We start from the raw sequence: 72,089 nt of genomic DNA, 5'->3' as shown, positions 1-72,089 counted from the left end.
ATGTCTCCGACCTGGCTCACTTGTATGAAGACAAGTGTGCCAAAGCACCTCAGGGTTCGCGTATGGTCATTCAGGCGACACAGAGGATTCAGGCTTTCAGTGACTTGTTCTATGCTCCTGTTCTTGTCAACCAGAGTGTGCAGCTTAATGGCATGTTGGATACTGGCTCTATGTCATGCAGTATCAGTGAAAATGCAGTAGAGAAGCTCCGCTCTGGGGGTGTTTTACCTGAGAAGCAGCAGCCTGAAGAGAACATTGTCTTGATTGGCTGCGGTGGTCTGGAGACTAGGCCTGATGGTTTTTATGACCTCAACATGCAGCTTTATGGTGTTTCCTTTGTCATACCCACTCTGGTCGTGCCCGGTCAGCATGATGATCTGATAGTCGGCACAAACGTCATTAAACATGTGGCCCATGTACTCAAGAGTGGTACTGAGTACTGGGACATCGCGTCCAGACAGGAACATCCGTCTAGTCCTGACGTTGAACAGTTCTTGTCCATGTTCACGAATGTAGAGCGCTGGAGGGGTGGTGCAGTTCCTGAGAAGATAGGTACTGTTAAGCTCACCCAGGCCGTGACACTCTTACCGAGGCACGAGCACTTAGTCTGGGGCAGACTTCCTGCTAAGGTGCCTATGTCAGCTGGAAGCACTGTTGTTGTGGAGCCGACAGACTCCAAGGCCATGCCACGCAGTGTCCTCATAGGTCGACTTGTCACACTGCTCTGGGGTGATAGGTGGGTACCCATGACTGTTGTCAATCCATCTGACAAAGCCATCACACTGAAAATGAACTGCAAGTTGGCTGATGTGTTTCCATGCTTGGCGATTGAGGACTTTAATGTTTTCCAGGGACTGCAATCAGTTGCAGGGAGGCATGAGTCCAACGCCACAGATAGTGCCTGTCCCCCTGTTCAGCCGGCTAGGAGTTTGTCAGAGCTCGGACTCAGTGACATTGACCTCAGCTCCTGTCAGGTTAGTGAGGCATGCAAGTCCCAGCTCACTCAGCTGCTCACCGAGTACCATGACATCTTCTCCAGGGACTCTCTGGACTGTGGCGAGGTCACAGGATACACACATTGCATCCATCTGGTGGATGAGCGCCCCTTTCGCTTGCCCTACAGGAGGGTTCCCCCAGCCCACTATCAGAAGTTGAGACAGGTTCTCACTGATATGGAGGAGAAAGGGATTATCCGGAAGTCCTCGAGTGCATACGCTTCACCGCTGGTTATGGTATGGAAGAAGGATGGCGGGCTTCGGATCTGCACTGATTTCAGATGGCTGAATGCTCGGACCTTGAAAGACGCTCATCCCTTGCCACACCAGTCGGACTGTCTTGCCGCGCTGGGTGGTAACTGCCTCTTTAGTACGATGGACCTCACCTCTGGCTTCTTCAACATCCCAATGCATGAAGATGACAAAAAGTACACTGCTTTCACGACTCCCCTTGGGTTGCATGAATACAATCGCATGCCACAGGGCCTTTGTAATAGCCCTGCAGCCTTCATGAGAATGATGATTGGGGTCTTTGGGGATCTGAACTTCACGAAGCTTTTGTGCTATCTTGATGATCTTCTTGTCTTCGCGCCGTCAGAGGTTGAGGCTCTGTCGAGGCTCCGCACTGTGTTTCAGAGGTTGAGGGAGAACAACTTGAAACTGGCTCCGAAAAAGTGTCATCTGCTGCAGAAGCGGGTGCGATTTTTGGGCCACGTGGTTGATGGCGGAGGTGTGTCTGTCGATCCCTCCAAAGTAGAGGTCATCTCCAACATGACAGTGCAGGATCTCATGGAAGGTGATGGATGCACGCCTTCTGTTCGTAGGATCAAATCTTTCCTTGGTATGGTATTTTACTACCAGCATTTCCTCCCGAACTGCTCCTCCGTGGCTAAGCCCCTGTTCGCCCTTACAGCTGGACAAAAGAGGAGGGGGAGGTCAGCTAAGGATAAGAAGCCCCATGGCAGCTTCCGTAAGCTTACCTCCGCAGACTGGACAGTGGAATGTGGGGAAGCATTTGATCTGTTGAAGACGATGTTACTGGAGTGTGTGGTGCTTGCCCATCCAGACTTTGAGGTGCCTTTCATTTTGTCGGTCGATGCGTCTTTGGACGGACTCGGCGCGGTGCTGTCTCAAGTGCCCCGAGGAGAGTTCAAGGCCAGACCTGTTGGTTTTGCAAGCAAGTCCCTCAGTGCCTCACAGCGGAAGTATCCAGCTCATAGACTGGAGTTCATGGCGCTGAAGTGGAGTGTTTGTGAAAAGTTCAGCCACTGGCTGAAGGGTCAAAGCTTCACCGTTTGGACAGATAATAATCCGCTGACTTATCTCCTAACGAAGCCGAAGCTTGACGCGTGTGAGATCCGCTGGGTGTCTAAGTTGGCGTCTTACACTTTCGATCTCAAACACCTGCCAGGGAAGAAAAACGTGGTGGCGGATGCCTTGAGTCGCGACCCTTTTTCCAAGCCCGTCAGTCAGAGGCTACTTAGGGAGCCCTACCCGGCCCTTGTTCAGGAAGCCGACGGGGTTGAGGGGGACTCTGTGCAGGATGTTTTCAGACTCAGTTGCCAGTCCCAAACAGTGAGTAGTGCACGATCTGGGTTTGCTTGTGATGCAGCTGAGGTCAGGGCTTTTTGTCAAGCCAAATGTGACTGGCCTGATGCATCAGTATTCACAGCACTCAGTTTGGTCCAGCACGTTCAGCAGCTGTCGGGTGGTCAGGATACACTGCCAATGTTATCCACCGAGGAGCTCAGGTTGAGTCAGGAGCAGGACCCCTGCGTGTCCAAGGTGTTGCCCTTTGTCGCTGTTCGGAAGCGGCCATCGAGACGTGAGAGGCATGGTGCTGACCAGAAGGTCCTCAGGCTGCTGAAACAGTGGGAGAAGTTGGAAGTCAATGATGGTGTCTTGTACAGGGTGACAAAGGACCCAGTGTCCAAGCAGAGGAGGTCTCAGTATGTTTTACCTCTGAGTCTGAAAGACAAGGCACTGTCTGGCATCCACGATCACGCTGGTCATCAGGGCCAGGACCGTACTCTCTCTCTTGCAAGGCAGCGTTTTTATTGGCCTGACATGGAGAGGGATATCAGAGCATATGTCAGATGCTGTCGGAGATGTGTGTTTGGGAAGACCCCAGAGCCAGCTGCTTGCGCGCCCCTGGAGAGCATTAAAACTTCCGCACCGATGCAGCTTGTGTGTATGGATTTCTGGTCCGCTGAGGACAGTAAGCAGCGGTCAGTCGATGTCTTAGTGGTTACTGACCACTTCACTAAGCTTGCTCACGCGTTCCCCTGCACCAATCAGACAGCGAAGCAGGTCGCCAAGAAACTCTGGGATCATGTATTCTGTGTTTACGGGTTTCCAGAGAGAATACATTCTGACCAGGGCACAAACTTTGAGAGTGACCTGATTGCAGAGCTTCTCAAGTTGGCGGGTGTAGCGAAGTCCCATACGACGGCCTACCATCCTATGGGTAATGGCGGGACAGAGCGTTTTAATCGCACGATGGGGAATATGCTCCGTTCCCTTCCGCTTCAGCAGAAGCAACAGTGGCCTCAGCAGATCCATTCTCTCACGCTCGCGTACAATGCCACTGTTCACGAGACCACGGGTTATGCACCTTTCTTCCTGATGTATGGGCATGTCCCAAGACTGCCGGTGGATGTTATGTTCAGGCAGGTTTTGCATGATCCTCACGTTGTTGACTATGACTCTTATGCTCAGTCTCTGCTTTCCTGTCTAAGGAGTGCAATGGAGATCGCTCAGAAGCACTCCACGGCTGAGCAGCAGCATCAGGCGCGACAGTACAACAGACACGCCAAGGGCACTGTCCTGTCTGTCGGGGATCGTGTTTTGGTTGCGAACCAGAGTGAGCGAGGGAAGAGAAAGTTGGCTGACAAATGGGAGAACGGAGTGTACACGGTTGTCGGTGTCAACCCCAATATCCACGTCTACAAGATTCAGGATGCAGAGGGGCACACCAGAGTGGTGCACAGGAACCGTTTGTTGGAGGTCAACTTCTTGCCCCTTCCTGAGTTAGATCAGGGTGAGGAGTCCAGTACAACCAGTCAGTTGCTTGACTGCGCAGAGTCCGATGAGGAGGACAGTGCAGATGGCCTGACGGTCTCAGCGGATGCAGTGGGGCTAGCAGTCTCATCACTTGGAGACTCGCCTAGATCTGAGTGGGCAGAAGCGGAAGAGTTCATTCCGTCTAGTCTGGTAGTCAGTCCTGTGGGGGCCACTGCTCAGTCTCCACCCAACACACACGCACCACACAACACACATGCACCACACATAGAGGCATCACACTCACTCGATGTAGGTGTTATATCTCACACTGATTCGCACACAGGGGCACCACCCTCACTCGATACAGATGTTGCAGCTCGCACTGTCTCACGCACACAAGTAGAGAGCGATGGTCGGGTTAGGACACGCACAGGGAGGGTGGTGAGGTCAGTGAACAGGTTAATAGAATCTATGGCTCAGATGCCATTTCTACGGAATGTGAGGGTTTGAACTTTGATGGAGGTTGGAGTCATTCAAACTAGTTTAATGTGAGTTATTAGGTGTCTATCAGACAGGGTTGTTTTGGGCCAAGTGCATGGTGTGGCGTATCAGGCGTCACATTGATCTAAGGGAATTCTGAGACTTAATCAACCTCATTATTTTCTGGACCTCGTAACCGAGGTAGCTCCTAAGTTGACTGGAGGACTAGGTCCTTCTTTTCACTTGTGCCAGTAGTCAGTGATGGACTTTTCCTTTCCTCTTTCTCTTTTTATCCTGCTGTCAGGATGTTGGTGAATTTCAGGAGGGGTGAATGTAACCAGGTTAAAATTAATGTTTTTATTTTATTTTGTTTGAGTATGAAATATCACCAAATCCTGTCTGTGTGCTGTTATTTGTGTTTACTACATTTTATTTTATGTCATTATTTACTTTTATGTATGTTTTCCAACGACCGTCATATACATGTACTGTCGCTTTAAGAGAGAGGTCTTGTGGGTACACGGAAGAGGGAACGCGGGAGAGGCCATTTTTGTTTTGTGGGAGGAGTCTCAAGCAGCGATCGAGCCGAGCCACACGTATTTCTTACCGTAGGACAGTTTTGCTGGTTGAGGAGAACGTAACCTTGAGTATCCCTGTAAGAAGATACTGCAAGCTGTGGGATAAAATACTTGTTTATCCTTTCTTACATCGGAGTCCCGTGGACGGTTTCTCCTTCTAACGCACACGAGTGAAGTCCGGGCAGTGGTTGAACTTCGACCCCCACGTCCGTAAGAAACACCGCTCCCGCTGGAGGACTGGACGTTTGTCGAAGGGTTTGAAACCAAAATAAATGGCAAGGTGGGCCAAATAGAGTCCTGTGTGTCCCCCCTCCTTCCTTGATCATGATGATGATGATGATGAGAGACTGAGGGCCCCCACAACACCTGGGGCCCCACCCAACTAGAACACAACGCAGAGCTAATGATGAGAGTGACGGGCATGCAGCAGGCTGACCAGCATAGAACAGCATAGGACTGCCCCCGTTACACTTAAGCGCGGGGACGCGCTTCCCGAAGGAGGGGTAGTGTAACGTGCATGGATAAGAAGACACGCTGGCCGCTGGCTCGCGGGTCTGACCCTTTAGTCGAGCTGTTAGCGATGTCTCCTGCGGTGCGGGCGATACGGGTTCGCTTCCCGGTCGCGGCAGTTCCTGTGGTTGCGTTGTCCCCCGAATTCGCTACACTATTATACATGTATAGCGGATTCGGCAAGTTGGTGAAACTGCTGTAGAAACGGATCTGCTCGTTCGTGAAGTGAAAGCACGTGAGCAGACCATCTATGGGAGTAGCAGGAATCCACTAAAGCTCGGATTACATTTTCACATTTTTTCTAAATATTGGGATGTACACAATAATAGCCTTTCACATTGTAATGTTTTAGATGTAATCGTTTGCATGTTTGTGCACTGCTGCGTATCCATGCATGTGTAACAAGCAGAGCACGTTGTGCAGTGCACCCACCTATGTAGGCGCGTCTTATTATCTAAATAATGCGCCCTTAAATAGCAGGATAATACTGCGCCATTGACTTTAGACCAGGTTTATGTTGGTCAATGGCGCAATCACTTCCCGCTGCCTCAAGATAGCTATGCGACAACAATGCGCCTGACCACACCTTTTTTTAAAGACCAACACGCCGATGGACGTTCAGATGGGTGCAAGTGCATTTGATATTTAAACAACGTGCACACCGGATGAGAAAATGACGTTGGTTGGAAACTAGCAACGACACTTTCGCGGCGCTTTGTGTCGGGTGTGAGATAGGGCCCATAGTGTTAAATTGGACTTGCACTTTTTGATGTCAGTCTTTACATAACTTATGGCCCCATTGGCGATGAGTTGGACTTCGGTCTCAGATCTGAACCCCCGTAGACTTAGTCTGGACTCGGTCTCGCCTTGGGTAGTCTTGATTTAAGAATTTAAGCAGACAAATTGATTTTTTTCCTCCACCACTCAAGCTTAAAGGAAAAGTCAACATATTGTAAAAATAAATTTAGAAAAAAATCTGTGATATAAACTAATGATGCATGTCATTGATCAAAAATAAATTCATACAACTAATTTGTCTCCAATAGTCTGTTTTCAAGCAGAATTTCCTCATCATCGACGATTTAATGATTGACACCATTTAAAACTAACTACTCAGCAAAAATCCTTTGGCTCACTTGTAAAAGGTCTGACATTGTATACACTCCACACAAGGCTCACAGCAATGGGTTTAGCAAGCCAGAACATAAACTGTTCTTTTGCACAATAATGCTGCATTATAGGACACACTGTTAGCCTAATTTGCAACAGTTCATTTCATAGTTAGTGCCTTCTATCTTGTCTTCAGATGTTGATTTCAGCTTGGGCATTTTAAACCTTCTTTATTGAACATTGACACCGGTGGAGTTTCGCAGCATTGGGTGTAAGTGACGGCATACATCACTCTTCCAGCAGACTGCATGGGGCCTTCTAATGTAATAAGAACTGCACACATTCTCTAGAGTAGAACGAGACAGCAGAATGGCAACGAGCTACAATAGAAAGGAAACCGCGTGGAGTAGAAAGTATAAACGCAGGGTAAAAATTGTATTTTAAGCTTCTTCTGAATGAATTCCGTCCCAAAATGGGTTACAAGGAGTAACTGGTAGGAGTTCTGCCAATGAGTTAATGCGTGTGTATTCCATTCTCCGGTGAGTGTACATTCTGTATTAGCTTATGTAGCTGAGTCAGTATATTTTGTTACAGAGTGAAAGTTCTCTTGGTAAGAACTAAGGGCATTTAATGTTGCTGTTTTCTGAGTTGTGTGTTTTACAACGTGGCAGTTTCTAGATAAGACATTTACTAAAAACCAGTTGGAAAAGAATTTGAGTTGAATGAACTAAAACACAATTAGAAGGAATTAAGGAAAATTATAGTCATGTTGTTGTGTGGTATGCTAGTGCCAAAGTGATAAATGTGCAGCAGCTAAGAGAATTGATGTACAGTAATTTCAAAGGTACTATACATTCATTAATTCTGAATTTTGAGGGATATTAGTTGTGGCTCTGGTAATGTTTTCATTTGAAAGAGAGGAATCAAATATCACCCTACTTAAGTAGTTTTTTTTTGCACCTGATGATTTGTGAAAGAAAGAGACTGTTCATTGGACAAATCGCTGATGGACATACAATAGACTAGCAGAGGACATATGACAGAAGAGCAGAGGATGCAGAGCGGGTGTGCAGAGAAGCATCTCAGCAGTCAAGAGGACTGAGTCACTCCACATCTCCAGTACAGATAAGCACTGAAATCTCACCACACTCCATTTTACATATAAATATATATATATATATATATATATATATATATATATATATATATATATATATATATATATATATATATATATATATATATATATATATGCTACCTGGGTGAACATTCGTTTTACTTAAACTGGTTCATTATTTTCTCAGAGCTCTGATTTTGTTTTGTTTTATTTGTTTTCTCCTTGGTTGAAGAGGCAAGGAAAAGACAACGAGTTTCTCAACTTAAAGGACAGCATACAGGGGAAAAAAACAGAACTCTACTATGTTCAGTACTGTTAAATAAATGCCTGCTATATGATCTGAGTAAGCTAAGTAGGTGTTCTGGTTTGTTCACTCCTCTGCTCTTCCTTGAAATGTACCAAGGTTAAGGGCTTGCACATATATCGCTCCATAGTGTGTTAAGGAAGTGTTTACACTACCAACGCATGCATTTATTTACATTTCATTAACCAGCTCTTCCAACTGCACCAGAAACACAAAGCTATGACTTCTATTATACATTTGAAATTGAAATATCTGGATTCTAAAATGCTTCATGTCACCCCAGTGTGATTACTTCCTTGATCCTTTTTCAGTATAAACAATGAGTACACAGCACGGTCTTTTGTTCCCCTGTGGTAGCACTGTATAATATATTGATGATTGTAGGCACATGTATTGCACAAACATTGCATGAGTAGTATTAAACTTTATGACATTTTCCTGCAACTTGACTTGAACCTGTTTTGTTTTTTTTGACACATTCTTCCATTGTCACCTTGATCTGACTAGATAGATCCTTGCCTGTGTTGTGTTAACTCTCAGATGTACGTCACGTTGGATAAAAGCATCTGCTAAATTAAATTGTAAATTGCAAACTGATGAAGCAGCGACAGTCCGAATACAGCCAACTGCATGACCTGACCTACATGGCCTGAGAGAATATATACACTACCGTTCAAAAGTTTGGGATCACCCAAACAATTATGTGTTTTCCATGAAAAGTCACACTTATTCACCACCATATGTTGTGAAATGAATAGAAAATAGAGTCAAGACATTGACAAGGTTAGAAATAATGATTTTTATTTGAAATAAGATTTTTTTTACATCAAACTTTGCTTTCGTTAAAGAATCCTCCATTTGCAGCAATTACAGCATTGCAGACCTTTGGCATTCTAGCTGTTAATTTGTTGAGGTAATCTGGAGAAATTGCACCCCACGCTTCCAGAAGCAGCTCCCACAAGTTGGATTGGTTGGATGGGCACTTCTTTGAGCAGATTGAGTTTCTGGAGCATCACATTTGTGGGGTCAATTAAACGCTCAAAATGGCCAGAAAAAGAGAACTTTCATCTGAAACTCGACAGTCTATTCTTGTTCTTAGAAATGAAGGCTATTCCATGCGAGAAATTGCTAAGAAATTGAAGATTTCCTACACCGGTGTGTACTACTCCCTTCAGAGGACAGCACAAACAGGCTCTAACAGGTACTATTTAATGAAGATGCCAGTTGGGGACCTGTGAGGCGTCTGTTTCTCAAACTAGAGACTCTAATGTACTTATCTTCTTGCTCAGTTGTGCAACGCGGCCTCCCACTTCTTTTTCTACTCTGGTTAGAGCCTGTTTGTGCTGTCCTCTGAAGGGAGTAGTACACACCGGTGTAGGAAATCTTCAATTTCTTAGCAATTTCTCGCATGGAATAGCCTTCATTTCTAAGAACAAGAATAGACTGTCGAGTTTCAGATGAAAGTTCTCTTTTTCTGGCCATTTTGAGCGTTTAATTGACCCCACAAATGTGATGCTCCAGAAACTCAATCTGCTCAAAGAAGTGCCCATCCAACCAATCCAACTTGTGGGAGCTGCTTCTGGAAGCGTGGGGTGCAATTTCTCCAGATTACCTCAACAAATTAACAGCTAGAATGCCAAAGGTCTGCAATGCTGTAATTGCTGCAAATGGAGGATTCTTTGACGAAAGCAAAGTTTGATGTAAAAAAAATCTTATTTCAAATACAAATCATTATTTCTAACCTTGTCAATGTCTTGACTCTATTTTCTATTCATTTCACAACATATGGTGGTGAATAAGTGTGACTTTTCATGGAAAACACAAAATTGTTTGGGTGATCCCAAACTTTTGAACGGTAGTGTATTTTTACAGACGATGATGTTTTTTTAAAGCACATAAGACACCCTGCGCAAACCGCACGACGTGACTTAGCAGAGCAGGACATGCTCCTGGGTCAACATCCCCCATTTAATCCATGGACCAACATTGCAGAATCCTGTCAAACAAGTTACATTCTGCGATCTTGCCTGCAGATCTTGAGTTCAGCTCATGCATTTTGTCCTTCTGTACTGAAGGGCATGGTCATGGCGGGAAGTTAGGCTAGTTGAAGGGAAAAAATAAAATAAAATGATGTGTCATGTCTGCTTCTCAATTCTGCTGTTGAGTGACGTGTTGTGGCTTAATTTACATGCAAACTAATGTTGATTTTTAACTTTCTGATCGCAAGCAAATTTAAGACAGTATTTCATCCAGGAACAAACAAATCGTTATTGCCTTTGAAGTTGCTCGCAGTGTATTAGATTTTCACCAAAACAGCCAAATGTAATTTATTAATTTAAGCCCATTTGATTAGGTACCTGCAGTGGGTTAGTTTCAATTAATAATTCAACATATAATGTGCCATTTTTTTAGGGTCTAATAAAATATCACTGACATACCATTCACATCCATACACCCTGCCAGCAAAGACTCTGTCATCTGTAAACTCAAAGCACTTTCTGTTGCCCTCTACTTTTATATATATATATATATATATATAGTGTAAGGTGCATGGACAAGTACACACGTTAGCCCTTGATAACGAATCTGACTCTTTAGTCGAGCGGTTAGCGATGTCGCCCGCGGTGCGGGTGATACAGGTTCGCGTCCTGGCCGCGGCAGTTCATGTGGTTGCCCCCCGAATTCGCTACAATATATATGGTGCCCAGGACAAACCCAACCTTCACGCACCCCCAACCCCCGCCAAAAAAAAAGCAGTACCATTCTGCACTAACTGTAATTGTTATTCAGCTAGTTGGAACAACACAAATGAATAATTAAAACATTTAAAACTATTCGGGCGGGCCGCCTAGATATATCTACGACCCATTATAGCATTTTTTTTACATTTTTTTATCTGTCACAGAGAACGACGCCATCCGTAATCGATTATCTAGTGGACAATCAACCCTCGCTCTATCGCTCCTGTACCTGTTCGTTCTGTTATCGCGAGAAGAGTCTACTGACAATCTCGCCCATGTTCAGCAGAGAAACAGAGAGTTTCACAACGTATTTTTTTCTAGTTTGTGTGCTTGTTTTACTAAATCATACACTCATTTTACTTAGACGTGAGCAAGGTGGATACTTTACAAGCACGGACCAGGTAAAGGAACACCTTTTCTCCTTATCGTGGACTTGTTCTCTGACTTTGGCAGGAGCTTAGAATTCTGTTAAAGAAAGAGGCCACAATGCTGCATATAACAACAACAACAACAACAATATTAATAATAACTGTGCTGTAGGAGATGCCGTCGTCCTTCGGATGAGATGTTAAACCAAGGTTGTGACTCACTCTGGTCACTAAAGATCCCATGGCACTTATCGCAAAGAGTAGGGGGTTCCCCGGTGCCTGGCAAAATTCCCAATTTGGTTCTCTCCATCTGGCCACCTAATCTTCCCCTATGTAATTGGCTCAATGATTCCTCCCTCTCCATCTCAAGCTGATGTGTGGTGAGCGTTCTGGCGCAAAATGGCTGCCGTTCATCACCCAGGTGGGTGCTACACATTAGTGGTGGTTGAGGTGAGTTACACCCTTCAATGTGAAGTGATTTGGGTGTTTAGACAAGTGTTATATAAATGTAATGATTATTTATTTATGTATTTAATAATAATCGTTACATTTATATAGCATTTTTCCAGACACCAAAGGCGCTTCATATTGTGGAAGGTGGCCAGATTGAGAGAGCCAGCTTGGGAATGTTACTAGGACACCGGAGGATCTCCTACTCTTTGCGATAAGTGCCACGGGTTCTTTCGTAACCCCAGTGAGTCAGCACCTCGCTTTAACGTCTCATCCGAAGGACGGCATCACTTACAGCAACGTGTCCCCGTCACTGCACTTGGGCATTGATGTGTTGTTTTTATTAGGACCAGAGGGAAGACTGCCCCCTACTGGCCCACCAACACCACTTCCAGCAGCAACTTATTTCCTGGGAGGTCCTCAATCCAAGTACTAGCCAAGCCCACACATGCTTAGCTTCAGTCATTTGGCAGAGCCAGGCTAAATGTTGGTATGGATGCCGGCTGGTAGCTGCAAGACTCACGGGCAGGGTTCGAAATTAAATTTTTGGTTTACCGGCCAAGGGGACTGGTAGATTAAAAAAAATCTAACGGCCAAGCATATTTTTTACCGGCCAACATAATTAGTAGCCTTTTTTGTGCCATACAAACGTTTTCAGTACATATCAATGACAGGATAAGGTAATGTGTTGAATAAGAGCTTTTAAAAATGTGCAGATTTGAAGCAAAAATATTTTATGTAAAAATAGTCAATGGTTAAAAGATAAAATGTTACAAGTATGATTTCATGTTTTATTTGCAGTATTCTTGTAACTACTCGAGTACTCCACATGCCCGTCCCTAGTCCCAGATGACTTCTCACTCTACAGCAGCCACTCTCTTTGCACCGTCCATGAAGTCTGGCCTCCTGCTCCTGACAGAGTCTTGGTGCCACAGATTAACAGGACTGGTTGGGTCACCGGCAGTGACCACACACCCAGAAAAACAATCTGGTGTATGCTGTACAATGCAATGAGGATTGCACTGACCTATACGTAGGAGAAACCAAACAGCCACGACACAAACAGATGGCCCAACACAGAAGGCCAAACGTCTCAGGACAAGATTCGGCAGTCTATCTACACCTAAAGGAGAAGACACACTCCTTCGAGGACAGCAACGTACACATTTTGGACAGAGAAGATGGATGGTTTGAAAGAGGGGTGAAGGAAGCCATCTATGCGAAACTGGAAAAACCATCCCTCAACAGAGGAGGAGGTCTGCGACACCACCTATCTCCCACCTACAATGCCGTCCTCTCATCTCTACCCAGGAGACTCAAGAAGCCTAGCCTCCAAGAACAGCAGTCGGTCACTAACGGCTCCAACGACTCTCATGACCACTGAATAATGAAGTCGAAACTAACACCCCCAACGACCGTCGCCGCTAAACAAATGCAAATCAATAGCTCCGATGGCGACGGGCGCAGCCATAACATCGGTACACAAAAGAGCCATTCATATCTATGGCTCTGTTGGCGACGGGCGTTGGTAAACATCGGAACACAAAGAGCCATGGACATCTATAGCTCTGACAACGACTCCTAGAGGATAAATTCTGAGTCTCATCACCAGCCAGTCAGACTAGCCTGGTCTAGTCAGAAAGGCACGAACTGAGGAAGCCTCTTGGATGAGAGGCGAAACGTCTTCACGGATATATACCAAGTCCAGTTGCTCGTGATTCAACTCCTTTGTATAACCATGACCTGGATGAATAAGAACATTCACAGACAAGTTGAGTAGTTTTTTTTGTTTTTCTTTAATCATTTTTATTCCTGATTTTTCCTCTCCCAATTTAGCGGCCAATCGATCCCTATTTTAGCTCAGACATCCACCCTCGTACTGCATGCGTTCGCCAACTGCATCTCTCCTGCCGGCAGTCTCACTGGATCCGCTTCGCCACTTTCGTGACAAGGCGAATCCAGGCCGAACCACTGCTTTTTCCGACACACCCAGAGACGCATTCATGTGACGAACACAAGCCGACTCCGCCCCCTCCCGAAGACAGCGTTGCCGATTATTGCTGCTTCATCGAGTCCGGCCATAGTCGGATCTGACGAGACCGGGGCGCGAACCCCGGTCGGCAACTGCATCGACACAAAGCCGATGGTTTGACCGCTGCACCACCGCGGACACGCCAATCATGGCGTTGAAGCTAGCACACAGCTAACGTTAGTGCAAACTAGGTGTCACATACTATAGTGCTAGCTGGCTAACGTTAGCTACAGCCAGCACTTAGTTTGCGCTGTATAAGGATATTTTGAGATGACAACTAAATTCACCTACTCGCACATCCATTCGAAGTCGGGAGAGATTTTCATGCTGGGCTGCTCGGACATGGCTGTTAGCGCCTTTACGGAGGATGTTGCGAGGGCAGGCTCCGACTGAGCCCGAGAGGCCTTCATACAGGTAATGTGACGTCTGGAAGTCTCATGTTCCCTGATGTTTTCTACATTCATTATCTTGTTACCGATGATAAATGAATGGCTCCGGCTTTTGGCATACTGGCGACTGACAGACGGGGCAACTCATTATCACGGCCTGTCCATTATACTCCAGCCAGCCTCTCGCAGCTCCTTTATCGTCATGCCTCCACTTTTCACTAAACTTTATTTTTTCTGTTTGGTGGTGATGGCGGCTTCTTCCTCCTCTTCGGGGCATGGTCGTCTTCTTGATGGTGGTTTCGCGCCTGCTAAATATCGCCACGTAACTGGCGTTGCTCGCTAACGTCCGTTAAAAGAATAGAGTAGGCTAGTACCGAGTTTGACGGGTGCTGCTGTCGTTCCTCTCGAGTGCGTGCGTAATGTTACCCGCCAGTAGCGTCTAGCAACAGTCTAAGGCACTTTGATTGGTTAATTTCTGTTATTGCTGTTGCTATGTTATTAACCCAGCCACTGAGGATGCACAAGCCAGTGCATCCTTAGTACCGGTCCCAAGCCCGGACAAATGGGGAGGGTTGCGTCAGGAAGGGCATCCGGCGTAAAATATTTGCCAAATCAAATATGTGGATCATAAATAAGACTTACATACCGGACCGGTCGAGGCCCGGGTTACCAACGACCGCCACCGGTACTGTTAACCAGTAGGGTGTTGCTGGAAACTATGCTACTGTTGGGCGAAGGAGAAGGAGAGGGGGAAAGCATGTCCAGAGGCAGCTAGAGAGGAGGAAGGGTAGGCATGTGGAGGTGAGAGTTGGAACTTTGAGTGTTGGCACTATGACTGGTAAAGGGAGAGAGCTGGCTGACATGATGGAAAGAAGAAAGGTAGGCATACTGTGTGTGCAAGAGACCAGGTGGAAGGGGAGTAAGGCCAGGAGTATCGGAGGTGGGTTCAAACTCTTCTACCATGGTGTGAATGGGAGGAGTAATGGGGTAGGGGTAATTCTGAAGGAAGAGTATGTCAAGAGCGTGCTGGAGGTGAAGAGAGTGTCAGACAGAGGGATGAGTATGAAGCTGGAAATTGAAGGTTTATTGCTGAATGTTATCAGCGCATATGCCCCGCAAGTTGGGTGTGAGATGGATGAAAAAGAAGAATTCTGGAGTGAATTGGACGACATGGTGGAGAGGGTACCCAAGGAGGAGAGAGTGGTGATTGGAGCCGACTTCAATGGACATGTTGGTGAAGGGAACAGAGGTGATGAGGAGGTGATGGGAAGGTATGGAGTCAAGAAGAGAAATGTGGAAGGACAGATGGTGGTCGATTTTGCGAAAAGGATGGAAATGGCTGTGGTGAATACATATTTCAAGAAGAGGGAGGAACACAGGGTGACGTACAAGAGTGGAGGAAAGTGCACACAGGTGGACTATATCTTATGTAGAAGGCGCCATCTAAAAGGGATTGGAGACTGCAAGGTGGTGACAGGGGAGAACGTAGCTAGGCAGCATCGGATGGTGGTCTGTAGGATGACTTGGAGACCAAGAAGAGGAAGCGAGTGAAGACACAGCCGAAGATCAAATGGTGGAAGTTGAAGAAGGAAGACTGTTGTGTGGAGTTCAGGCAGGAGTTAAGACAGGCACTGGGTGGTAGTGAAGAGTTGCCAGATGGCTGGACAACCACTGCAGAAATAGTGAGGGAGACAGCTAGGAAGGTACTTGGTGTGTCATCAGGACAGAGGAAGGAAGACAAGGAGACTTGGTGGTGGAATGAGGAAGTACAGCAAATTATACAGAGGAAAAGGTTGGCAAAGAAGAAGTGGGATAGTAAGAGAGATGAAGAAAGTAGACAGAAGTACAAGGAGATGCAGCGTAAAGCAAAGAGAGAGGTGGCAAAGGCAAAGGAAAAGGCGTATGGTGAGTTGTATGACAGATTAGACACTAAGGAAGGAGAAAAGGACTTGTACCGATTGGCTAGACAGAGGGACCAAGCTGCAAAGGATGTGCAGCAAGTTAGGGCGATCAAGGATAGAGATGGAAATGTGCTGACAAGCGAGGAGAGTGTGCTAAGAAGGTGGAAGGAATACTTTGAGGGGCTGATGAATGAAGAAAATGAGAGAGAGAGAAGGTTGGATGATGTAGGGATAGTGAATCAGGAAGTTCAGCGGATTAGCAAGGAGGAAGTGAAGGCAGCTATGAAGAGGATGAAGAGTGGAAAGGCAGTTGGTCCTGATGACATACCTGTGGAGGCATGGAGATGTTTAGGAGAGATGGCAGTGGAGTTTTTAACTAGATTGTTTAACACAATCCTGGAAAGTGAGAGGATGCCTGAGGAGTGGAGAAGAAGCATACTGGTACCGATTTTCAAGAACAAGGGCGATGTGCAGAACTGTAACAACTACAGAGGTATAAAGTTGATCAGCTACAGCATGAAGATTTGGGAAAGAGTAATAGAAGCTAGGTTAAGAGGAGAGGTGACGATCAGCGAGCAGCAGTATGGTTTCATGCCACGAAAGAGCACCACAGATGCGATGTTTGCTTTGAGAATGTTGATTGAGAAGTATAGAGAAGGCCAGAAAGAGTTGCATTGTGTCTTTGTAGATTTAGAGAAAGCTTATGACAGAGTGCCGAGAGAGGAGGTGTGGTATTGTATGAGGATGTCAGGAGTTGCAGAGAAGTATGTAGGAGTGGTGCAGGATACGTATGAGGGAAGTGTGACAATGGTGAGGTGTGCGGTTGGAATGACAGATGGGTTCAAGGTGGAGGTGGGATTACATCAAGGATCGGCTCTTAGCCCTTTCTTGTTTGCAATGGTGATGGACAGGTTGACGGACAAGATCAGGCAGGAGTCTCCATGGACGATGATGTTCGCGGATGACATTGTGATCTGTAGCGAGAGTAGGGTGCAGGTTGAGGAGAGCCTGGAGAGGTGGAGGTATGCACTGGAGAGAAGAGGAATGAAAGTCAGTAGGAGCAAGACGGAATACCTATGCGTGAATGAGAGAGAGGACAGTGGAATGGTCAGGATGCAAGGAGTGGAGGTGACAAAGGCATTTGAGTTTAAATACTTGGGATCAACTGTCCAAAGTAACGGGGAGTGCAGTAGAGAGGTGAAAAAGAGAGTGCAGACAGGTTGGAGTGGGTGGAGAAGTGTGTCAGGAGTGATTTGCGACAGAAGGGTATCAGCAAGAGTTAAAGGGAAAGTTTACAAGATGGTTGTGAGACCAGCTATGTTATATGGTTTGGAGACAGTGGCACTGACGAAAAGACAGGAGGCGGAGCTGGAGGTGGCAGAGTTGAAGATGCTAAGATTTTCACTGGGAGTAACGAAAAAGGACAGGATTAGGAACGATTATATTAGAGGGACCACTCAGGTTGGACGGTTTGGAGACAAAGCAAAAGAGGCAAGATTGAGATGGCTTAGACATGTGTGGAGGAGAGATGCTGGGTATATTGGGAGAATGGGTATATTGGGAGAAGGATGCTGAATATGGAGCTGCCAGGGAAGAGGAGAAGAGGAAGGCCAAAGAGGAGGTTTATGGATGTGGTGAGGGAAGACATGCAGGTGGCTGGTGTGACAGAGGAAGACGCAGAAGACAGGAAGAAATGGAAACGGATGATCCGCTGTGGCGACCCCTAACGGGAGCAGCCGAAAGTAGTAGTATTAGCTGTTGCTATGTTATTGCTGTTGCTATGTTATTGCTGTTGCTAAGGAGAGAGAGAGGGCGAGAAGGCGAGAGAGATGGGGGGATTAAGTGGTTTGATTTCACTTTTTTTTTTGTTACTCGCCATTTGGCGTGTAGGCTTCTGAGATTTACTCGCCAATCAGAAAATCTACTCGCCTTTGGCGGGTGGCGAGCGTTAATTTCGGACCCTGCGCACGGGTGGATTCAGCACACGTAACGTCACCGTTGAGTAACATCCTGCTACGTTGCCCTGCATGGCTAGATATAAGAAAGACTATAGTTTGTTTTCCCTTCGGGCTATGGCAGAAAGACACAGACTAACTAAGTAAGGCTAGACTACAACGTTTTCATGCATTTACTTAGCAGGGTAAGTGAATTTTATCTTTCTTTCAGCACTAAATATATTTTGAGTCTAATTTCTGTATAGTTAATTTAAAACCAAGTGTCTGTTTTTTGACCTGAATGGCAATAATGTAACGAAAATTCAAAGTTAAAGTACCAAATTAACACAAATAGCCCACTGCAGAGCAAGCATCTGTGGTCAAACATATTGTAACGTGCATGGATAAGTAGACAAGGTGGCCCTTGGATAACGGGTCAGACCCTTCCTTTTAGTCGACTGGATAACGTTGTCACTTGCGGTGTGAGAGCCACGGGTTCGCGTCCCGGATGCGGCGTCCTGCGCTGCCCCCCCCCCCCCCCCCGAATTCGCTACAATATAAATGAATGCCCCTTTCAGTCCTATTAGTAATGTTAATAGGGGCTTCCGGGTAGCGTGGCGGTCTATTCCATTGCCTACCAATACGGGGGCCGCTAGTTCGAAACCCTATGTTACCTCTGGCTTAGTCGGGCGTTCCTGTGGACACAATTGGCCGCGTCTGCGGGTGGGAAGCCGGAAGTCTGCGGCCCTCCCAGGATCGGCAGAGGGGGTGGAGCAGCGACCGGGATGGCTCGGAAGAGTGGGGTAATTGGCTGGATACAATTGGGGAGAGAAAAAAAGGGGGGAGTAATGTTAATAGGCTAATTTACACTTAATAGGCTGAGTTACCTTCATTTCAAGGCTTTTTTTGTGTTTTCAAGATATGTTTTGCGGCTTCACACACACACACACACACACACACACACATACATATATGTATGTGTGTGTGTGTGTGTGTGAACAGGAGATACGGGTTCGCGTCCCGGCTGTGGCAGTCCCGGGCTGCCCCCCGAATTCGCTGTATTGGTGTCAGAAGTGGGATGGTGAAACCGCGAGGCCATCGGAAGCGCATGTGCCCAGAGGCGTAAGGGCATGGGGAGCTGATATGCTGAAGCACGGGGACGCGCTCCCCGAAGGAGGGGGACAGTGTAACGTTCACGGATAAGTAGAGAAGTTAGCCCTTGGCTAATGGGTCAGACCCTTTAGTCGACTGGTTAACATAGTCGCTTGCAGTGTGGGAGCCACGGGTTTGCGTCCCGAGCTGCTTGCCCCTCCCCCCCGAATTCGCTACTATATATATACACATTTGGAAAAAAACGCTATTTTGGGGGGAAAAACCACTATTTTGGACGGTTTTCGGACCATCAGTGTTGTTAGGCCCCTGGGCACAGACGCATAACCCCCCCCCCACACTTCTTGATATGCAAAGATAATAACAGCGACTTCATAAAGATGCTCTGGTTTAGGGGCCCCTGTGTCTTTTGGCACCTGGGCCTGGGTCCTGTAGGCCCATTTGGTAAACCACCCATATATATAACTTGTCTGTTTTGACTGTCACATCACAGAATGTAATGTCATTTTGTGATAGAAAGGAACATGATGTGTTTTTCCTTTTTTACCTAATCAGAGTGTTTTAATTTGCTTCATGACAGGTTATAATGAAATCTCTTTTCCTCTTTACCTGGTCAGGCGGAGTTTTCCAGAATTCTTTTGCAAAAATACTACCATAAGCAAATCTTAATAAACCCAATTCATTATTTAATACATTGAAAGAGATGGATTTCATGTATTTTCATGGCTGAAAGCTATCCAGTTTCTTTCATTTTCTATCATGCTTTGCAAAAGGCATATGGCACATGGGGAAAACAAATGGGCGTCATTACATACATGTCTTCCTGAATAATATCACAAATTTTACATTATAATGGATTCTGTCAGTCAACATACATTTAATGTCATTCATCCAAATTTACGCCACCGAATGTGTGTGTGTGTGTGTGTGTGTGTTTGTGTGTGTGCAACCTTGAACAATGATGAAGACATGGACTACTAACCAACTGGTTGTTTATTAAGACATTTATAAAAAAAATAATTTCGTGAGTTCGATGATGTGAATTAGAGCGACTGTCTTTCCAGCAGTGTCTCCTCAGTCTAAGGGCTATACCTGATGAACTCTGGGGGCTATGGACCCTCAGTGCAGAGTGAAGTGGCCAGGTATAGGCCTGCACCCATGTATGGGCCAGTTAAATGTGTTATGTAGCTGTAAATTTTCACATTGCGTGTAATTTATCAGGATAAGTCTCTTCTAATGTGGGGCGTGAGGGTGGCTTGGTGGTCTGCTCCGTTGCTTACCAACGTGGGGATCGCCGGTTCGAATCCTCGTGTTACCTCCGGCTTGGTCGGGCGTCCTTACAGACACAGTTGGCGGGTGGGAAGCCAGATGTGGGTATGTGTCCTGTTTGCTGCCCTAGAACCTCCTCTGGTCGGTTGGGATGCCTGTTCGGGGGAATAGCGTGATCCTCCCCTCCTGGCGAAACTCCTCACTGTCAGGTGAAAAGAAGCGGCTGGCGGCTCCACATGTATCGGAGGAGGCATGTGGTAGTATACAGCCGTCCCTGGATCGTCAGAGGCGGTGGGGCAGTGACCGGGACGGCTCGGAAGAGTGGAGCAATTGGCCGGATACAATTGGGGAGAAAAAATGGGGGAGTCTCTGCTATTGTTAAGGAGAAAATGAACAAGTTGGGTTTATAACTGTTATGGGATTTTTCAGCTAAAACCGGTCTATATTACTCTGACTTTACCATGATGGTAGTACAGCTGCAGCTGTCATGCAGTATTCATCATGTCTTTATCTAACCAAACCAGTTCTGTGGAGCTTTGTAGTAGGTTGTATGGTTAAGTGCAGCTGTTGTTTTCTTTTTCCTCCCCTCTGGAATGTACTTCTATGTGGTGCACTTGGTTTGAAAGTTCGCTTATTTTAAGTTAGAAGTAACATCATTATTGTTCTTAAATAATACAGGTCCTTCCCTGGGTGCTTCAGGGGCAAGAAACGATCGCTACCCAGAGATCACATGCCTGCGAAGGTTGTGAAAATGTGGAAACCTTTTGATCCTTCTTTTTTTCTTTCGTTATTTTATTTTTTCCACTGGCATCAAAAGTCGACATGACTCCATCCTCAACGGATGAGTTGATGTTCACGCAGGCGGGCTTGGGGAAGAGGACTGTGTCAGTGGCATCTGACACTACATGTGTAGAGGTATTATGTATGCTGAAGCAAGCTCATTGCCTGGTGTGTCTTCAAAAGTACGAGTTTTGTGCAATGTCTTTCACATGCGGAAACCGTCTATCTAAGAAAATTGTTTTAATTTCAATATAGTTGTCCGGTCTACTGCAGACAACCTTTCCCAAGACGGTACATCTCCAGGACAGATGGCTACTTTTCAAAACAGCAGGTACCACATTACTGTACTTAAATTAACACTTATTTTGTGTTCATTGTACCTGTTAATAAAACGGCCCTGAAACAGAGGTGAAATGTCTTCATGTTTTGCATTGGGGATGATCACGGTTGGTACATGTTGTCCTTTTTAGAAAATGTAAAATTGTCTGTTCGAATCTGGGCTTTAAGAGCTGTCAACCAAGCATTTCCAATTAATATGTTGACAAATATGGTGTGCTTTTTAATTAAGCTCGGGCTTCATGATTAACTGACTGATTAACTAGCTGATTGATCCTACAGACTGAATAGAAGTAGCACTGTAGTCCTTGCCAAAACTTGCTGTAAAAACGTTTTAACAGACTTAATTTTTTCATAGTTCTAACATAATACAACGAGAACTGTAATTGCACCTGCTTTATTTTACATCTGGGATGAAGATTTGGTCTTTATCGACGAGATAACATCTGGACCTGTTTCAAGATCTGCTGGATCTGCAACATCACCCGGTGAAGCCCACTGCCCTCCGCAGGTACAGCACGTTTTTACAAGATTGGCCATCTTCGATGTTAGAGTTATTGCCTGTAGCTTTACCACAAGTTGTTATTTCATACGCCTGCATGAAGAAGGATGAGGCCCAATGCCGGATATGCCCCCGTGTCATCCCTTTCTCATAGAGGCTTTTTACACTGCTTTTTTTCAAGGTGGGAACATTGCGCCATTAAGCCGCCTTGCCGTTCTGTGCAAAAGGTATGAAGACGAAAATGGATTGGGGGGGGGGGGGGCTTGACGTCTGTATAAAAGGAACAGCCGCTACTGTGATGTTACACGTCGTGACGCCTCTACTTCCGGTTATGCAGCCTCTGTTTGGTTTAGTGTAAAAACCAAAGCCGGCATAAAGGCGAGTCTTCATTACGCTGTTATTGCACAGTATTTTTGTAAAAATACCCACAGTGGCACATGCAAGCTGTTGTGGACAAAGGTAACTTTTTTTATCTGGTTTGAAAACTTTCTCTTTTTTTTTCCTACTCTAGCTTTATCAGTTGATATGTGTCATTTAGATGTATTGCTTTCATTATTTTTGGAAACTTGGACGGCAAAATGTAAAAGTCTGGGTTGGACACCCATTTTGACAGCAATGACAGCAGGATGTGTGTGAAGATTAATAATCAATGCCTCTATTCTTATAGTAGTGAGGACAGAACCTGTCAAAGAAACAAACTTCATACCATGATGGCTCTTATCACATCGTAACTAACAGGAGTATATCCATTTATTATAAAATATAATGTATTCATGTATTTATAAAATAAATTCCAATGTAAGGCTTATTTCCAGATTTGATACTTTTTAGAGTCTTCTACTACTATGACTCCTACTACTATTACTTTTAGCTGATCATCTGTTTCCAACTCTTCCTGTCCTCTGCATCTTCCTCTGTCACGCCAGCCACCTGCATGTCCTCCCTCACCACATCCATAAATCTCCTCTTTGGCCTTCCTCTTTTCCTCTTTCCTGGCAGCTCCATATTCAGCATCCTTCTCCCAATATACCCAGCATCTCTCCTCCACACATGTCCAAACCATCTCAATCTTGCCTCTCTTCAGTTGTCACCAAACAGTCCAACCTGATCTTTCCCTCTAATATACTTCATTCCTAATCCTGTCCTTCTTCGTCAATCCCAATGAAAAGCTTAGCATCTTCAACTCTGCCACCTCCAGCACCTCCTGTCTTTTCAGCAGTGCCACCGTCTCCAAACCATACAACATAGCTGGTCTCACTACCCTCTTATAAACCTTCACTTTCACTCATACTGGTACCCTTCTGTTGCAAATCATTCCCGATACCCTTTACCCCCACTCCACCCTGCCTGCACACTCTTCTTCACCTCTCCTGCACCCCCCAATACTTTGAACAGTTGACCCCAAGTATTTAAACTTGTACGCCTTCGTCACCTCTACTCCTTGCATCATCACCATTCTGCTGTCCTCCCTCTCATTCATGCATATGTATTCCGTCTTACTCCTACTGACTTTCATTCCTCTTTTCTCCAGTGCATACCTCCACCTCTCCAGGCTCTCCTCAACTTGCTCCTTACTCTCACTCCAGATCACAATGTCATCCACGAACATCATATTCCATGGCGACGCCTGCCTGATCTTGTCCGTCAACCTGTCCATCACCATTGTCATCAAGATATGGCTATGAGCCAATTCTTGGTGTAATTGCACCTCCACCTTGAACCCATCTGTCATTCCAACCACACACCTCTTCACTGTCACACTGCCCTCATACATATCCTGCACCACTCCTACATACTTCTCTAACAATCCTGATTTCCCCATACAACACCACACCTCCTCTCTCGACACCCTGTCGTATGCTTTCTCTAAATCCACAAAGACACAATGAAACTGCTTCTGACCTTCTCTATACTTCTCCATCAACACTATCAAAGCAAACATCACATCTGTAGTGCTCTTTTGTCACATGAAACCATACTGCGGCTCACTAATCATCACCTTCCTCTTAACCTGGCTTCCACTACTTCTACTTTTTTCCCGTATCTTCATGCTGTGACTGATCAACTTTATACCACTGTAGTAACTACAGCTCTGAACATCACCCTTATTCTTGAAAATCAGTACCAGTGTGCTTCTTCTCCACTCCTCAGGCATCCTCTCACTTTCTAAGATTGTGTTCACTGTCAACTCTCCTAAACATCTCCATGCCTTCACAGGTATGTCATGTGGACCAACCGCCTTTCCACTCTTCATCCTCTTCATAGCTGTCCTCACTTCCTCCTTGCTAATCCTCCACACTTCCTGATTCACTATTCCCTTATCATCCAACCTTCTCTCTCTCTCATTTTCTTCATTCATCAGCCCCTCAAAGTACTCCTTCCACCTTCTCAGCACACTCTGCTCGCTTGTCAGCACATTTCCATCTCTATCCTTGATCGTCTTAACTTGCTGCACATTCTTCCCAGCTCTGTCCCTCTGTCTAGCCAATTGGTACAAGTCCTTTTCTCCTTCCTTAGTGTCTAACCTGTCATACAACTCACATACACATTTTCCTTTGCCTTCGCCACCTCTCTCTCTGCTTTATGCTGCATCTCCTTGTACTCCTGTCTACTTTCTTCATCTCTGACCATCCCACTTCTTCTTTGCGAACCACTTCCTCTGTATACATTGCAGTACTTCCTTATTCCAACACCAAGTCTCCTTGTTTTCCTTCCTCTGTCCAGATGACACACCAAGTACCTTCCTACACAGCACAGTGGCATAAGGGTGGGGATACCTGCAGTCAGTTTAGACTGAAGAGGTCACTTAGATGAGTGATGAAACGTTTCTCTCAATAAAATATGTGTCCAGATGAACTGATTCAACTTTCCGTGATTTCCTTACCTGGATAACTTAGCATGCATAAAGACAAATCCCAAATATGCTTTCATCAGAGCTGACCCACAACATAACAATTTTGTTTACAAACAGGGAGCGAACAACTAATACTATGAAAACTGTGGATAGAGTACGGGCCTCACTTTACTGGCCACAGAAATGCTTCTGCTCAAGGTTTCGAGTATATGTATATTCAGCCAGTAAACTTTAGAAATATCAGTTCATGATTATTTACTCAGCCAATAGATGACTGTAACGACAACAGCTAACACATCTGCTATAAACTGGTATGTTTGATGTTTGTGTGTGTGTGTGTGTGTGTGTGTGTGTGTGTGTGTGTGTGTGTGTGTGTGTGTGTGTGTGTGTGTGTGTGTGTGTGTGTGTGTGTGTGTGTGTGTGTGTGTGTGTGTGTGTCTGTGTGTCTCATACATTACTGCTGCGGAGGTAAATGTCCTGCTCTGACATTATTTAGCATTTTATCCCAACACATAATGGACCACCAATTTTGGTTTTCTCAGCCGTTCAGTCATAAAAGAGATGGGATTGATGAACGATCTCACAAGAATTCAAACCGCAAAGCAATGAGAAAACTTAAAAGAAAACATAAAGGGTGAACCAATCTATAGCTGGTATTATCTGATGAATGGGCCACTGGACCACATGTAGTCTACTTCAGTATGTGGGTTTACTTTACACAGATGGCGAATCTTTGTGAATTATCTGGCTCCAGTCCAATATATAATCGACAAAGTTTGAATAAATAAATAATCGATAAAGAACAGAAATATTTTAAGAGTAAAACAGGGTTGTGATAGCTGGTATTAATGTAAACTAAGGATTTTTTTTTCCCTGATGTTTTCCCCCTTTTTCTCCCTAGTTGTATTCAGCCAATTACCCCACTCTTCTGAGCCGTCCCGGTCACTGCTCCACCCCCTCTGATGAACCGCAGAGGGCTACAGACTACCACATGCCTCCTCCAATACATGTGGAGTCGCCAGCCGCCTCTTTTCACCTGACAGTGAGGAGTTTCACCAGGGGGACATAGTTCTTGGGAGGATCAGTGGGATTCCCCCTTCCCCAAACAGGTGCCCCGACCGACCTGAGGAGGCGCTAGTGCAGTGACCAGGACACATACCCACATCTGGCTTCCCATCCACAGACACAGCCAATTGTGTCTGTAGGGATGTCCAACCAAGTTGGAGGTAACACGGGAATTTGAACTGGCGATCCCCATGTTGGTAGGCAATGGAATAGACCGCTACACCCCCCGGATGCCCCCAACTAAAGGGTATTTGACTCAGCCCAACATTAATTTAAAAAAAATTCATCTTCTAGCAAAATCCTGATCCCTTAATGAGGCCTGAAGGCATCGGGGTGCCGATATGTGGGCACATAGCCTGTCCCTCATATGGGTCCTCCTCCTCCTCCCCTCCTGGATGTCATGTAGGTCAAGTGGAGCAGGGGAACCAGGTTCTTCAGGCTGAAGCTCTGACCCTTCCATGCTTTTCCATGACACACAGGCCATGGCAATTGCTGAACAGAAATTGGGCCAAACCTCCAGTGCCTTGAACAGGGTGGCCCACCAACTTGCATTCATGACCCCACATGTCCTCTCAATTATAGTCCTGCAATGCCTTTTATTAGAGCATGCCTGCATCCTCCCTTGTAATGGGTGTCTGAAAGGTGTTATAATTGTAATCGGAAGCTCAAGAAAAGGGTAAGCCTCCATATCCCAAGAGAAAAAAACCAGGTGGGGGTCCAGGGAATTGAAATAAACAGGGCTGTTTCTCACAATCCGTGTATTGTGTACTTAATCTCCATAACCAACAAAAATGTCTAGAAATCTCCCAGAGGAGTCACAGATGCCTTGAAGTTGAATGGAGTGAAACTGTTTGTAGTGGTTTAATTCATATTTATCAGCCATACACTACCGTTCAAAAGTTTGGGATCACCCAAACAATTTTGTGTTTTCCATGAAAAGTCACACTTATTCACCACCATATGTTGTGAAATGAATAGAAAATAGAGTCAAGACATTGACAAGGTTAGAAATAATGATTTGTATTTGAAATAAGATTTTTTTTACATCAAACTTTGCTTTCGTCAAAGAATCCTCCATTTGCAGCAATTACAGCATTGCAGACCTTTGGCATTCTAGCTGTTAATTTGTTGAGGTAATCTGGAGAAATTGCACCCCACGCTTCCAGAAGCAGCTCCCACAAGTTGGATTGGTTGGATGGGCACTTCTTTGAGCAGATTGAGTTTCTGGAGCATCACATTTGTGGGGTCAATTAAACGCTCAAAATGGCCAGAAAAAGAGAACTTTCATCTGAAACTCGACAGTCTATTCTTGTTCTTAGAAATGAAGGCTATTCCATGCGAGAAATTGCTAAGAAATTGAAGATTTCCTACACCGGTGTGTACTACTCCCTTCAGAGGACAGCACAAACAGGCTCTAACCAGAGTAGAAAAAGAAGTGGGAGGCCGCGTTGCACAACTGAGCAAGAAGATAAGTACATTAGAGTCTCTAGTTTGAGAAACAGACGCCTCACAGGTCCCCAACTGGCATCTTCATTAAATAGTACCTGTTAGAGCCTGTTTGTGCTGTCCTCTGAAGGGAGTAGTACACACCGGTGTAGGAAATCTTCAATTTCTCAGCAATTTCTCGCATGGAATAGCCTTCATTTCTAAGAACAAGAATAGACTGTCGAGTTTCAGATGAAAGTTCTCTTTTTCTGGCCATTTTGAGCGTTTAATTGACCCCACAAATGTGATGCTCCAGAAACTCAATCTGCTCAAAGAAGTGCCCATCCAACCAATCCAACTTGTGGGAGCTGCTTCTGGAAGCGTGGGGTGCAATTTCTCCAGATTACCTCAACAAATTAACAGCTAGAATGCCAAAGGTCTGCAATGCTGTAATTGCTGCAAATGGAGGATTCTTTAACGAAAGCAAAGTTTGATGGAAAAAAAATCTTATTTCAAATAAAAATCATTATTTCTAACCTTGTCAATGTCTTGACTCTATTTTCTATTCATTTCACAACATATGGTGGTGAATAAGTGTGACTTTTCATGGAAAACACGAAATTGTTTGGGTGATCCCAAACTTTTGAACGGTAGTGTATATGGCCCCCAAAGCCTTATGGAAGGCCTCATTCTGTGCCAGCTGTTCAAATCCTCAGCCAACTTCCTCCAAGGTGTTTGGGCTGGGGAAGAAGATGACCTTAGTCTTACATCTGCAAATCTCCTTTGCAATCCTGTGCACAACTCTACAAATGGTTGACATTGGCACACCAAATGGGAGAGAGACCCCATGGACCAGACAAAAAACAAAAATAAGGATCTCTAAATGATGTCCTCAGCCATGATCCCCCTCCTTGGGCAAAATGTTTGGATGAACGTTGAAAGCCTGTCTCGACATCCTGAAGTCGATCCTCATCTCTCGCTTCACATCCATGTACATACTGAGATTTTTTTTTTCCTGTCCGCCAAATGGCATAACATAACATCAGTTGGCGGATAGAAAAACTACAGCCTACTTGGGTTTCTAATCTCCATTTTAACCTACTCTAAAGACGCCATTCAAAAAACACATCCTCATTCTCTCAGCTAAACTGCGTTTCCAGCGGTGAAAATGACAACTCACAACATTAGTGCAGAGGATTCGATGTGAAGCTTGTATGTGAAGATGCTGTCAGAAAGGCTCTGAGAGCAGGAAAAAACAAAACAAAACAAAAAAACACAGATTTCTCCAACAATATAGTACGCAACGAGAATTATATTGCTTCACTCCACTACATTACCCGTCAGTACTGATTGTCTACTCACAAATCCATCAGCAAAATGTTCCTGTTCTTGCTCACCAGGATGTGCTCGAGAATTGACTTTGTGATGTCCAAAAAATATATTAACTTCTTCAACACTAAAAAAAGCTATGCGGTATAAACTATATGCACTGTGCAACATTAAAATCCTTTATATAATATACTACTTACTTGATGATAGATAGCAATGAAGGATTTCAGAGTTTCAGCTTGTCGAGACAGGTTTAACAAATAGCATATAGGTGCAACAGGGTTAGTGCACCAGTCTCATAAAATTAGTCTCATGAATTTATAAACCATTAATGGGCTGCAAAGCCCACCGAGACACATTTGTAATGTGTCATAATGGGCTATACAAATAAAATTGACTTGACTTAATTTTGGTGTTTAATATTTTATAATTGAACTACTAAAACGATGGAATAATTCAATCAGTCTCATTAAATCAGTCTCACGAATCAGTCTCATAAAATGATTAACCATTAATTTTGGTGATCAATGGTTATAGTTGAACCATTCAAGTTGATGGAACATCAATGCTGCACCAATCTGAGAACTTTGATTGGCAGGGAAAGGCTTCAATAAATAATGACACCAAACAGGCATGACAATGACTTACTTGAATGAAAGCAATATATTATAACAATAAAAAAAGGAGAATCAACTAATATTAATCAACACTAACTATCTAACTAATACTGATCAGGTACAATCAATAATGAGCAGCAATGTAATGATCAAGGCACAAAGGATGATATGAGGTAGTGAGGCCTGTGCAAATATTGTGTGTGTGTGTGTGTGTGTGTGTGTGTGTGTGTGTGTGTGTGTGTGTGTGTGTGTGTAAGGTTAAGAGAATAAGTGATTGAGAGAAAGACAGAGATAGAGAGAGCTCGCATGCACAATCGACGTATCTCCCAAGGTAGCAAACAAAAGGAGCCAAAATAAAAGTAGCAAATTAACAAAAGAAAGTGGGTGGTCCGTCTCTATGGAGATCAGCAACCGAACAGCAAATGAATTCAACCTATAGCACTTTGTCTCAAGTAACAAAAGAAGATTAAAAAAAAATTAAAGGAAAAACAAACGATCTGCCTACATAACTCTTCTTAAGTGACTCATAATGTGTATCTAGATCACGGATGATTTCAACAGCACTTTTCTCACATGAGACTAAATACACTGGAAAAATTTTTTTTTCTGAACCTTTTGCTACCTGAGAAAAAGTTACAGCTTATGATAAACAATGTCCAGCTGAACACATTTACTGTATCACGTAGGAATTTGGATAAACATTAAAACAACTTTTATTGAATTTAACATGTTTAATTGCATAATGATGCTGACACATTACATTGTGTTGTTTCAACTGAGCTTAAAATGTTTTGCAGCTGATTTTAGTTTGTACTCAGCGTCTTGAGCCTCTCGCATCAATGGAACAGGAACTGCCGCGGCCGGGACGCGAACCCGTCACCGCGGGAGACATCGCCGACCGTTCGACTAAAGGGTCAGACTCGTCGGCCAGCGGCCAACGTGTCTACTTATCCATGCACGTTACAGTATTTTGTATATCCGAGCTGCATTCCTAGTAGCAGTGCCAATACTTTTAGATCACCACAGATGTTCCAGTCGTGGTACTGTATGTGTTTCAACAACAGTTCCATGTTATTGCAGGTTTCTTTCATGTGCACTGCATAGCCAATGGGGTACTGAAGGGTGGACACTACTACTCTATAAAAAGACGCCATTGTTGTGGGTCATGCATACAACCCAAAGCCATGAACAATCCATCAATGTCAGTGCCGAAGATAGCGGATGAACAAGACCAGGATATTGTAACGTGCATGGATAAGAAGACACGCTGGCCGCTGGCTCGCGGGTCGGACCCTTTAGTCGACTGGTTAACGTTGTCGCTTGCGGAGTGGGAGCCACGGGTTCGCGTCCCGGCCATGGCGACGGTCTCCCAAACTGCCCCCCGAATTCGCTACATTGGTGTCAGAAGTGGGATGGAGCGACCGTAAGGCCATCGGAAGCGTAGGCGCCTTGAGGCGTGAAGGAGCTGATATGCTTAAGCGCAGGGACGCGCTTCCCGAGGGAGAAGGAGTGGGAGTGGTGTAACGTGCATGGATAAGTAGACACGCTGGCCGTTGGCTCGAGAATCTTACCCTTTAGTCGAGCGGTTAGCGATGTCCTCTGCGGTGCGGGCGATACGGGTTCGCTTCCCGGCCGCGGCAGTTCCTGTGGTTGAATTGTCCCCCGAATTCGCTACAGTATAAACATTGTGTGCGTTGTGTTTTGACTTTAACATTTCATATTTTTACCCTCGTAATCGTGGCTTCAGAGCGTAAATCTGATGCAAGTGATGGTGATGCATCGAAGAAAAGGAAAATTATCATGACTGCGACGAAAGTGGAAACGATAAAGCGTTCAGAGAGAGGTGAAACGCACGTCCATTTTTTTCACTTACCCGGTGAGGCGGGGAGACGAGTCCCGAGCGGGCTCTCGTTTCTGGCGTCAGACGGCCGGCGGGGTCGTGACCCGCTCTGGGGACAGTGGCAGGTAGGGAGTTTGAGATGTAAGAAATGCCTGCATTATTATGTTTATGTTTTAAGTAAAATATGTACTATATAACTAAGACAAGCATTTGATTAATTGACGCTAGATGTAAGTTGTACGTAATTGTTCCGACTTACATACAAATTCGACATAAGAACATACTCAAAAACGGAACTCGTTCAGAACCCGGGACTACGCGCATCTTCTCCACTGGTAAGGAGCTTTTTCCACAGAAGCTGTAAGGAGGGAGGCGGAGAGAATGGAGGAGGAGGGGAAGAGAAGTTGACACAGGCAGTTAGTGTATTTAATTTTGTCTATCTAAGTCGGTTCTCGTTTAGTTTTGATAAGATATATCTACAAACAGGGGCGGCTGTTCTAATATTTAATTGTAAATTGAGGTTATTGTCATGCGCAGTTTTAAAGGGATGTGCCACCCCTACAATTGGTTGGCCACTCCAGATGCCCCTCCAAAAATGTCTACACGTCATAGGCTGTACGTCACTGTGGGGCGGGTTGTTTCTACCGAGACACTCAACCGTGCCTGTCTGGTGTGTCCCACGTTGTCCAAAGAGGCTCTCGAAAACAAACAATCCCTTCTGCAGCTAACGTTGGCTGCGCAGGCCATTCAGGTAAGTCCCTCTCCCTACCTCCCTGAAGTTGTGATGCTAATGAGACAGCTACGTTAATAGCGATTTTTCAATTTCTCCAGTCCACTGATTCTGTCCTGTTATCGCCACATAATGCATCAGCTCGTATTTTCTAAAACTGAAAGTTCAATTCTACCCTTGAAAGATTAGGGCTGCTCTGATTGTACAGTGTATCACCAGAGCGGTAAACTCTCTCTCTCTCTCTCTCTCTCTCTCTCTCTCTCTCTCTCTCTCTCTCTCTCTCTCTCTCTCTCTCTCTCTCTCTCTCTCTCTCTCTCTCTCTCTCTCTCTCTCTCTCTCTCTCTCTCTCTCTCTTCCCCCCCCATTTATTGTGATGTCTGTTGCCCAAGTCCACACCCCTCCTTTCACAGTCTGTAAATTCTGGATTATGATTGTTACAGGTGCTGGTGATATGAACATGCCACTTGAGTAATCTGTATAAGAGGTAAATATAAATACTGCAATCTGATTCCACATCATCAAGATATTGTTTTCTTACTGCATCTGTCAAAGGCCTTGATATCATCCCCAAATCATAAAATACATTGGCTTATGATAATAATGATAATTATTTTTTGCTGTTCTAATTTAATCTGAACAATAATGTGTTGCACACTTGTCTTGCAAGCTCTCGTACTGATTTATATAAATAGGCCTACATATCTTTGATGAGTGATGTCATTGCTGCCTGTCAGATTTAATCATTTGTCAGTGTGCCATATAGGGCAAATATCTCTAATGACTATATAATCATGACATTTAAGACAATCTGCATAGTTGATTAGTACTGTGAGTTGGTGTGCCTCTTGATTCTGGTTTGATTTTTGGGCCCACAAATGTTGAGATACAGTGGTTGAGAACCACTGTATGTAAATACATTGTGCAATGTGTACATCCAAGAATACAACCTGAGACAGTGTGCTACAACCTCATACCTAATCACCCTGGAAGGATATCTAACGTCAATGTGAACATGTTCATGTGTTAGCTAAAGAGACGCTTCAGCCGGATATCTAACGTTATCTCATCTGAGTCTGACGCATCGCCAAACTATACACATAGAGGAATAGCGTCATTAAAATTAGCTTATTATTAATTATTAAGTCAAGTGAAGTTAATTTTTTTTGTATAGCCCAATATCACAAATTACAAATTTGCCTCAGGTGGCTTTACAGCAACACAACATCCTGTCCTTAGACCCTCGCATTCGATAAGGAACAACCCCCCCCCAAAAAAACAGCCCTTTAACAGGGAGAAAAAATAGGAAGAAACCTCAGGGTATATAATAATAATAATAATAATAATAATAATAATAAAAATATCATCATCATCATCATTATTATTATTATTATTATTATTATTATATATCCATGACCACAAATACTTGCTCATGTTTAGTTATGGATCAGAGTGTTATTTATTATAATAAAACTCAGGATTCCAAAGATGGTAATACACATTGTTGCACTGTCCAAAAATAACATTCACACTAATTCTGTAATGATGCATGTTACTTATCCATTCACTTCATGCTAGTCACAGCAGATTAAAACAAGCCTGCAAATTTGTGTTATGTTGGTGTACCATGGCAGGGCTTTCCTAATACTTCGCAGTTTGTTCTGCAGAACAAAGTCCATGACTTTAATGGCCTTAGATATTGTCAGGACCTGTTTCTTTTTTTTTTTTTATTCTTTATCCAAAAACATCCAGGCTAATTGTCTCATTATATCAGTATATGCTATAATGTATGGTATACTATGTAATTCAGATTAGTCATTTTGAGTTCAAGGTGGCGCAGTGGTTAGTGCAGCCACCTCACAGCAAGAAGGTCCTGGGTTCGAAGCCCAGGGTTGTCCAACCTTGGGGGTCGTCCTCTGTGTGGAGTTTGCATGTTCTCCCCGTGTCTGTGTGGGTTTCCTCTGGGTGCTCCAGTTTCCTCCCAAAGTCCAAAGACGTGTAGGTCAGGTGAATTGGTCATACTAAATTGTTCCTAGGTGTGAATGTGTTGGCCCTGTGATGGACTGGCGGCCTGTCCAGGGTGTCTCCCCACCTGCTGCCTAATGACTGCTGGGATAGGCTCCAGCATCCCACAACCCCGATTGGGATAAGCGGCTTGATGGATGGATGGATTTCATTCAGAGGAAGATGAAGCCCAGGTTTTGCATAATGCATTTCTGTTTGGTGGTTTGCTTAGAGCATTTGACTACTTAATAGTCTTAACTTTTGTAAATGAGCTCAGGAAAAGGTCCTATTTATTTTCCATTGTTAATGTTAGCCTACTTGACAATAAATGTTCTCCAAATAAGGAGACTAACTGTCAATAGATATGCGTATGCATGTAGACTATTAATCTATGTTTAAGCCTATTATTAGCAGAATACTAATGTGTATGATAAATTTATACACTGTGTGCACACATTAACAACATGTTGTGGCCACCTCTAGACATCCCTTTGCCACACCTGGGCCACCCCAGTTATAAATTACTAGACCCGCCCCTGGTTATTGTGTGCATTTGCATGTATAGATGTGGCTGATGTGTCCGTTCATATGTGAGAATTCTGTCTTTGATTTGAATTCAAGTAAAGTTTTTAGACTTGTATAGGCACATGTTTGGTGTGTGTGTGTGTGTGTGGGGGGTATATCGTAATTCGTTCCTCAAATTTGTGTCCAATGCCGTAATACCTTGCAAGATTGTAGGTGTTATTGTAGAAATAATCCATGGACAGCATACCTTGGTTTAAAACAAAAAAAAAACAATGCACACATATTTTAGGGACTGAGATTCACATGTTAATCCTGTTTCTGTTTGGTTCCCGGCAATTTGATATGCACGCCAGTTATTTTGCCTTGGCGGATTCATTCAGCACCTTTCTGGACCTTTGTTCCTCCCATCAACACCGTGGAAAATCTGGCCAGGGAGCTTTCATGTCTTCATGCTGTGATATCTCATTTAAATGTGTCTCTTAAACCTCTGGAAAGGAGATATCAGTCTCAACGAGGAAATGGTAAAAATATAAAGAGAATTGAACAATATTGTGTCTAGCAGAAGGTATGACCAATGCATTCCCATGCTCTTCTACAAAAACAAACAATGGGGATTCCTTTTTATTGTTATTTTTGTCTTTGATGCACGAGAGTCTCCATCGAATGCTGATGTGATTACTTGACTTCAGATGAGGGACAGTAGCGCTGATGTCCACTGGCTCAATTATGTGTGCATCACATCCGGCTTGTGGTCGTAAGGTCCACCAAGAAGTGCTGCACGGATGCAAGACAGCAGCAAGCCTAATGGTCTATTATTGGGTATTTTCCTTGCAAAATGGATGACTGCCGTCATACACCTCATTGTATTTTCCCCCCTCCGGGATACGACGTTTGTCATCCATGTTAATGCACCAATTTAAAACAAATCAGCAAACTACAGAGGACAATCCTGATGTGTTTGTGACATTAGATGACATCAACAGCAGATCATACTTTCTTTTTTTAAAGGGCAAATTAGAGCTAGTGTGTCAAAACACAAGCACGTGGCATGCCACAGTGACAGATCAGGTTGTGAGCCAAGAGGATGTTGTGTTAATGAATGGATATTACTGACAAGGCAGATCGCTAACTAGGCTATAGGGAAATCTGCCCAAACAGGAAAAAGGATAAATGTATAGTCATTCAGAAGAGATCCTAAGACATATCCCCCCCCCATTTTCGTCCCAATTGTATCCGGCCAATTACTCCACTCTTATGAGCCATCCTGGTCGTTGCTCCCCCTCCTCTACCAATCCAGGGAGGGCTGCAGACTACCACATGTCTCCTCCGATACATGTGTCTTTTCACTTGACAGTGAGGAGTTTCACCAGGGGGACATAACATGTGGGAGGATCACACTATTCCCCCCCAGTTCCCCCTCCCCTGCGAACAGGCGCACCGACCGACCAGAGGAGGTGCTAGTGCAGCGACCAGGACACATACCCACATCCGGCTTCCCGTCCGCAGACATGGCCAATTGTGTCTGTAGGGATGCCTGACCAAGCCGGAGGCAACACGGGGATTCGAACCGCCAATCCCCGAAGGCAACAGAACAGACCACCACGCCACCTGGATGCCCTAAGATATATTAATTTTATGTATAATGCCATTGTAGTGAATAATATGGTAGATAACATTCATAGCTACATATTTCCATGCTTCACTGATACATGCAGGTCCAAAAAAATAGACTCGGAGCAGAAAGAGAGCGAACCGGGGCAAAAATTGCTGTGCACATTTTGTCAATGGCGCCCAGTGACGAGGTGATGCTGGATGAAATAAAATGAATGCATGTTGGTGGTGATGCATGGTCAGACACATGCACCACATCAAAGCCGCCTGCAGTGGAAATTTGATAATTGAGCCCCAATATCATGGCCCTCAATGGGCTGCAGTGATGCTTTATCGACCTCTTACCTCGATCTACCAGCATCATTTTTTTATAACATTATTTCCCTGTTCTGATGTAGCTTTTTCCGTAGATAATCTTGACACACTACGTTTATATGATTAACTTTCACTGCTTTCTTTCCACGCTTTCATTTCGTCTTGTTTTTCACATTTTTTTTTTTTACACAGTGTGATTTTTCTAGCAGTGTTTGGCCTTAATCCTCTTGCATGAGCATGTCTGCAGGCCGACTATAGCTGCATGGTACTGAATGGGGCATCTGTCTGTGTCCCATCTCCATCAAAGGGAACAATCACAACAAAGGCACAGTCATCTGACTCCTAACACGACTGGACTGAGCTGAGATGATTCACAGCCCCCTCACACTGTCTCATCGGATGGTGATTCAGAGAAAGAGACAGAGCGAGTGAGAGAGAGAGAGAGAGAGTTCTCTGACCCTAATTCAGATCCTTCTACAGTTCTGACACAGTGTCGGGACTGTAGCTGCAGACTTGACCTAAATTAGACACCCATTCTTTCTCTTTTATTCCCACTCTCTGTCTATCTTTCTCTCAGATTTCATCTTGGGGGTCGGCTGTCCTTCCCCACTTGCCCTCTGAAGGATGGGTGGATTGGGAAAGCTGTCTTTTTCTGGGCTGCTGTGCTGTGAAGGGTAAGGGGGAATATGAAATAATGAAGTCTCTCCCGAGAGGGAACAGCAGTGCCTTTTCTAAAAAATTCAGTTCCACTTGTTAACATGACATGTTAGCTTCTGACTATTGAGGTCCATCTTCTCTTTCTCACCATTTCTGCCCTCACTATCAATTAGTCTCATTCCTCTCTCCCTCTTCTCTCTCTCTCTCTCTCTCTCTCTCTCTCTCTCTCTCTCTCTCTCTCTCTCTCTCTCTCTCTCTCTCTCTCTCTCTCTCTCTCTTTCTCTCTCTCTTTGGTATTGTCTTCAATTACTTCTCTCATCCTCCCTCCATCTCTCCTAGTTGCTCTACATACATATGCCATATGCTCCTTCTTTCTTGATAACAGTATTGGTAAAAGGCCCGGGATTACACTGCAACAGCCTAATCTACCTTCTGTTTTTCCTGCATCATTCACACCTGTCAAGGATTCAAATGTGATTTCAGAGCCTATTTTTGCTCTTTTTGGGGCTACTAACAGTCATCAGCCTCTTTTTACTTGCCTTTGTTGATCAACTGTGATGGTCCAATCCCAGGACTGTATTTTTTATTATTTAATTCATTCATTATCCAAACCGCTTATCCTTACTCAGGGTCGTGGGGATGCTGGAACCTATATGTATTTTTCAAATGGATAAAATGACCAGTGTCAGGCAAGGATTAATGCATAGACAGCAGATACATACATGTACCTATCAGTGTTGAGGGTAACGCATTACAAGTGCATGTGCCAGTCCTGTGGCTACTGCATGCTGCTTTTTGTTGATTTGCTTGTGTAAAGGAGGAGTGGTTGTCCTGTTTTGCAGTTTGACTGAAGCAATGAATCGTTTATCGTTTCCGGGCAAAAGATGTTCTTTTGTGATTGCAGTAACAATTCTTAGGAAGCTCCTCAGTCGCTGCTGCCCAAAATGTTGCCCCTTGGTATTTGTGTGTATCTTTTTATTTTTACTAAACATAATCATTAATAAAGAGCTGTAATGGGACTATTGCGGCTGTCATTCCTGTTATTAGCCTGCAGAGTTACAGATTTCGGGCTGTGGACTAAGCTATGCAATGACGGTAGAGTCAATACATTCAAAGGTAGGTGTAGAGTAGGTTATGCACCCTCTGGACAATATAACCAGCATGCACAATGAATCTCAAAGGGGTTTTCATCTTCGGTAGTGCTAAAGTACTCTCAATAAGTAACAATGTAACCAACGAGTTACTTTTAACGGCAGTAACGTAGTAATGTTACAAGTTACTTTTAAAAGTAACGTTCCCCAACACTGGTACCGATGTGTTCATATCAGTGAGGGGAGGGGCAAAAACATTTCAGCATGAGACAAATTATTAGTACTGTTATTGTTATTGTTGTTATTATTTTATTTGGCAGCCTAGAGATGTGAAACAATGCAGGGTTTGAAGTGTCCATTTGCATATTGGCCCAACTGTTCTCGAAGACGTCTCATCCAGCACATATCAATTTTCAGTAGCCACCAGTATAAAAATAATTAATATTTTGTTCACTTGGGCTAAAATGCAGCATGCATTCACAGATTACGACTAGGGAGCACCAGTAATGTTGCACAATGTCAGCATTCTTGACTGCGATCTTGCAAAAGCAGAGGGTGACTCTTCAATGCAGCTTTGCTATACCATAGCAAAAGCAAATGAAAGCACTGTTGTTCAAGTTCAAGTTTAATCTCAACTTTATTACATGCATTTACAGTTAAATGCTTGTGCTCTGGCTCTCTCTGCCTTAACACAAGGGACACATTGACAAAGAATACAAGGACACCCCTCCCAAAAAAACAAAAAACAAAACAAAAAAACAAAAACAAAAACAAAACAAAAAACTATGTAGACAGTGAATTCATACATTATATACACAATATACAGAACATGATAACACAACAATGTAGGGTGTATATGGGTACGTCAGCTGTTCAGCAACCAGATGGCCTGTGGAAATAAACTATTACTGAGACGGGTGGTGTGTGATTGATGCTCTGGTAGCCTTTTTCAGATGGGAGGAGTGAGAACAACATGAGCTGGGTGGCTGGTGTCCTTAATGATGTTTTGGGCTTTCCTTTTGCAGCGAGTGGTGTAAATATTATTAAGTTGTGGCAGTTCCTTGTCAATGATTTTTGCTGCTGTCTTTACAGTCCTTTGCAGCAGTCTGCAGTCCTGAGCTGTCAGATTGCCAAACCACACTGATACAGCCTGTTAAGACACTATCCATGGTACTGCGATAAAAGTTCACAAGAGTTTGGGTACATATACCCAAACTCTTGAGACGCCTCAGAAAATACAGTCTCTGCTGTGCCTTCTTCAGGATGCAATTGGTGTTGAGAGAGCGTGTGAGAGTGTCGTGTGAGAAATCTAAAACTTCCCACAATTTCAGCAAATGAACCATTGATGGCAATAGGAATGCGATTTCATCTGATCTTTCTAAAGTAAACAATTATTATTATTTTTAGTTTGTCTTACTGACATTTAGAGAGAGGTTGTTATCATGTCACCATATGGTTAAATTGTCCACTTCAATCCAATAGGCCCTCTCATCCCTGTCACCTATTAGTCCAATCATTGTTGTCATCTGCGAATCTAATGATGCTGTTGTTGTCATATTTGGCCACACGATCGTGTGTAAATTGACTGTAAAATAGGGGACTGAAATAGTAGCCCTGGTGTGCGCCAGTTCTAAGAACTAATGTGGATGAGTATGTTTTACCTATTCTTACAGTCTGGGGCCTGCCTGTCAGGAGATTAAATAGCCAATTACGTATAGAGTTGCCCAGACCAAGACCTATGAGTTTCATCACTATTTTGGATGGTACAATTGTATTAAAAGCATAGCTGTGGTCAATAAATACCATTCTGATATAAGTGTTATTTTTCTTTTCAAGGTGTTCTAAAGCAGTATGCAGAGCAAGTGAGCTAGCATCATCTACAGGTCTGTTGGAACAGTAGGCAAACTGTAATGGTTCAAGAGTAACAGGAATCTTACATTTTATATATGGTATAACTGATCTTTCCAGACACTTCATAATAAAAGGGGTCAAATCAACAGGCCGTGAATCATTAAGGCAAGAGACAGGTATTTTCTTAGGTACAGGCAAAATGGTGGGTTTCTTAAAACACAGTGGAACCACACAATGAGAGGGACAGGTTAAAAATATCTGTAAAAACCTGAGCTAGCTGAGTGTAACATGCCTTGAGGACACAAGAGTTGATGCCGTCTTTGCCAGCAGCTTTATGAGCCTTAACCCTTTTAAAAGTTTTATTCACATTAGCCTGTCACCTGTAGGTCGACTTCATCGGGTGGGCACTGTAATGCTGTCACTGGGTCCAAGTTGTGAACGTCAAAGTGGGCATAAAGGTTTGTTAAGCTCATCCAGGAGAGAGGCAGGGGTATTAATAGCCACACTGGGTGTAGATTTATAGTCCGTAATCAACTGCAGCCCCCTCCACATGTGCTGCGAGTCACAGCCACTGTAGTTATTTTCCAGTTTGTCCCTATATTGTCCTTCAGTAGCTTCAATGGCTCTCAACTCATACCTGGATTTTTTGTAGCTTTGCTTGTCCCCTGATTTAAAAGCAGTGGTATGCTCCCTCAACCTCAGGCGAATATTCACACGTACAGCAAAGCACATGTCAATCGATGCTCTTCAATCTGCTCTTTACCTCACAGAATCTGGGTATCCTCACCAAGAACAGCGCTACAAAGACAAAAGCGTTAGCTACTAGCGTAGCTGGATTGAAGTATCGGACCTTCACATTTGTTAGGCCTTGAACTCCTGGCCAGGTGCCAGACGAAGAAATCCAGAGAAGAAATTGTAAGAGGGAGAGTTGAAGAAAGAGACAGAGATAATGAAATCATCAAGAGATAGTGGAAGTTTAAGCCTCGCTGGCCAGAGAGGTGGACATGGTTAGGTAACGATGAGGAAAAGGGCAAAATCTTTTGCAAAATATGCAGTTTCCTGCATATGCAAGGAAGTAGAATAGGATAAGTGCAGATTCATCAGTTAAGTAACTTACAAGTGCAGAGATCAAAAGCAATATCAAAGTCAAAGGCTCTAAGAAGAAAATGAATGAAAAACAGCAGTCTACTTTTATAAAAATAAACTAAAACAAACAAAACAAAAAAACAAGCCACGTTGTACAAATTTCTTTCTGAGTGGGTCCATATTAACGATACAGAACAGACAAACATAGCCTTCAGCACATTATCACAATCTGCTTACTTGTTTTCTCTGTGACAGGTGTGGGTGACAGATTATTAGATTGTCAAGAGAGACTCTTTAGAAGGCTACAATCAACAAAATAAAATAAATAAAATAAAAGCGCGAGACTGAGTCTTTTTCATAAACTAGTGTGCCATTGCGAACGGTGTTGTAATCATTGTGAACCCAATGTATTAATAATAAGCTAACAGAAAAATATATAATATGTAATTATATGTAAATTATATAATTATAATATTATGTAATAATACTGGCCCTGTGATGGACTGGAAGTCTGTCCAGGGTGTCTCTCTGCCTGCTGCCCAACGACTGCTGGGATAGGCTCCAGCATCCCCACGACCCCAGTTGGGATAAACGGCCTGGATAATGGATGGATGGATAATATGTTATTTAAAGAAACAAACCACAACTCAGATTTATGACATGGAATTCTTGCATGGCATTGTTGCAGTTTATGTCTGAAGAGTAAAGATAGATACAATGAAATACAAACATTAATTCCATTATTCCTTTCTGTAACACAGCTTGATTTTCATGAATTACACAATTGAAATTTCAGAACAAATGGACATACTATGGTACCATTTGTTTCAGAGTGTGGGTCAGTAAATTTGGAAACTCATTGACCCAACAGACCAGTGGCAAACTGACCTGAATGTCAACCCTTTGCAATGTGATAACTGGTTAATAAAACAATGGTATGTGAAAATAAATGATTATAGCTTTTACCTCTTTTTTTTCAGTAGTTTCATGCTAGTCACACTAAAGTATCCATACACTGACCTGTATGCGGGTCTACTTCTAATTTCAAGACCTGCAACATGTGCCCTACTTCTTTCTCTCTCCATTCAGCCCCATCCTCCGCAAAGGACCATCCAGTTCCCCTCCCTTATCGCCGGCATTCTCCGTCATCCATCTTCCTGCCCAGCCACTGCAAAAGTCAGACCCTCCTTTAGAAAATTCTTAAAACAAGTGGAAATCCTTAACAGACTTTACCTCAATTACACGATGAGGCACAGTTTGAAAGCAGACCATTAAAACTATCCAGTTCCTAGCACGCCCGGTAGAAAGACTTGTTAGGAGACAGGGCTGTAATGAGGTGCGTTTAAGGCGAAGCGAGACCCACTTTAAAAAGAAAACTAGAGGAGAGAAAGACTGTTAAAAAGGCTAGTTTCATTTGACACTACTGGGCGCCTAGTTCCTCTTTTTTTTTCTTGCTCTCTTACATGCGTGTGCACACACATGCACGCACACACACACACACACACACACACACACACACACACACACACACACACACACATGCGCACACACACACACACATGCGCACACACACACACACACTTGTTTCAAAACATCTTTTGTGCAGTTGGAGTGCAGACAGGCCTGAACAGCTTCATTTAACTGTGTGCTGTACTGATTACCAGCTCATCTCCTCAGTACCTATTAGAGAGATAGAGGAGGAGTGTGCAGAAGAGGACGGGAGGACAGAGGAGTGGAAGGGAGCAGAGAGGAGATTAGAGAGCACGTCAATGGGCAAAGATATGCAGAAGTGTTGCAATGCAGTGAGATGAGAGGCGAAGAAAAGGGAGGAAAAATGTTTCTGACCTGATGACAACGCCATGACGGGTGAAGGGAGGTGACCCGAGGAAGCGCTGCCCCCACAGCCGTGTCTCCATCCATGCCAGGGAACTTGACATCTGCACTCTAATGGAGAAAATGATCCACTCAACGATTTGATAGTAGAGCTGGCTAAGGTATAGATGGAGATAGTGTGAATTCATACAACACACACACACACACACACACACACACACATATATATATATATATATATATATATATATATATATATATATATATATATATATATGCACACAAGCAGAAAGTATATGAAATACAGAAAAAAATATAGAAAATAAAGGGATCTGCAAATTATGCACACACACACACACACACACACACACACACACACACACACACACACACACACACACACACACACACCCTTCCCACGTCATTTGTACAAAACCCTAGAGGACACATTGTTCAGTGAGCAGCCGCAGATTAGTCACACCTGATCCCCGTGCGGCATCCTAAAACTCAGGTGCGCTCTTCTCAAAATGGCCCTTGGCCCTGCATGCTCCAAAAAAGACACATCAGATTTGACAAGGAATCACAAATCTCTTCACTCCAGACCCACAGATTATTTCATTCATTTATCTATTTTCCACCACTGGGTTATAGGGGTATTTATAGAAATAAGCGGCTCTTAACCCAACGCTGTGATTCAAGCTCTCTGGGCATATTCTCGGTCATCTTTGTCGATGTTTTGATTTAACCCTCGGATCCAACCACATTTAGCTGGCTGTTAGTTAATTAATGGCGGAATTTCGGCAGCAGATAATACGGCGGGTCATTCCTATACACAACCACCAACACTCCCTGCTTGAGGCACGAAAACATGAGATGGGATATAATGAATGAAAGTGTGCATCCAATGAACAAATTTCTCATTTCTTTGAGTGTCTTGTTCAGGGCCTCACAGTCTAGTACCACTACTTTCATCTGCTCCCATTAGGGGTTGCCACAGCGGCTCATCCGTTTCCATCTCACACTGTGAGGCCCTGAAGAGGCCTCACAGTGTGCTTTGCTAATGTGAGGAAAATAGATTGTGTCCTTTTGTGCTTTCCATCAAGTAAATGCAAGGTAAACATAAATAGGCAATCAGTCTTGTGGACACGACTGTGCTGGATTGGCTGCACGCATTTTCTTAGAAGCTAAGCTGCTGTACTTACACAAGCAAACCTCGTATAACACAGTTTTTGGTTTTTGGTTTTTCTCCTATACAAGCTTGAAACTAGGTACACAGGAAAGAAAAAAAAAGAGGAAGGGAGCTAAAAAAATAAATTTGGTGCCTCTGACCAGGCTGGTTTATATAGCTGGTGATATGATATGGAAATTGTTATCGGGCTTTAATAGTTGTAACCCACAGAAGACATTCCACAAATGTGTACCATAAGCCACAAATATCTCAACATCCACAAACCTGTATTTTATTTTATTTTTCATTTGTGTCGTCTAAAGTCATATCATAAAAATTCAGAGCGATTTGCAAATATGCATAACTTTCTCTGTAAACATGTTTTTTTTAATTTTTTTATTTTGCATCGACTACAACTACTACTACTACTATTACTACTACTTTTGGCTGCTCCCATTATTGCCAAAACGGATCATCCATTTCCATTTCTTCCTGTCCTCTGCATCTTCCTCTATCACACCAGCCACCTGCATGTCCTCCCTCACCACATCCATAAACCTCCTCTTTGGCCTTCCTCTTTCCTCTTCCCTGGCAGCTCCATATTCAGCATCCTTCTCCCAATATACCCAGCATCTCTCCTCCACACATGTCCAAGCCATCTCAATCTTGCCTCTCTTGTTTTGTCACCAAACCGTCCAACCTGAGCTGTCCCTCTAATATAATCGTTCCTAAACCTGTCGTTCGTCATCACTCCCAATGAAAATCTTACCATCTTCAACTCTGCCACCTCCAGCTCCACCTCCTGTCTTTTCATCAGTACCACTGTCTCCAAACCATATAACATAACTGTTCTCACACCCATCTTGTAAACCTTCCCTTTAACTCTTGCTGGTACCCTTCTGTCGCAAATCACTCCTGACACTCTTCTCCACCCACTCCACCCTGCCTGCACTCTCTTCTTCACCTCTCTTCTGCACTCCCCATTACTTTGAACTAGGGCTGGATGGTACATCATACAATATCTATTTTCAAAATAGATATAGTATGAGACAATACCATTTATATCGATATAGTTTGATGTTGCATTGAAATACATAGCCCGTTTCTTTACACATTTCTTGTCATTTTGACCGCCACGGTTTTTAAACTCTATATTTTGTCAAGATAAATACCCAACTGGGATATTAAGGCATTACATATGTTAGTATGTATACTATTTTTGAAACAGTTTAAAATAGCCACTGTCCAATGCCTGTAAATACTGCAGTGATTCGGTGGTACTCATGATGCGTCTGAAATTGTGTCTGAAACCAGACATGTTGGCAATAATCACAAATCAAGTTTAGACTGTTACTCTGCACTGGAGAACAATAGTTTTTTGTTTTTCTTTCTAGGACAGTGCGATGAACTTCGCAAAGGAAATGATGCGACCAAAACACATCATAAATAGTGACATGACGTGCACAATCACGCACAAATTATGAGTGGCCATTTTGACCACTCATGGTCGTTTTAGATAGATCTTACAACTTTTTTTGTGTAATTGATCTAAAACTAATTTTTAATGCAAATATATGCAGTTTGAGGAGAATTCGGGGAGTGGCAGGTCTATCTTTTTTTCACAAAGTTATTAAACTTTGAATGCGGTTTCTCAGAGATAAGCCTATTTTTATTTAATATAGGCTAGTTATTTTAAGATATTTTTTTCATTTACATGTTGATATATTGCGCCTCTATATAGTTTAAAACAGGGGAGCAAACCCCGTCTTTGCATTTTCTATTGATCTGTTTAATCTGTTTTAATAAAAGTGCTTGCGACATCTCACATGTGGCTTTAACTTACAACTGAACATTTAGCCCACTTCGTAGAAAATATCGAGATATACAACGTATATCGTCATTCAGCCTAAAAAATACTGATATATAATGTTTGGTCCATATCGCCCAGCACTACTTTGGACAATTGACCCCAAGTATTTAAACTCATACACCTTCTTCACCTCTATTCCTTGCATCTTCACCATTCCGCCGTCCTCCCTCTGGTTCTCACATATGTATTCCGTCTTGCCCCTACTGACTTTCATTCCTCTTCTCTCCAGTGCATACCTCCACCTCTCCAGGCTGTCCTCAACCTGCACCCTACAGATCACAATGTTATCCGCAAACATCATAGTCCATGGAGACTCCTGCCTGATCTCGTCCGTCAACCTGTCCATCACCATTGCAAACAAGAAAGGGCTCAGAGCCGATCCTTGATGTAATCCCACCTCCACCTTGCACCCATCTCTCATTCGAACCACACACCTCACCACTGTCACACTTCCCTCATACACATCCTGCACCTCCTCTCAGGGCACCCTGTCATATGCTTTCTCTAAATCTACAAAGACACAATGTGACTCCTTCTGACCTTCTCTATACTTCTCAATCAACATTGTCAATGTAAACATCACGTCTGTGGTGCTCTTTCGTGACATGAAACCATACTGCTGCTCGCTAATCGTCACCTCTCCTCTTAACCTAGCTTCTATTACTCTTTCCCATATCTTCATGCTGTGGCTGATCAATTTTATACCTCTGTAGCTGAGACTGAAGAGGTCATCTATGTGACCTCTTCAGTCTCAACTGACTGCAGGTATCTCCACCCTTATAAACAATACAGTGGCATAACGACGGAACCCAACAATCCGTTTCATATGCAAATTACCGTGAGCATTAACTAGAGTTATAATGGCCATGTATACTATTCACAGAGGACTGGGGAATAGTTGCAATCACAGCATTGTAAGATGGCGACAAATGTGCTCTTAGCCCCCCCCCCCCCCGGGTTCAGGGATGGTCGTTCCTTCTTCACATAGATGGCCTCTTTGACTCTCCGTTCAAACCAGCGTTCTCCCCTATTAAGGATGTGGACCAATGAAACGTTTCTCTGTCAATAAATATTGTGTCCAGATTAACTGGATTCAACTTTCTGTGATTACCTTACCTGGACTATTGAGCATGCATGAAGACAACATGATATAGTTATATTCAGAAATGACTGTGAAGTTGTTCAGTTCTGCCACTTAATAACTTAAGGGCAAAAAAAGAAACGGAAATGAAACCAGGGTATGCTGTAATGTTTCCACTTGCAATATTTGTTAAAATGCAAAACATGAATAGCCTATTGTATTAATTTCAGTGAGGCTCTACATGGTGGGCAAAACCAGGGAAGAAAATCTCAAATATCTAGTATAGAAGAATTGTGTTGTGACAGATGTTTCCTCTCTTGTTATGCAGCCCAAGGATGTGAATCTGATCCTCCCCAAAATGTGCTGAAATCTATGTCAGGTAGAACATACAACTGTCAAAACATTGGTAAAGTCTTGATTGTTGTGTTACTAAAACGTTATGCCAAGCGAAAAACAGAATGCCTATAAGAATGTGAACTCACCTTTTGTATGCAGACATTCCACCTACCTTCTTGTGTTCATGTTTGCTTATCAATTAATGGATTGTATTTTTTGTTTTCTCTCATAGATGGGTGAAATGCCGCAGCAGCACGAGAAAGAGAAATTAACACACTTTTACACACACAGACACAAGACACACACACACACACACACACACACACACACACACACACACAGTGAAATCTTCATACAGGCAGGCTGTGAAATATGGAGGGTCTTGGGGGGGGGCGGTATCAGACAAATTATATTGAATAATACACACATTCAATATGAAATAGTTTATTTGTGCAGATGTAAGTAATATATTATGGTTATTTGTGCAGATGTATTTCATATATGAACGTATACATCATATTCTATTTAAGTATTCCTATAATTTGCATATTTGGTCTTGCATCTGTGTACATGGAAATAATTCTTGTGTGTGTCTTGTTAGCCCATATGGGCTGAGCATCCTGATGTAAGATAGGGCCCTCAATTACTTTTAATGACATGTTTTGACAAACACTAATATATCCGTATTATGAGGCCCAAGGATGTGCAACATGCACTGCCTCTGGTGATTGTACGAACTGAAATGTGGTTGGATGAGGAGATCCCAAACGTTTCCACGCTAAGGACCCTCAGATAGATAGAACAGAAACATTTGTGGCATGGAACCCTATGCTATATCCACTTTTAGAAGAAGTTTGCTACCCCTGGCAATAGAAGTAGGTAAGTGAGGAAGGTAGAGTGTATTTGGTCTGTGACCTGGGAGATGATGAAATGATCTGAACTTGGTTTTATTCCAAGCTTATTTATATGAAAACCTCAGTGATTAATGTTCTCCAACACTATGGTGGATTTCCTCAACTGGATTCCAGACAGGCTACGTTTGAGATCAGTGCAGGGTTTTTTCCCTTATAAGACTTAACATTTAGGGACAGCACATAAGCATTTTTGCGCTGCCTCTAAACCAAATGAAGGGGGGGGGCTGCTGAGTTCTCCATCGCTCTGGAGAGAAAGGATACCATATTGGCCCTAATATAAGACAATATGTTTTTTTTTCTGAACTTTGGTGGGGTTGTCTTGGAGAAAGTACCAGAATATATACGGTATTTTACGGTGTTGCATTATGGGTTGTTTGGGTTGTTGAGCATTTTAGTCCCTTAGTGAGTCAGTCGTCGCTGACCGTGTTCTAGTCCAGTTTAACCTGCAGGGGTTTCTGAAGGCGGATGTGACGTGTTTTGCTGCCATAGAGGAAATAAATTCATGACGAGGGAAAACGAGTTCTTTGCGTCTCCGACGTCTCCACTGCAGAAATGAACCAAGGAGAAAATATAAACAGCTAAAAATTAACCTTTGTCACATGTGACGAGCTCAAAAAGACAGTCTGAAAAACGTTAACTGTCAGAGAAAATAATTACACGAGAGGAATGAGGGTGAGAGAGGAGTCGACGCCCTACAGTATCTGTCAGCTAGCTGGTGTAACCGTTAGCTAGGGGCTAACGTGTCTTATTAGTAGTTTACAGTCGTCACCCTCCCCGGAAGCGCGCCCTCGCGCTTTGTTATTCCCGCGCTCCGAAGAGACTTCTGAGGATCTGCACACTTCCGGATCCCACCGCTGCCACCGATGTAACCGGTTATTTTCTTGCCCGGTGCGGGATTCGATACGGGGTATACTGCATCACAAGGCGACATCACTAACCGCTCGGCTAAAGTGTCAGTTAGTAGTTTACACTGGCTAGCGGCTACTGGTGCTGGATAAGTGAGCTGTCTGCAGACGTTCAACCGAACAAAAACGTTGGTAAGCAGCCAAGCTCTGTTTCATTGTCAAATGAGTATGGGAGGATGAAAAAATGCATTTCAAATCCATTCACTAAAAGTACTGTTTTACCAATGTTATTTTGTGTTGCTCACAGTGCGACCATTCACCAAAATGTGAAGGATTATTGCTGTTCCTGCTCATGTCTGAGAGTACTGTGAAAAACAACGGCCTGTGTTGTATTTTAATGATAATTGCTCCGTAATTATGTGAAAATATATATCTTCATAATGCACAATCCCTAAACGTCCTGCCCCCCCCCCCCATCCAGCACAGCGTCTGTAAGCCCTCCAAAACTGGTGCTGTTAGTTTTGTGTTTGTACTTTTTTTTATCTTAACTGATAAGAGGCTCACTTACAACAAAAACATTGTTTTGTTTGGTGTTCTAATAAGATAGATTAAAAAACCATATGCATTGAATATTAATATGACTTGGCCTGAATCCATGATCCTGATCAGGATGACTGATACAAACCATAAAAAGGGACCATTCTAGGACCATTTTCTGAATCATATCACATTGTTTAATGATCCTGAAATATGATTCCTGCCTGTTTGCCTGGGTGTCTCCGTTTTCTTTTGGATTACGACGAGTTTTTTATCCTCTCTTGTACCAATCTCGCTTTTGTTTTACAGCCGTTTTATAAACCCGTTATCGCGTGACGTAAAAGCTGCGTTATAAACAACATGCGCGCGCAGAACGTACCTATGAAACGCGCAGATGAATTGTATAAAGTTTAAAATTAAACGGAGACAAGTTAGAAATTTGAGAAAATGGTAATCTCAGAATATGTTGAAGGTCTAAGGAAGGAAGATGGAAAACATTACGAGTCGAAATTTACGCTGAGCGCTGGAGAAAACCTCCCCGATCCGTTTGTGCTTGCTGAAGCTCAGTGGACAAGTGACATCACAAAGTTGCCAAACATCAGCTGGAGGTGTAAATGACCGCAACCCTAACGTCGTTTTTTACCTACTTTTAATTTGAGATAGCTATACCTATGTATGGGGACTTTTATTTTGAAGAATATTCTCCTTGCCGTCCGACGAGCGGAAGTTCACGTTGGCTCAACGATAAAGCAGGTGAAGGCATGTGCATGTGGGATAACAACATGAAAAGGATCGTAGTGTTCACTGCATAACTCGAGAATTAGCCTAAATGTTTGTGATTACTGAACAACAATTAATTCGAAACATTGATAAGCAGTTTAAAACGTCTGCGACCAGAAGACTGTTAGCGATGAAGAGCAAGTTGCAGAGTTTCTGGCAAATTGCTAGCTGTTCCAAGACGTGTCTCAAGATGGCGTTCTAAGACTTTCCTAGCCCCTTGATAAACGGAGCGTGGTACGTGATGTTTTACGTTAAGTATAGCCTGCTATTGCTCATGTGTTTTCTTTTATGGTACATTCCTCTAAATGTTTTTTTATTTTGTGAAGCTATGAAGTAGTTAACCTAATTGTGTTGTGACTGTCATTCTATTCTTTATAGTTTTCACGGTGCTCGACAAGAATGTGCCTGTGTGGTGTTTGAAGCAATAATTGCACCCATTGAGACTCTCCACGTTTCGTCTCTATTAAAAATATCGAGGGCAGCTACAGTGAAAACTCGCTGCTGAGCATCGACGACAACTCTACGCCTCGTCTGCCATCTTGTGCGTCGAGAGTGCCTGAAGTCCCGCCATCAGTCCATTGGCCCACGTTTGTAACCAGCACCCAGGCAAGATCAGTACAGTAGGCTACCGAACACACAGATGCAGTGAGAGACATTTTCTGACAAAAGTAGCCTAATGTTGATATCCACGTATTGGACTAAAAGTTACCTGAAAATGGTTGTATATGTTCTGATTGTAAAGGGATTTAAAGACTTTAGTTACATGATCTAAGCATAGGCCTATAGTTAATTTCATCTCTTGCATTTAGAACTACTGAACCTGTGTTATTGTACGACAATCAAAAAGGGAAAATTGTGCAATTGTGCTGTACTTTGAAATTTGCTCAGTGTTTGTTTCATAGAAATTCTTTACATGTTTAAAGGAGTAGATGTCTAGTCATGTCACTCAGTACGAAAAGAAAGTCTATATTCACTGAAGTTCAAACCCAGACTCAATACACTCTAAAGTCATAAGTTAATCATACAGCTGTACAAGCCAAACAAAATGCCGATCCCTGAAGAGACAACGGTTGACACACAACAGGTTAGGTCAGGCTCTCGTGAAAGAAGCTTAACAGACAAGGACTGAGAGATGCATGATCAGGAAACAAAGAAACATGCAGAAACATTTAACAAGGCTTATAATTCCTGGAAGGAGACAGCAAGAGAAGCTAGAACAGCACTGAAATCATTCTGTTCACATGAAGACCTTGATAAAATTGAAAAGGATAGTCAAGCCAAGGACAACGTAATAAGCCAACATTATGAGCCCATGCAGTGCAACTGCACTGCTATTTCAGATATTGTTCATTAAATGGATGCCTGTCTTATAATAACTGCAGAGATATGTGACATTGTAAGTAAATGGCTAGAGACCGTTGATGACGCCTTCATTGTTCATCTTGAGAAGGAAAGAGTGAGGATGTGCTAAATAGGGATGTGTATACGTCTGTCTTTGGAGGCACAAATACAGAAACCGTAATCTCAGGGTTATCACAGAGATCAGACAACCACTCAAATGCCTCCTCCAAGGTCTCCAGCAACCACTCAAATGCCACCTACAAGGCCTCCAGCAAGCGAGCTGATGCAGAAGCAGAACTTTAAGCTAAACAAGAACAAGCTAAGTCCATGTATGAAATCCATACTCAGCAAGCGAGACTTTGTAAACTAGAGACAAAGATGTGAGAAGAGAAGAAAAATCTATAGCTGCTACAAGCTAAGAAAGAAGTTAGAGTAGCAGTGGCATGGGTGAGAGCATACAACAGTTTTGAAGATGATTCTAAGCACTGTGATGAAGATATTGATAACAAAACGCTCTCTGTTCCTTGAAATACTGACTTGAAAATCAATGTAAACCCTGAAATACCAGTAACTCAAGAGAAAGGTAGTCTAACCCAAGCAATCATAAGCTCGCTAAGTATGAATCGTCTGCCTTCTCCAGAGCCAACAATATTCACTGACGAACCCTTAAAGTTCATAGACTGGAAAATGTCCTACATGGCTCTGATAGACCGGCAGCCTCTACCAGCTAGCGAGAAGATGTTTTATCTGAAAAACTACCTTGCTGGAGATGCTCTCAAGGCTGTAGAGGGAGTCTTCTATAGAAACTCAGAAGATGCATATCGAGGGGCTTTGAAAGTCCTACAAGAGAAGTATGGAAACCCCTTCGTTGTACAGAAAGCCTTTTGAGACAAGCTAATGAAATGGCCCAAGGTTAATGCAAATGATCATATTGCTCTTCGAGAGTTTGCAGACTTCCTGCAAGGCTGCATTGAGGCAATGCCCCATGTTAGAGGACTGTCCATTCTAAATGATTGCGAAGAAAATCACAAGATGCTTAAAAAATTACCAGAGTGGATCTTGCGTAGATGGAGCCAAGTTGTTGTGAAAGAATTGGATGCATCTGAAGATTACCCGAGCTTCTCATGTTTCACAGAGTTCATTCAAACAGAAGCCCACTTAGCCTGTAACACCATTGCCTCTCCATTCCTAGTGAATGACAAGCCCACGGATGAAACAGTGCCTAAGAGAGCTAGAGCACTCAACACTAGTGCTCATAAGAACAAGTCCACCTCAGAGAATCAAGAATCAGCCAAAACCACCTTACCCCATCTGCGAAGATGAAACACGCGGTATCGCCAAGTGCCCCACCTTTGCAGCAAAAACTATGCAAGACAAGAAGGCTTTCATTCATGAAAATCACCTCTGCTTCGGATGTCTTAGAAAGGGACACAGTAGCAAAGACTGCAAAAGACGACATACCTGTGTCACATGCAACCGACGTCACCCTACCTGCTTGCATGAAGAGAGAGATAAAAGGCCTGTGGAAGCATTAGAGAAACATTCCACTTCCACCAGACAATGCAAGCCAGGAAATTCACACAGTCACGTCGAATGCAGTGATGCAATGCACCTCTGCCACTTCAAGCATTGTCCCAGTTCTCATGTCATCAACAGAAGAGCCACAGAGAGAAGTTCTCACTTATGCTCTACTACTCGACACACAGAGTGACTCAATGTTCATCTTGGAAGATCTACTTGAAGAGCTAGAAGTAGACACTCAACCAGTACAACTGAAACTTAGCACAATGACGGCTCTTGACACAGTCATAGCAAGCAAAAGTGTTCGTGGTCTACAAGTTAGAGGGCTACACTCTGAAAAACAGATCCAACTATGCCAAGCCTACACCCGCAACTTCATTCCAGTAGACAAGTCCTACATTCCAACTAAGAAGACTGCGCTGCAATGGCCTCATTTCAAACATCTAGCGAACAAGCTACCTCCACTACAAGGCTGTGAAGTGGGATTGTTAATCGGAAATGACTGTCCATTAGCATTAGCCCCTCTTGATGTCATCACAGGAAGTGATAACGATCCCGTTGCGCAAAGAACTGAACTTGGATGGAGTATAGTAGGCTCATCCAACCAACATTTGGATAGACGGGGAAACCAGAGTTTTGTGTATCGCGTTGTAGTGAGGGAAATACCAGCTCCATCTACCACTGATGTGCTGAAGGTCTTGGAATCAGACTTCAATGAAAGGAGATACAAAGACAAGGACAAGTATGTATCCCAAGATGATGTCTGCTTTGTACAGTTTCTTAGTGACAACATCAGTCAGAGGGAAGACGGACACTATGAAATGCCTTTCCCTTCCAAGTGCAACAGTCCACCTTCTCTACCAAACAACAAAAGGCTGACTAAAGTCCGACTGCAATACTTAAAGAAAAGGTTGAAGGCCAACAAACAGTATTGTGACCAGTACACCGCCTTCATGGAGGACATGAGGATCAAAGGTGACGTGGAGCCATCCCCTAAAATACCTGAAGGGCAGACTGTGTGGTACATACCCCACCATGGGGTGTACCACCACAAGAAGCCAGAAAATACTATAAGGGTTGTGTTTGATTGTTCAGCGAAGTTCCACGGTGTCTCTTTAAATTACATGCTGCTGACAGGCTCTGACCTGATCAACTCCCTGCGGGGAGTGCTCTGTCACTTCAGGAAAGAAGATGTAGAAGATTGTTTGTATTCAACAAAAGTTGAATTGTTTGTATGGCTATGAGATCGAGGCTAAGGTCAAATTATGACCTCAAACATCATGACACAAGAAAGCTGATGGAATCGTTGTCAAATTTGAGGAAGGCTTAGGCATTAACAACTCAAACTTTGGTTTGGCAGTTGCTCTGCTGGGACATTATCACATTTAGCGCTGTTACGTATGTTCAATTAATACTATTTATTTCTGTAAGAAACGGATACATACCAGCTATGAAATTTTCTCCGCAAATTTTCACGTTTGATATTTGCTCTTCTGACCACGTCTTCCAGTCCTTTGAGAATTTTAGGAAAAAAGAGGGAAATTTTTAACTTGTCCTGTACAAACCTTTTCAATATCAATAGGAAAAAGAAAAAGAAAGAAAGAAAAAAGTGACTTGGTCTGAAAAAAATTCAGTCTGGAGATTATTTTTTTTGTTGTTGCTTCAATCCCTTTAACATCCGTGCACCTTTGAACGAAAGCAGAAAAGTCCTGCATTATTTTGATTGGAATCAAAGAATGAGAAACCCCATCAACTAAATCTGGAACACACCTGTACAGAAATCCCTCAGGAGCTTCATTCACTGCTCCCTGTGTGGCCAGCAGGGGGAGCCGCTGACTGGAGTTATCGTAGTGCCACATGGTAATTGAGCGATTGTCTGCTGTTGGTTGCTACTAGTTACGGCAGGCCGTAACGTTGTGTGCACCCATGGCGAATGTAAGCATATCTTTTCAGTTGTTTATGCTACGTTGCCCATGTCATTCTTATTGTTATACGTTAGAGATGTCGACATTATTAAAATTAATTTCATGATGTGTGTTAAGCAAGTTAATATTTATGCCCTTAATGGCTCATTAAACTAGCGTGCTAGCTGGAAATGCGGTTAGGTGGATGAGGTGGAATGCAGCTAACGTATGTGACTGATGTTTCATGTGTATTGCAGTGCTGTGTTTAAAGGAAAGATATTGTGGTTATCTTCAATCAGTCCTTATTTCCCAAATGTGTGATATCGTCAGATCTATTAATGTGCCAGAGGAGTACATAACTATGGATCGTTTGCTGAGAAGATAAAAATAACTTTTAAAAATTTTGGAAATAGAGAAATGGATGCAAAAATCTGATCCTGATAACTTAGAGAAGAGGTCAAATTAGCAAAGCAATACAGTGGCAGCATTTTTCACCCTAAAAATGCAGGGCAGTGCCAAGGGGGGTAAAATGTGTCAAAAGCACGTAAACAAAGAAAAGCATTAAATCAACCGAAAAGTTTTATTTTTCACATAAGTAGTCAAGCCTGCTCTCTCTTAACATTAATCATAGGTATAGTTTACTGGGTTTGGAACTAAGTGTCCATTTAATTCTACTTGCCTTTCTGCACCATCCATCCTGTCTCACCATCTAAAAGACCACCGAAGGTCTTCATCGACATCTGCATCAACATCAGAATCCCCATGACACTCTGTAAGGTCAGGGTTTGGTAGCAGGTAGAGTGTTGCTTCCATATCGATTTGTCCATGTGATTTTGTATCGTGATGTCTACTCAGAGTCAACTCACCATTTACTCCCAAGTTAAATCCAGGGCTAAATCTCCATGTGAGCAATAATAATAATAATAATAATAATAATAATAATAATGCATTTTATTTGTGGGCGCCTTTCAGAGCACTCAAGGACACCTTACAGAACACAGTAAAAAACAAGCAGCACTGTATCAGACAGCATAAAATCAAAATAAAGCAGGGTAGACCATAAAAAGTTAACACAATAGATACGTATAAAATCATCATCTGCACAAAACTCAATGTAGCGTGGATCAGAGTGAATATGCCAGTTTGAATAGGTACGTTTTGAGATGGGATTTGAAGGTTGAAAGAGAGTCAATGTTGTGAATGTCTTGTGGGAGAGAGTTCCATAGGCAGGGGGCAGAATGACTGAAGGCTCTAGACCCCATGGTAGTCAAGCGGGCCGATGGTGTAGTGAGTTGGAGAGCAGAAGAGGATCTGAGAGTGTGGGGGGGCGTGTGGATATGAAGGAGTTCGGAAATATATAAAGAAGCTGGGTTTATTAAGGGCCTTAAAGGTGAGGAGCAGGATCTTGAAGTCAATACAGTATTTAACAGGGAGCCAATTGGAGCTGCTGAAGAACAGGAGTGATATGATCTGTGGAGAGAGTTCTGGTGATGATACGGGCAGCTGAATTCTGGACCAACTGAAGTTTATGAAGACACTTGAGGGGAAGACCAAAGAGGATAGAATTACAGTAGTCAATATGGTATGTAACCAGGGTGTGAGTGAGTATGGCTGTGCTCTTATGCGTAAGTGATGGGCGAAGACAATTAATATTGCGTAGGTAGAAGTATGCAGGGCTTTACATTTTCACACCCACAATTCAGCAATGAAAGCATCACCCTCATTACGCCATTGTTTTAAAGTACGAGTCCTTATAAATGTGATCTTTGTTCCTGTAGTTGGTGGTTTGGATGGTGCTCGTTTTCTCTCTGTTTCGAGGGCAGAACAAATTTGAATGCTAATGGTACAAGTTAAACACAAAACACAAAATCCAGATAAACACAAACCCATAAACATTACCAGCATCAACAGCATTCAATCATACATTTTTTAAGTTAAATATTAAAGTCCATTGCATGATTGTGTTTCCTTTCAATTTATACATATTTTCAAATATATCTTCTGAATTATAGTGTTTTCATTTGAATATTAAATTAAGTAACATGACTTGAATCAAATAATAATTGCTATTTTTACTGTAGCTTGTTGAATTATGCTTCCCCCTGCCACTTACATGGCTAATCACATCTGAACACAAAGTTCTTGAGTAGCTTAATTATAAAAAAAAAGAAAAAAAATCATACAGTAAATTCATATAGTGCTTTCAAGGCACAATAAAACAGTAAGTAGACCAACACAGGGCTCGCTGGTTCGAATCCCCGTGTTACCTCCGGCTCGGTCGGGCGTTCCTGCATTCACAATTGGCCGTGTCTGCGGAAGGGAAACCGGATGTGGGTATGTGTCCTGGTAGCTACACTAGCGCCTCCTCTGGTCAGTCAGCGCACCTGTTCGGGGGGGGGGGGTAGCGTGATCCTCCCACGCTCTACATCCCCGTAATGAAACCCCTGACTGTCAGGTGAAAAGAAGCGGCTGGTGACTCCACATGTATCGGAGGAGGTATGTGGTAGTCTGCAGCCCTCCCCGGATTGGCGGAGGGGGTGAAGCAGTGACTGGGACGGCTCGGAAGAGTGGGGTAATTGGCCAAGTACAATTGGGGAGAAAAAAAGGGGGGGGGGATTAGTAAGTATATCAAACTGAATGAACATATCACTGTCCATTTGTGAAAACATTGCCCAAGTTTGAAATGTAACATTATGAATTCTCTAAACAAATGACCTTTCTCCTGACATGGAATGTGTCTTTACACATTAAGTGAACATACCGAGGGCACAAACTGCCGGCTCACTATAGCCACTGGGCTTCCTCTGTCAGTAATATGTAAATACTTTAAGTGTGAAAAATCTAAAATATCCTAGTCGTAGTTGCAACATTACACTTTATATAATATTAAATATTATCTGTAATATTATAACATCAGAGAGGGAATACCTCGGCACGAGTTGACGAAGGCCAGAGAGCAGAAAGCCTGATTCATGATGCCACTGGCAGGTGGGAGTAAAATTGTGTTTTTGAGCTTGAACGTTGTTTTGCTCCTTGCAGCTGAAAGTAAGTTGGAGGAACTAGGCTTGCCAAAAAGGCGGAAGTGTTTGAGAATGTATGCGCATGGACATTTCTGTGTGTGTCAAGCTTAATATCTAAAAGAGTTGGCAGCTGTAAGATTTTTTTTTTTTTATTACCCTGTGAGCACTTGTCATCTGAAAGAATATAATCAATAAAGAAGGATATGACTATGATTAAGTAATTGTTTACTTTTGTCCTCTTCACATATATGTCTCCCTTAGCTATCTAACTTTAAACTCCCATTCCCTGTCACATTTGGGGTAGTGACAGGATGTTCTAAGTGAAATGATGTGATCATTGCAACAAAAGGCTCTTGTATGCCTCAGTAGTTTGGCTGACAGTTCCTTCTTACAGTCTGATGGGACACAATCTGCATCAGTATGAAAATGGTTGGTCCTTTGCCCAAATATGATCTAATAAAATGATAAAAATGGAATATCTACTTTCCAAAACATGAGAAATAGTAGGTGTGATGTTTGTGGGTTTAAAAAGAGTCCCCTGACAAGAATCTCAATTTAACTTAACTTTTGAGTATTGGCAGCCTTGTAGTTTGGGAAGGCCTGGTCCAGAAATCAAAGTAAATGCCAGCTAACCAATGTTTCTGTGTTGCTTATCAGATTAACTAATGCCGGGGAGGTTCACACGTTTTCTCTGAGCTTTGCAGGAGACGAGTAAAGATTAAAATCTATCAAGAAACCACTAAACCTTATACCTCTAAGAACCTAGGTTTTCTTTTTGGGCCATGTTTGCGCTTTGAACCTCATATTGCTAAGCTCATTCAGTCTTGCTTCTTTCAGTTGATAAATATTGCAAAAATAAGACCTATACTATCTGCCAAAAACTGGGAACTTCTCGTGCATACCTCAATCTTTTCTTGTTCAGTCTACTGTAACTCCCTGTTTACTTGCCTTATTCGGTCCTGTCTTTTTCACCTTCAATTGGTGAAAAATGCATGGGCTAGCCTGTTAGCAAATCTAGTCATCGGTCCCACATCACCACAATTCTTGCCTCCCTTCACTAGCTTCCAGTGAAACACAGAATCGATTTCAAAATTCTACTAATTACGTACAAGGCATTACATGGCCTGGCACCTGCATATACATATAGCAGAGTTATTAAGCCCCTGTTCTAGCTGTCGGCCACTCATTTTCAGATCAAGGCATTTTATCTGTTCCCCGTTTTTATTTTAAACCCAGAGGTTACCGTGCTTTGGCGGCTGTAGCGCCAAAACTTTGGAAGAGCCTTCCCATTCCACCAGATCTGCTGAATCAATGGTTTGTTATAAGCAGCTGCTGAAAACTTATTTCTATAGGTTAGCATTTTTACAAATACTCCCTGATTGTTTTAGTTTTGTTTATTTCGGTCATGTGCTTTCATTTTTGTCTATGTATCATTCATAAATATACTACTACTACTACTTTCGGCTGCTCCCGTTAGGGGTCGCCACAGCGGATCATCCGTTTCCATTTCTTCCTGTCTTCTGCGTCTTCCTCTGTCACACCAGCCACCTGCATGTCTTCCCTCACCACATCCATAAACCTCTTCTTTGGCCTTCCTCTTCTCCTCTTCCCTGGCAGCTCCATATTGAGCATCCTTCTCCCAATATACTCAGCATCTCTCCTCCACACATGTCCAAGCCATCTCAATCTTGCCTCTCTTGCTTTGTCTCCAAACCGTCCAACCTGAGCGGTCCCTCTAATATAATCGTTCCTAATCCTGTCCTTCTTCGTTACTCCCAGTGAAAATCTTAGCATCTTCAACTATGCCACCTCCAGCTCCGCCTCCTGTCTTTTCGTCAGTGCCACTGTCTCCAAACCATATAACATAGCTGGTCTCACAACCATCTTGTAAACTTTCCCTTTAACTCTTGCTGATACCCTTCTGTTGCAAATCACTCCTGACACTCTTCTCCACCCACTCCAACCTGCCTGCACTCTCTTTTTCACCTCTCAACTGCACTCCCCGTTACTTTGGACAGTTGACCCCAAGTATTTAAACTCAAATGCCTTTGTCACCTCCACTCCTTGCATCCTGACCATTCCACTGTCCTCTCTCTCATTCACGCATAGGTATTCCGTCTTGCTCCTACTGACTTTCATTCCTCTTCTCTCCAGTGCATACCTCCACCTCTCCAGGCTCTCCTCAACCTGCACCCTACTCTCGCTACAGATCACAATGTCATCCGCAAACATCATCGTCCATGGCGACTCCTGCCTGATCTTGTCCGTCAACCTGTCCATCACCATTGCAAACAAGAAAGGGCTAAGAGCCGATCCTTGATGTAATCCCACCTCCACCTTGAACCCATCTGTCATTCCAACCGCACACCTCACCATTGTCACACTTCCCTCATACGTATCCTGCACCACTCCTACATACTTCTCTGCAACTCCTGACTTCCTCATACAATACCACACCTCCTCTCTCGGCACTCTGTCATAAGCTTTCTCTAAATCTACAAAGACACAATGCAACTCTTTCTGGCCTTCTCTATACTTCTCAATCAACATTCTCAAAGCAAACATCGCATCTGTGGTGCTCTTTCGTGGCATGAAACCATACTGCTGCTCGCTGATTGTCACCTCTCCTCTTAACCTAGCTTCTATTACTCTTTCCCAAATCTTCATGCTGTGGCTATCATTCATAAATATATATATATATATATATATATATATATATATATATATATACATACATACACACACACACACACACACACACTTGTATTTGTATGTATCTATTTTATCCTATATGTGAAGCACTTTGTAACTGTTTTTTTTAAAGTGCTATATAAATAAAATAAAATAATAATTATTATTATATATATATATATATACACACACACAAACTTGTATTAGTATGTATCTATTTTATCCTATATGTGAAGCACTTTGTAACTGTTTTTTTAAAGTGCTATGTAAATAAAATAAAATAATTATTATTATTATTATTTGAGTCTGTAACCCAACCGCAAGGGTTGTGCTAATGGCTACAGCGGCAAGACGAGACAATGTCTTACAGTTGATGGTAGCTTGGTGCTGGACAACACCTTAACTAAATGTAAAATTACTGCAACCATCTAAACTGCCTCAAAAAATATATCGGACGTGTTTTGATTCGCAACATATTTCAGCCACTGTATTTTGAAATGTTATCCATCTCGCTCACAACTGCTAGTCTGGGAACCAGACGAATCTCCGAGCTCATGTTTTATTTGCTCTGGGACGTATATATCTGGCCACCGTCCCAGCCGACCTGGCCCAGGTGGGGCCAATCACAACAGTTTATCGAGTATGGGGCTGCTTTGATATGATAGCTGTACAGAGGAGTGCCGCTGAGGCATTTATGTAAACAACCAAGATGGCGACACTTAAATCTTTTGTTGATAAGAAAGATGTGTTTTCCTTACTTCTGACTAGGGTTGGGCGATCGTTTCTATTTTCATATCCAGTTGTGGCCATCGATCACCATGAGGCGGTGGGAGTAGTAGGGCAGTGTGGGAGTTACGTCACAACACGCCGGTGGAACGCCATTTGATTATTGTGAACGGTTTATTGGTGCATAAACACATTTCTGTTAAAACATTCATATTACCTTAATAACGTTAGTTTTCTTCTTAGTAGTAGTAGTAGTAGTAGTAGTGGTAGTAGTAGTAGTATTCATTTTTATTAAATCATTAATTATTCGTTTAGCAAATTTAAAATCATCATTGACATTAGCATTTAATTTGGATTGCAGATTCTGAATAATTATCTTGAGCATGGCTTAGCATCTGACAGAGCTTTGAAATAATCAAAACTTTAATCTTTCTGCAAGCAATACATTTAAAGTCTACTACTACTTTTGGCTGCTCCCATTAGGGGTCTCTACAGCAGATCATCCGTTTCCATCTTTTCCTGTCCTCTGCATCTTCCTCTGTCACACCAGCCACCTACTTGTCTTCTCTCACCACAGCCATAAACCTCCTCTTTGGTCTTCCTCTTTTCCTCTTGCCTGGCAGCTCCATAGTCAGCATCCTTCTCCCAATATACCCAGCATCTCTCCTCCACACATGTCCAAACCATCTGTCCTTCTTCATCACTCTCAACGATAATCTTAGTATCTTCAACTCTGCCCCCTCCAGCTCTGCCTCCTGTCTTTTTGACAGTGCCACCATCTCCAAACCATACAGTATAGCTGGACTCACTACCATCTTGTAACCCTTCCCTTTAACTCTTGCTGGTACCCTTCTGTCAGAAATCACTCCTGCCACTCTTCTCTACTTACCTGCCTTCACTCTCTTCTTCATCTCTCTTCCGCTGCCGCACTCCCCGTTACTTTGACTAGTTGACACCAAGTATTTAAACTCATTTGCCTTCGTCACCTCCACTCCTTGCATCCTCACAATTCTACCATCCTCCCTCTCATTCACTTATATGTATTCCATCTTGCTCCTCCTGACTTTCATTCCTCTTCTCTCCAGTGCATACCTCCAACTCTCCAGGCTCTCATCAACCTGCACCCTACTCTCACTACAGATCACAATGTCATCCGCAAACATCATCGACCACGAAGACTCCTGCCTGATCTCGTCCGTCAACCTGTCCATCACCATCACAAACAAGAAAGGGCTCAGAGCCGATCCTTGATGTAATCCCACCTCCACCTCCAACACATCAGCCATTCCTACCGCATACCTCACCACTGTCACACTGCCCTCATACATATCCTGCACCACTCTTGTATACTTCTCTGCCACTCCTGACTTCCTCCTCCAATACCACACCTCCTCTCTCAGCACCCTGTCATATGCTTTCTCTAAATCCACAAAGACACAATGTAACTCCTTCTGGCCTTCTCTATACTTCTCCATCAACGCTCTCAATGCAAAAAATTGCATCTATGGTGCTCTTTCATGACATGACATCATACTGCAGCTCGCTAATCGTCACCTCTCCTCTTAACCTAATATCCACTACTCTTTCCCATATCTTCATGCTGTGGATGATCAACTTAACACGTCTGTAGTTACTACAGCGTTGCACACCACCCTTCTTCACATCACATTTTTGAAAATCGGTACCAGTATGACTATTTTCCACTCAAGCAATACAGTTAAAGTATTGTGAATAAATATTTACATTTTGTTTAACATATTTAAACATTAAACAAATCTAATAGCAAGGTTTCCTCTATTCAAACAACGGCTCCATTTTAAAAGTCTGTGTGTCTGTGGTTTGTGCGGCAATATCACAACATCATGTTCCATTTAACATTATTATCTTTAATGTCACAATCCAAATCATATCCACAATGTCAACTACTCTGATGGAGCGCACAGCAAAGTTTTGGTGAGCAGGTACATGGAGAGCAGAGATGCGGGATGTCAGATCCATGGACAAGAGACGATAAACTGGTTTGTAATTTAGGGCTCAGCAGGCGGACATTTTTTTCCACCAGAAACATATCTGAATGCACGGTAGAGATTATTTTTATAACACTGTAGTTCTCATAGTAACTTAGATAAAGTCGACTTAATATCGGCATAGGAATAACCAATCATCGATCATCCCGTCAATCATTGTTACATCATCCAATCATCACAAGTCTATTTCTGACAGGATTTAGTAAAAATGCATGTCACACGTTTCCTTGCTCTTGTAGGTGTATCCAGTTGCGTCCAGAGGCATTCTGGTCTGTGCCTGTTGATAACCCCCCTTGGAAATCAAAAATGAACGGAGATGTCAAACTACACAACTGCATAAGGGTACAACAGAAAATGAGTTGCCGGCTGTCATATGAACTGCTAAAGTTCTGAAATTAACTTTTCCCATTATCATTTAGTCTGCCCCGCCTGCTTTCATTTTCATTTTCTCCATTTACTTCTCCTCTGAACAGAAGGGCTCTGCCTAGCTGTTTTTTTGGCCGAAGTTTGCTTGACTCTGCAGGTATCCTTACATACAGCAGGTATGTCCGCTTTCTGCTGGGACAAGCATCTGGTCAGCCAAAGGTAGCCCTCCCTGTCCCAGCTAGCAGCAGCTAGGACCAAAGCAAACTCTGCCAAAGCTGTACTTGTTGTCCTGGCTTGGGGCCAACACAGCAGATGAAACCTAATGGCTATTGTTGAATCATCTACCTGTGTACCTTGCTGTTTTTCTTTTTTTTTGGGGGGGGGGGGTATAACTTTTCCCAAACCATTGTACCTGTTTTGAAAATGCCCCATGCAATTCCTGTGTCTTTCTTTCTTCAAATATGTTCAGATATGTAAACTTGCCACAGTTGTGTAATCAGGAATCGGGAACAATTTATTGTCATTTCTTACATGCACTTGCATACACAAAACATAAATAGATACATACATTCGTTTCCCCCAGAACCCAGCCACTGAGGATGCACAAGCCAGTGCATCCTTAGTGCCGGTCCCAAGCCCGGACATATGGGGAGGGTTGCGTCAGGAAGGGCATCCGGCGTAAAATATTTGCCAAATCAAATATGCGGATCATAAATAAGACTTACATACCGGATCGGTCGAGGCCCGGGTTACCAACGACCACCACCGGTACTGTTGACGAGCAGGGTGTCGGTGGAAACTATGCGACTGTTGGGCGAAGGAGAAGGAGAGGGGGAAAGCATGTCCAGAGGCAGCTAGAGAGGAGGAAGGGTAGGCATGTGGAGGTGAGAGTTGGAACTTTGAATGTTGGCACTATGACTGGTAAAGGGAGAGAGCTGGCTGACATGATGGAAAGAAGAAAGGTAGGCATACTGTGTGTGCAAGAGACCAGGTGGAAGGGGAGTAAGGCCAGGAGTATCGGAGGTGGGTTCAAACTCTTCTACCATGGTGTGAATGGGAGGAGAAATGGGGTAGGGGTAATTCTGAAGGAAGAGTATGTCAAGAGCGTGCTGGAGGTGAAGAGAGTGTCAGACAGAGTGATGAGTATGAAGCTGGAAATTGAAGGTTTATTGCTGAATGCTATCAGCGCATATGCCCCGCAAGTTGGGTGTGAGATGGATGAAAAAGAAGAATTCTGGAGTGAATTGGACGACATGGTGGAGAGGGTACCCAAGGAGGAGAGAGTGGTGATTGGAGCCGACTTCAATGGACATGTTGGTGAAGGGAACAGAGGTGATGAGGAGGTGATGGGAAGGTATGGAGTCAAGAAGAGAAATGTGGATGGACAGATGGTGGTCGATTTTGCGAAAAGGATGGAAATGGCTGTGGTGAATACATATTTCAAGAAGAGGGAGGAACACAGGGTGACATACAAGAGTGGAGGAAAGTGCACACAGGTGGACTATATCTTATGTAGAAGGCACCATCTAAAAGGGATTGGAGACTGCAAGGTGGTGAGAGGGGAGAGCGTAGCTAGGCAGCATCGGATGGTGGTCTGTAGGATGACTTTGGAGACCAAGAAGAGGAAACGAGTGAAGACACAGCCGAAGATCAAATGGTGGAAGTTGAAGAAGGAAGACTGTTGTGTGGAGTTCAGGCAGGAGTTAAGACAGGCACTGGGTGGTAGTGAAGAGTTGCCAGATGGCTGGACAACCACTGCAGAAATAGTGAGGGAGACAGCTAGGAAGGTACTTGGTGTGTCATCAGGACAGAGGAAGGAAGACAAGGAGACTTGGTGGTGGAATGAGGAAGTACAGCAAATTATACAGAGGAAAAGGTTGGCAAAGAAGAAGTGGGATAGTAAGAGAGATGAAGAAAGTAGACAGAAGTACAAGGAGATGCAGCGTAAAGCAAAGAGAGAGGTGGCAAAGGCAAAGGAAAAGGCGTATGGTGAGTTGTATGACAGATTAGACACTAAGGAAGGAGAAAAGGACTTGTACCGATTGGCTAGACAGAGGGACCAAGCTGCAAAGGATGTGCAGCAAGTTAGGGTGATCAAGGATAGAGATGGAAATGTGCTGACAAGCGAGGAGAGTGTGCCAAGAAGGTGGAAGGAATACTTTGAGGGGCTGATGAATGAAGAAAATGAGAGAGAGAGAAGGTTGGATGATGTAGGGATAGTGAATCAGGAAGTTCAGCGGATTATCAAGGAGGAAGTGAGGGCAGCTATGAAGAGGATGAAGAATGGAAAGGCAGTTGGTCCTGATGACATACCTGTGGAGGCATGGAGATGTTTAGGAGAGATGGCAGTGGAGTTTTTAACTAGATTGTTTAACACAATCCTGGAAAGTGAGAGGATGCCTGAGGAATGGAGAATAAGCATACTGGTACCGATTTTCAAGAACAAGGGCGATGTGCAGAACTGTAACAACTACAGAGGTATAAAGTTGATCAGCCACAGCATGAAGATTTGGGAAAGAGTAATAGAAGCTAGGTTAAGAGGAGAGGTGACGATCAGCGAGCAGCAGTATGGTTTCATGCCACGAAAGAGCACCACAGATGCGATGTTTGCTTTGAGAATGTTGATTGAGAAGTATAGAGAAGGCCAGAAAGAGTTGCATTGTGTCTTTGTAGCTTTAGAGAAAGCTTATGACAGAGTGCCGAGAGAGGAGGTTTGGTATTGTATGAGGAAGTCAGGAGTTGCAGAGAAGTATGTAGGAGTGGTGCAGGATACGTATGAGGGAAGTGTGACAATGGTGAGGTGTGCGGTTGGAATGACAGATGGGTTCAAGGTGGAGGTGGGATTACATCAAGGAGCGGCTCTTAGCCCTTTCTTGTTTGCAATGGTGATGGACAGGTTGACGGACAAGATCAGGCAGGAGTCTCCATGGACGATGATGTTTGCGGATGACATTGTGATCTGTAGCGAGAGTAGGGTGCAGGTTGAGGAGAGCCTGGAGAGGTGGAGGTATGCACTGGAGAGAAGAGGAATGAAAGTCAGTAGGAGCAAGACGGAATACCTATGCGTGAATGAGAGAGAGGACAGTGGAATGGTCAGGATGCAAGGAGTGGAGGTGACAAAGGCATTTGAGTTTAAATACTTGGGGTCAATTGTCCAAAGTAACGGGGAGTGCAGTAGAGAGGTGAAAAAGAGAGTGCAGGCAGGTTGGAGTGGGTGGAGAAGTGTGTCAGGAGTGATTTGCGACAGAAGAGTATCAGCAAGAGTTAAAGGGAAAGTTTACAAGATGGTTGTGAGACGAGCTATGTTATATGGTTTGGAGACAGTGGCACTGACGAAAAGACAGGAGGCGGAGCTGGAGGTGGCAGAGTTGAAGATGCTAAGATTTTCACTGGGAGTAACGAAGAAGGACAGGATTAGGAACGATTATATTAGAGGGACCACTCAGGTTGGACGGTTTGGAGACAAAGCAAGAGAGGCAAGATTGAGATGGCTTGGACATGTGTGGAGGAGAGATGCCAAGTATATTGGGAGAAGGATGCTGAATATGGAGCTGCCAGGGAAGAGGAGAAGAGGAAGGCCAAAGAGGAGGTTTATGGATGTGGTGAGGGAAGACATGCAGGTGGCTGGTGTGACAGAGGAAGACGCAGAAGACAGGAAGAAATGGAAACGGATGATCCGCTGTGGCGACCCCTAACGGGAGCAGCCGAAAGTAGTAGTAGTAGACATTCGTTTCCCCCAGCCCACAGCAATGCAACACAAAAACACATCCAAATTTCTCAAACACAACACCACCAAAAACATACAAAAGAGAGAACAAGAGAGAACAAAGCAAAAAAAACAAACAAAACAAAACAAAAAACAAAAACACACAGTTAACAACACAGCCCACTCAGTGCAATGCAGTCCCAACATTTTTTACTCTGACCAGAGAACAAACTCCAGCCAGGATGACTGTCGGAACTGCTGGTCTGCATGGGCTAGCAGCTAGCTTAGCCTGCCCCGCTTCCACGTCCTGCCAGACCGCCCTCGATATTTCCTCCCCGGGCGCAGCTCCAGGCAGGGGCCGTGGTCCCTGGGCCCATCGGATTAAGCAGACCAGGCCCCTTCAGTCGATTCAACGCCAGCTCTCCCAGCCAGACACCTTCGACACACCTCCCCACACTCCACACGATGACGCAGACGCAGACAAAAACACTGCACAGTCGACGCTAGGTGAGGCCGCCACCAGCACCAGACCGCCTTGGTGTTTCCTCTCGGGTACAGCTACGGGCAGGGCCATACAGCTCCAGAAAGGGCCATACAGCTCTGGGAAGGGTCGTACGAGTCTTAAGAGTAACTAATAATGTTAAAAATGTACTCACTAACATTGCATTTAATCAATATCTTCTTAGAACAGGTCTTACTTTCTTTTCTTTTTTTTCTAAAGAAAAAAAGGGAATATCAGTAAGAAATAAATCTCAAAACCTTTTTGTTTTAACATACTTTAGACAGTAAGTGGAACTCATAAGATTCACATTCCTGGCTAAGTGATCACTGTCCCATCACTGGGGTCCACTACATTAACAGCTTTGGACATGGACTCTTGCTTTAGGTCAGATATGTCTGTGCATCCTTTTCTTCATCCTCCATGCATGCCCTCATAATATGACTGGTTGTTATTTCAGCAAGAATAAAATCATTTTCTCGTACAGATGCATAGGGGCGCCCTAATTGTCTATGTCTGCTTGAACATTAGCATGAAAAATAAATAGGATTATTAATCTGAAATGCTCTTTGCTCCAGCAGCAGAATCCGTTAATTCATATTGAAGATTTTGCTATGCTTACTAATTCAGTATCCAAGCTTCTACGACTGCCCTCATTAAAATAATCAATGACCTTCTTTAACCAGTGATGCGAGAAAGTTAAAAACATATTATCTGAGGAGTTCTATTGGTTTAATATTCGGGTCTGTCTTGTATTGAATTGCATCCACACTAAAAGCCATATTATTCAGAAGTACTCCTTCACTTGCCTTGCAGATGGCACAGATACACTTTTAACACCTTAAACCTACGGTTGAAGCAGCCTAGCCTAAATATGCTGAAAGACACAATGCCGAGCAGAAAAAAAGTCATTCTAATTAAAATGCCTTTTTGTCAAACCGTGTCAGGTGAATTGGTAGAGATGTGGGATTAATTTTGATATGGACGATAGTTGTACAGTGTTGTGCCCCTGAAAACCTTTTACAAAATGAAACTATTATTTTGCAATAAGCAGGGGGGAAAAAGGGTGTATGTTGTTATTCCCTTACATTTAATCCATCAACTGTCTTACAGGCAGCAGTCAAAAGTCTCTTACATATCCGATGTAGTGGCAAGAGTTTTTTTTTATTAACACAGATGAAACCACATTTTTCTGGCATCTCCTAACTAGTGGGGTGGTAGGGTTAGATTAAAATAACCAACAGCTTTTTGGCCATTACAATTCCAGGGGTAAAATTAACCATACAATGTAACACACACACACACACACACACACACACACATTCTGTCTTTACAATGTTCCATTCTAACAAGCTCATAATGACAGCAGCACAAATCATAGCAGTACATATGCATTCAGCATTTTCAGTGGTCTTTATCTGGACTGGAAAGGTAATCTTAGCAAAAAGGCAAGCATAAAAACCAACAGATTAATAAAGAATAACATAACATTTGCCTTTGTTACTTCCACTACCATTTCTGAACTCAGTAGGTACCCCTTTGGCAGGAATATATATATATATATATATATATATATATATATATATATATATACACTACCGTTCAAAAGTTTGGGATCACATTGAAATGTCCATATTTTTGAAGGAAAAGCACTGTACTTTTCAATGAAGATAACTTTAAACTAGTCTTAACTTTAAAGAAATACACTCTATACATTGCTAATGTGGTAAATGACTATTCTAGCTGCAAATGTCTGGTTTTTGGTGCAATATCTACATAGGTGTATAGAGGCCCATTTCAAGCAACTATCACTCCAGTGTTCTAATGGTACAAAGTGTTTGCTCATTGGCTCAGAAGGCTAATTGATGATTAGAAAACCCTTGTGCAATCATGTTCACACATCTGAAAACAGTTTAGCTCGTTACAGAAGCTACAAAACTGACCTTCCTTTGAGCAGATTGAGTTTCTGGAGCATCACATTTGTGGGGTCAATTAAATGCTCAAAATGGCCAGAAAAAGAGAACTTTCATCTGAAACTCGACAGTCTATTCCTGTTCTTAGAAATGAAGGCTATCCATGCGAGAAATTGCTAAGAAAGTGAAGATTTCCTACACCGGTGTGTACTACTCCCTTCAGAGGACAGCACAAACAGGCTCTAACCAGAGTAGAAAAAGAAGTGGGAGGCCGCGTTGCACAACTGAGCAAGAAGATAAGTACATTAGAGTCTCTAGTTTGAGAAACAGACGCCTCACAGGTCCCCAACTGGCATCTTCATTAAATAGTACCCGCAAAACACCAGTGTCAACATCTACAGTGAAGAGGCGGCTGCGGGATTCTGGGCTTCAGGGCAGAGTGGCAAAGAAAAAGCCATATCTGAGACTGACCAATAAAAGAAAAAGATTAAGATGGGCAAAAGAACACAGACATTGGACAGAGGAAGACTGGAAAAAAGTGTTGTGGACGGATGAATCCAAGTTTGAGGTGTTTGGATCACAAAGAAGAACGTTTGTGAGACGCAGAACAAATGAAAAGATGCTGGAAGAATGCCTGACGCCATCTGTTAAGCATGGTGGAGGAAATGTGATGGTCTGGGGTTGCTTTGGTGCTGGTAAGGTGGGAGATTTGTACAGGGTAAAATGGATTCTGAATAAGGAAGGCTATCACTCCATTTTGCAACGCCATGCCATACCCAGTGGACAGCGCTTGATTGGAGCCAATTTCATCCTACAACAGGACAATGACCCTAAACACACCTCCAAATTGTGCAAGAACTATTTAGAGCAGAAGCAGGCAGCTGGTATTCTATCGGTAATGGAGTGGCCAGCGCAGTCACCAGATCTGAACCCCATTGAGCTGTTGTGGGAGCAGCTTGACCGTATGGTACGCAAGAAGTGCCCATCCAACCAATCCAACTTGTGGGAGCTGCTTCTGGAAGCGTGGGGTGCAATTTCTCCAGATTACCTCAACAAATTAACAGCTAGAATGCCAAAGGTCTGCAATGCTGTAATTGCTGCAAATGGAGGATTCTTTGACGAAAGCAAAGTTTGATGTAAAAAAAATCTTATTTCAAATACAAATCATTATTTCTAACCTTGTCAATGTCTTGACTCTATTTTCTATTCATTTCACAACATATGGTGGTGAATAAGTGTGACTTTTCATGGAAAACACAAAATTGTTTGGGTGATCCCAAACTTTTGAACGGTAGTGTATATATATATTACTTTCTCGTACAGATATTCATCATAGCCATTCATTACCCAAACTGCTTATACTTACTCAGGTCGCGGGGATGATGGAGCCTATCCCAGCAGTCATTGGGCGGCAGGCGGGGAGACACCCTGGACAGGTTGCCAGACCATCACACAGCCCCATATGCAGCAAGTTTGATGCACTGTGTGTTCTCACACCTGTCCATCATAGCCAGCATTAATTTAAGTAATTTGAGTTACAGTAGTTCTTCCGTGGGATCGGACCACATCGGCTAGCCTTCACTCCCCGAACACATCGCTGAGCCTTGGGTGCCCATAAACCTGTCATCGGTTCACCGGTTGTCATTCCTTGGACCAGTTTTGGTATATACTTAGCACTGCATACAGGAACACCCCAAAAGGCCTGCCCTTTTTGGAGATGCTCTGACCCAGTCATCTAGCCGTCACGATTTGGCTCTTGTCAAAGTCACTCAGATTTTACACTTACCCATTTTTTCCTGCTTCCAACATATCAACTTCAAGAACTGACTGTTCACTTGATGCCTAATATATCCCACCCCTTGACAGGTGCCATTGTAACAAGATAATCCATGTTATCCACTTACCTGTCACATATATATGTATATATATATATCCATCTATATATATATATATATATATATATCAGCTGATGAGCGCAAGACGCACAAAACAGGCCTGTACTGCTATGCATTAAACTCTTTTTTTTTCCCTTATCCGTGTTGATATTCTGCTCCTCATTAATCGAGCACTCAACACCATTGACAGTTTCGGGGAAAAAATGCTGT

Source organism: Lampris incognitus, chromosome 1, assembly GCF_029633865.1.
Source record: "Lampris incognitus isolate fLamInc1 chromosome 1, fLamInc1.hap2, whole genome shotgun sequence".
Classification (NCBI taxonomy): domain Eukaryota; kingdom Metazoa; phylum Chordata; class Actinopteri; order Lampriformes; family Lampridae; genus Lampris; species Lampris incognitus.
This window is presented reverse-complemented; position numbering follows the sequence as displayed.